Genomic DNA, 72,089 nt, shown 5'->3' with positions numbered 1-72,089 from the left:
CTTAAGAGAGAATCTATTCCGAAGAGAGGGAGAGTGAGAGCCTGTAGGCTCTGTTGCAAGCTGGCTGAGAGAGAGAGAGAGAGAGAGAGAGAGAGAGGGAGGCTCACCCCTTGAACCTGCTGAAACCGTGCGGCTCTGTTGCAAGCTGAGAGAGAGAGAGAGAGAGAGAGAGAGAGAGAGAGAGAGAGCTCACCCCTTGAACCTGCTGAAACCGTGCAAGAAAGAGAGAGCGAACCCTCGTCTCTGCAGCATTCGAAGAGAGAGAGAAAGAGAAACTGATCTGTCTCTCTGCGTGCAGTGCGCCGAGCTCAAAGTCTCCAAGCGATTATTATCTCTTGGATAATAATCGCGATTATCAACTATCAACGCAAGCCTTTGTCTTTTAACTTTGAGTTTTTTAGGGGGATTATTTACTCAATCACGCCAAAGTCTTGTGTCCACTTGGCACCGAGCTGGCCTCTCCTACTTGGTAATGGAAATCGACACTATGGTCGTAGATGAAGACATTGTTAAATTCTCACACATGCTAGCGACGGAAAAGATAGCCGGCAGGGAGGTAGTCGTACCGATGGTAGTAGCTGATGGCTCGGTATTGAGACCGTGCTATGATGCAGAAATGTCACGTCCCAATTCTCCAAGAGCTCCAACTATGGAAAATGACAAAACTGTTTCGACTAAAAAAGTATTCTCTAAAGAAACAAGAGAAAAAATGGGATCAGATAAAGGATGTAAATTCGAGGTAAAAACCCTGAAAGCCGGGGTTCCCCAGGGCCCCATCTGTACGAACGGAAGTAAGGCGACAAGTGTATCAGCAGCTCGTAGGCTGGCATTTTGTTTGCAAGCATACTCAAGGGGCCCGACTCTAAGGACAATGGAAAAGGTACATCAGAAGCAAATAGTGAGAAACTGCAGAATGCAAGAGCTAGACTCAAGCAAGAGCTCAAGGAAGAACAAAATGATTGAGTCCGGCCCTAACAACAATAAAAGAACTTGTTCCCAAGCAGTTGACAGCGGGCTGGTAGAAGATGGGTTGGCAGATCGGGCCTTTGTTGCTTTAAAAAAGTCTTTGCCACATCAGGTGGAGGTTGTCGAGGCTATTACTGTGGCGATTCCACCAACACTTATTAAAAAACAGTTAGCTAGGCAAGTTAAGCTAACGCTTGTATTTGGGTTCAGTGGCAGGACCCCGAACAGGTTGGAGATGATTCAATGGCTTCAGGGCCCGCAAGTTCTTGGTCATGGAGGAGCAATTGAAAGTACTTTCTACCTAGCTAAAGGTTTTTTCTCAGTGAGATTCAAAGAGGCCTCCGATGTGGTAACGATCCTTGACAAAGGCCCCCTTCCATTTAATAGGACTACGGTTTGTGTGGTGCCTTGGGATCCAATGTTCGACTCAACTAATTCTCTTCAAGGGTTCAATCATGTCTGGGTTGAGTTTGTGGGTCTGCCTAGCTGGCTTTGGGACAATCTCAGGATGCTTGCCAGTTAGCTGGGCACCCCCCTATTTATTCCTAGCAAGAGAGGGTTTGGCAGAACATCAAATAGGGTTTGTATAGGTTGGGATGTTTATAAAACGCCACCTAAGAGCATGGTAATCAATGTTGGAGCTGGGCTTGTTACTATCCCACTAAACTTTGGGACATACTTCGGAGCATGTTTTAAATGCAACAAATTTGGACACTTCGCCAAGGATTTCCCCAAGAAGGCTAATGGTACTGCAGCTCCGGCAACACAGGTCCCCAGTGAAAAGGAAACCCCGACGGAAGGGTTGGAGAAGGAAGGAGGCAGTAACGAAGGGGCAAGTGCAGGGAAGGGTAAAGAAGCTATGGTATGTGACAAAATGGATATAAAGATGTAGGAAAAGGTTGTGGAGAAAATCGATTCCCATGCAACGAATCCCAGAAGGCTCATGCAAGGATAAGGTAATCATTACTCCTGCTGCTCCCCTGAAATTCATGACGATCACAACGGCGACAACTGTTCAAGTCCCTAGTGTGAAAAGAGCCAAAAGGGTGAAGGCAGTGGCAAGAGACTCCAAAGTGCTCGAAGTGGTGAGAACATTAGAGGAGAAAGGATTTGCTCCATCCCCCACCCCCTTGCAAGGAGGGGGGTGCACTATCCCACTTCACAATCCATTTGCAGTATTGTAAGAAAAGAAATCCCCTCACCTAAAACCCCTGGACTCTCCCGAGACCAAGGAGAGGGAGGGTGCACACAATTCGGATCGATGCTGAAGAATTCGTTCCTCTATCCCAATGAGCCCTCTTTAATGATGGAGTCTCTCACTATACAATCTTGGAACGTAAAGGGAGTGAAGACCCAAAAGAAGAGTACCCTTTTCTGGGAGGAAATAAAAAAGGAAAAGGCAGTCAATTGTTGGGCCATCCGGGAACATCACTTGGATGCTCATAGCAAGAGGAAGCAGGCTATAGGAGAGGTTAGTGGTGTCCTCAGTATTGTGGACAGGGAATTGGAGCCGAAGCTGGTTCTGAACCACCCCTTTGGCAGAATCCTGGGAATTAGAATCAGATGGGAAGGGCATCCCTTCACCATTGTGAATGTGTACGGCCCTTGCAATGCAGCAGATAGAGCTAAACTATGGATGCATCTTAGAGATACTCCTATAGAAGGAGAGTGGATGTTAGTTGGCGACTTCAATATGGTGAAAAAGGCAAGGACAGAATAGGATCCTCTAGTATGCTGGCCGGATCGGAAAGAACTAAATGGCAAAGTTTGTGCGAAAAGTGGGCGATGATCGACTGGCAAGTTGGCCCATGGAATAGCACGCCAGGTTTCACCTACACAAGTTTCCAGTATGCCTGCACTACCTCTAGGCTAGACAGATGTTACTGCTCACACCAAGTTGACTGGATATCGTCGATGCTAGAGATGAAGGTAGTCCCAACAAAAAGCCTTTCGGATCACATACCCCTACACATACATCTTAAGAAGAATAAAGAGGAGGGCCAGACCCCAGGAGGTAGGAAAAAATTTCTAGTTACAAGGGCACACCTATTCAAAGATCCTCTTTTCAGGAATTTAACCAAGAAAGCACTGGGTAAGCTCAGAAAAGATGTCAATCTCAACAAGCACAATGTGTGGGACCTATTTGCTCGAAGTATTCAGAAAGCAATCAAAACCTTGGGCCCCCGGTTTAAAAAATCTAGGGAGGTGCACCTTCTTCATCTGACAGGTGAGGTACAACGGATTACCTCCAAAAAAGCCAATGGGCTTGCTACTGAGGAAGAGCACAAGCAATGGCTTGAAGCCAAAGCTTTCCTAGCTAACAAGCAATTGGAAGATATCAGAAAGGCAAGGATTATCCCCAGGGAAACTTCCTTACAACCAGAAGCCTCTAATCAAGCTCATTTTTTTAGGGCTTTGAAAATCAAGAAGAGTCGGGGTCACGTCCACTCGCTCTATGATGAGAAAGGGATAGCAGTTCATAACCAAGATGAGATGGCCGGTCTGATGTTGAACTATCTTAGCCAAATCATTGGATGACCAGAAATCCAGTCCCAGGAAGTAGATGAAGCCAGAAGGACCTTTCTTCAGAGTGTCGAGAAGAAGATTCCCCAGTCAGAAGCTAAAATCCTGGAAGGGGCATTTTCCGAAGACGAATGCTCACTAGCCTTGCAAACCCTTGGCAAGGAGAATTCCCCTGGTTGGGATGGATGACGATAGAATTCTTTAGAGAATTTTGGGATGATCTGAAGGCCCCTGTCACAAGTTTGGCTAACAAAGCCATTGTCGAAGGGTCATTGGAGATAAGTGTAAAGAGAGGTCTTATCAAACCCATCCCCAAACAGTTTTGTTGTTCTCAACTAAAACATTGGTGCCCCATTACGATGATGACGGTGGCCTACAAAATTTGTGCCAAGGCAGTAGCCCTCAGACTAGTCCCCCTTACTTAACAAGAACATATCTCCCCATCAACATGGGTTCATCAAAGGAAGGTCCATATACGATAACATCTTGGGAGCAATGGTAGGTATTGAATACGGAACTTTCACAAAGCAAGAGTGAATTTTGCTGTAGCTTGACCTGGATAAGGCTTATGATAAAATAAACATGGACATATATAGAAGCAGCCATGGAAGCTCTGGGCTTTGGGCCTCGCCTATGTCTTCTTATTCAGGCACTAGGGGCTGGTAGCCAGTCAGAGCTCCTATTCAACGATAGAATAGCGGGCTCTTTTGAGGTCAAAAGGTCTATTAAGCAAGGATGCCCTCTGGCCCCCCTGCTTTTCGCCATAGGTTCACATTCTTTAATCACAACGCTCAAAGCTAGTGCTGAGTGTGGGGAGTTGCAAGGCCTAGCTCTCCCAGGAAACAACCAACTACTTGCAAAAATGTTTGCATACGATTCTCTCCTCTTCTTAAGGGCGCGTCCCCAGGTCGTAAGGAAAGCTCTCGAGATTGTACAAATGTTCTCTATAGCTTCGGGGTCCCAGTGAAATATAGAGAAGTCAAGGCTGATCTCCCTGTTCGAAAATGACTCATTTGACGCTTGCGACTGGTTGGGGGAGATTGTTACTAAAGGGACTATTTTCAGACATCTGGGGGCCCCCTTGGGGGTGGACGTAACCCACAAACAGAGATGTCAGTGGGTCCTGGAAAAAATCAGAACAAAAATGAGTAGGTGGGAGTATGTTCTTCTCCCATTCCCAAGCCGCAAACATTGCCTTCACTAGCCCGCTTCTCAGGATGGCTAAATGTCACTGGAAAGAGTGCTTAAAACCGGTAAAAAGGTTTTTATGGAAAATAACACAAAGTCCTTCAAGCCATGGCAATGGGCTTGTTGGGAGTCAGTCTCTCGGCCAGTGAATCAAGGAGGCCTCAGAATTCTTAACCCTATGGTCCATGCAGAAGCTTGCTGTGCATAATTTGTAGTCTCCTTGGCTAAACAAGACTAGGCTTGGGCTATCATGATCAGAGATATGCTAGAAGCAGCTAAACTTGGTTCAAAAGGAGGAAAGTGGAGAGGGGTAGAGTTTCATGAAAAACTTCTAGCCCCGGTGTGGGCTACACTAAGTCTGGGGGGCGGCTCAGGGGAATTGGTAAGGAAATGCAACAGAGCAGCAGGAGTCCTAAAGTGGGGGGAAGAAAACAGATACTTCAAGAACTCCATTCTGCATTGGTCCCCCTGGCTTTCCAAAGTTGTAGATCTGCCGCAAAATCCCTATTGGATAGAAGCAGCCAGGAAACTTAATAATAAGGGTTTGAACCGACTGGGGCACTTCTGGGACAGTAACAGCAAGAGCTGGAAAACCACTGAACTTCTGGTAACCCAATTCAACTTAATAGCTTGGAGGTTTTGCTAGTCAACAAAGTGATGAAAGAGCTTGATAGTGCAGTGATGCCAATCTGTGACTCGGAGTTTGGCTGGAATGCCTGGAAATGGCCCAGAAGCAGCCTCTTATGGAAACCCTACTCTAAAGGCATTTACCATACAATGATGCTAAAGAAGAATTGGTCTAGCCCCCTTAACAAGATATGGAAAAAACAATGGTCAGAGGGAAGGTGGGAGCAAGTAATGGAGAACATATGGGCGCCAAAGGTTTCGTATCACATGAAGGTATTTCTATGGAAAGTAATTAGGGGTGCTCTTCCGACGGGGGTAAAGATTTAGGAGAGAGGGATAGGGACAGATCGATGCTTGGGGTGCACGATGGCTAGTGAGGATCTGATCCACCTTTTTATGGAATGCCCATCTATCAAAGGCCTTACAGGAAAAATTTGCAAGTGGGTCCAAAGAACATGGAAAATTGGTTTTTTCAAGACTGATTTACTCCTTGGAGGTAAGAACTTGGGTAGCCCTGCCATCCTGATCTGCACTCAAATTATCTGGTTTTGGTTTTTACATAATGTATGACAAACAAGGAACCGCCGTGTGTTCGAAGGAGTTCCTGAGGTGGCAAGCTTCGCAGAAATTATACAAGAAAGCAGAGAGCTAATATGGTCGCTCGAGCGCAAGCAAAACTCGGATGATTGGTCTAGGGTTACTAGCGCCTTGTTGTTAGCGGAATGCTTAGGCAAGGGGAAAATCATGAAACCAAAAGATTAATGAAGAACATGATAATGAACCTGGTGTATCAAGGGCATGGGGGCAGATCGTTAGGGGTGGCTCCCCAGATAGTTGATGTAAGTTTGGTCTTTGGATGGTGTCATGGCTCGGCACGTGCATGGCAAATTCTTGTAATTTTTTGAGATAATCAATATAATTCACTCACAATTGAGAGTTTTGCAAAAGAAAAGAGAGAGAATCTATTCATTTGTTTGCAATGTAATATACCCATCGTTATGAAGAGGTAGCTCAAAAATTTGAAATCTCTCTTTTTCTTTCTTCACTGGAGTATACAACTTGGTTTGGATAGGCATTGAAATTATAATGCCAACCATGCATTGGGAGGTGCAAGGAAATTCTTGTGTGATGCATCTAATATTATTAGGGCGACACTACTTTGTGCACTAGTTATAACAATAGGCGATTGTTGTGTTAAAGGATTCTTGTAAAACTCACAATTGTCTTCGTCTATCATGAATCTATCTATCATGAATCTATCTGCGCCCTTGTTGATTTGAATGACCTCTTATTCTCCCATTAAAGCTAGACAGCTCTACTACAACTTATTCTCCCATTAAAGTCGGAAAGCTATATCAGGTCAAGGAGCACATCAAAGTCCACATTAGTACCAACTCAAATATGAAAAGGTTGCCCGCTTGCTAGTTGTTCCATTGCTGGGAGTGCACACAGTACGACAAAGAGAAAAATTTCCACTAATAAGGCACAAATCCATCTCACGCTTTAGAAAGATTCACGTCTAGTGGAAATTCACTTATAAAATTTTGAGTTTATCTCTCAAATTCAATTATAAGGTGATAATTTTCTCTGAATTTTTAGAGTCAAAATCTTTGAATGCAATTAATTTATCTCCAAAAAGTTTCGTGTATAGGTTTCTCAATCCTTTGGAAAAAAATATTATTATATTTTGAGCCGTAATATTTCAACTTTAGTACAATAAAAAATGAACCAAAAAATTCTATTTCGCAAACTCTAGGCAGTGTGTATGTGTGTGTGTCTGTAAGAGAGAGAGAGAGAGAGAGAGAGAGAGAGAGAGAGAGAAGAAGAAGAAGAAGAAGAAGAAGAAGATTGTTTTAACGTCGTGAGAAACCATGCCAAGAGACCTTAAAGATCTATCGGATGAGGAGAGTTGAACTCAAGACGACCTGTTATTCAAGAGGGAAATTGCATAATCAATGTACCACACTTGGGGGGGCGGGGGGAGGGGGATGCACAAGGTGTGGAGGTTGAAGGGGCTGAGGATGCTTCTACACTATCCTCCAACTAAGTTCCTAATGTACATAAGTTTCCTTTTTTTTTTTTTGCAAAACTCACAATTGTAAGTGGAATATATTAACACAACCAAAATTACAATTTCCTGTCATGCTCGAGACGAGCCATAACAACTATACCGGAGATAGCAACATCGGCTAACCGGGGAGCCATCCCAAGGAAAGGAAGGAGTCTGCCTCTTCACCCTAGTATGTTAGCCAAGGTCTTCTTCCATTCACCAGAACTCGTTTGCTTCTCAATTGCGATAATCATCCCCTTTCTTTCTTGGATTATCTCTGCGAATTTAGCTTTTATAATGGTGTTCTCAAAGATGCGGTAGTTTCTTGCTTTTTAATATACATTGACGAGCGCAAAGCGCGACATGGAACCCGACGGCCTCAAACTCCAAGAGCCGATGCGCGTCGAGCCGACCATGGTGAAATGAACAGGGGGCACCACCTAGCTTTGAGCGGCAAGGACGTGGACAACAGTGATTTGAAATAACACAAAGCTCTACACAACGAGGGGGAGAGAGAGAGAGAGAGAGAGAGAGAGAGAGAGAGAGAGAGAGAGAGAGAGAGAGAGAGAGAGAGAATGACACAGGTGATGAAAACCCCTCGGGGTGTGAGGGGAAACTAATTTAATGCAATATTTACAACAATATATCTTTGGTGAGGTGGCAACCATGGTGACAGAGAGAGATAGTGAGACTAATAGTGCGTTCTCTAGAGGTGACTCATAGAATAGAGATTTCTGCTAGCGTGAGTGTGTGTCGACTATTGGAGTCAAGGTGTAAACATGGCTTCTTCACATAGTGCTCATTCCCAAAATGCTATACTAAATCCCCTCTCTCTTGATACAAGTGCTACCAATCCCTTCCACCAAAGTGCTACCAAGTGCTGACCCCCCCCGATAGTGACCTCTCAGTGCCTTTTTATACGTGTTGGGTGCTTTAGGTTTAGGGCAGTCTGATTAGGTTAGTGCCTTAATCAGGAGAGACAAAGCAAAGCGGTGGGTCCTAGATGGTTGACCCTTGCTTTGTCTTGGGAGGATTAAAAAAAAATGAAAACTCCTAGGTGACCTTTGTGGCCATCACCTAGAGAGAGGTGATAATTTACAATTGGGATTTGTTACAAGATTTGTCTTGAAACTGGAAAAATAATGACAAACTACGATATTACTGCAAAGACGCGTCGTGGACGAGATGTCGCCGAACGGCAGGCCCTGTGGGTGCGTCGGTGTAACGCGTTCGTCATTTTCGGGGCCGGTCAGGGCATGCCTTCGATGTCTTTTTTTGTTTCGGTGTCAGCGACATGCAACTTGGCCGTCTTTTCTTCTTTGTCGATGATATTGATTCTTTTTTTAAATTTTTTTTGGTGGATACGTATAGCGTGCATGTGCTTTTTTTGAATATCTACGTGCGTGTAGGCGTCTATGCTTAGGGGGGGTGTGAGAGAGAGAGAGAGAGAGAGAGAGAGAGAGAGAGAACGAGAAGAAGAATTAGGTCTCCCCAATCTTGGAAAAGTGAATTGTCTTTCAAAACATATTAAGTGCAAAAGTGAAGGGTGAGTTTAGAAAATGAAAAGAGAGGAGATGCACAAGGTATGGAGGTTGAAAGCGTATGGAGGTTGAAGGGGCTAAGGATGTTCCTAATGTACATACAAACGCTTACTAGAACATCTCTTTATATGGACATGAAAAGTTTTTTGACTTTCGATTTTGAAGGCAACTTTTCATTTCCTAAACTCGCCTTTCACTTATGCATTTGAGATGTTTGGAAATGATTTTTATTTTTTCGAGTTTGGGAGGGGGGGGCGCCTACTTAGATACTACTATCCACTTGTCTTTGTAGAAAGTCAATTAGTATCTAATATCTTGTCCCCTCTCTCATCCCTAGGCCTTCTTGGCTTCAACTACATGCGCCTATTTTGTCTCTTTCTACTTCTACCTTGCTTCCCTCCCCTAAAATGTTGCAGATGAGCCTATCACTTATGCAGATGTACATAATCTATATCTATACTATATATAATGCAGCTTAAAAATCTCTAGGAAGGAGAGGGCATCCACATGTCACACTGTGGTTCATTTCAAAGAAAGTTTTAACAAACTTTTGGTTTGAAATGCAAAAGTGAAGGGTATCTGGTAAGTACTAATAACTATGATGGTAGAAAATGAAGTTCAAAGAAAGTTTTAACAAACTTTTGGTTTGAAATGCAAAAGTGAAGGGTAACTGGTAAGTACTAATAACTATGATGTACTAATAACTATGATGGTAGAAAATGAAGAGACATAGTTTTGACTTCTGAGTAATGTCAAAAGGTCAAAAAGCTTAGTACTTTATCTATATCTATATTATTAATAGCCCTTGGCAAGTCTCGTCTATATGTAACACGGCGTCCAACTCAAGGGATCAAAGGTGGGAGTGAAAAGTAGGATCAAGATTCAATGAGGATCGCGGATTTTTTCGGCGTCGTGCAATTGTAATCTCTACACAAAAAGTAATCTCTGCACAGTCATAACTTTCGGCAGCATGGCACGGTGCCTTTTATTTGTGCATTGAAGTCGAGCTTAAAGTAGATTATTTCATTTATGACTCTTGCAAGTATGCTCCACATTCACTCATCCTACTTTAAAGAGTCTAAATTTCGACTTACATCCTACTGTATGTAATCTTGGCACACTGTGTGTAATCTCGGCACACACACATAGTAACATTCACACTCACAGACGCAAAGAAGTGTGATTTTTCATCCAATCACCCTCAATCACGAACGGAGAGAGAGAGAGAGAGAGAGAGAGAGAGAGAGAGAGAGAGAGAGAGAGAGAGAGAGAGAGAGAGAGAGAGAGAGAGAGAGAGAGAGAATCCGTGCACATGTAAAAAGTGGTTGTCTCTCCACGACCACCTTTCTCCAAAAATCTTTATAGCTCTGATACCACTAAGAAGTTAGGGGACCAAGCATGATATTCTCCACCCCTTGTATCTTCTTATAAGCATCCTAACCTATCTTTATGAACTCCTAATCCATTCTTAGCCAGTCGTGCCTAGGGACGGTGCCCCGCTTGGTCCTACCCTTGTTCTGACACCTTGCTAATTATAAAGCCTTGAGCACCATCTTAGTAAGATTAAGAGGACACATCTTTGTCAAGTGGTCTACCTTGAATTTTGATTGCAATTTGAAGCAAGTAGACCAACCATAAAAATACATAGAATTGCTCTCTCATATTAGGGATCTCTAAGCAATGCAAGAGTCCAACCCACCTTATGAAACTTTACCTTTGTTGCTCAAAACTTTCAAAAACACACTTGCCTATAGAATTGGCGTGCATGTCTTCTAATACCAAATGACCTACACTTGGGCTATTGTGACTCAAAAAGAATCTAGCACTTAGTCTATGTACGAGAGCCCACATACTCTCCGCTTGTGAAGCAAGTACCCATCTTTGATAGAAAAAAACTCATAACTGCAATTCATCACTCAATAAAGTGGAACTACTTGTGGAGTCATCTATAACAATCTCTCTAGTGTAAGAGAGATCTTACATTCTTACATGAATATGCACCTTATCATATGACTAATCATGCTCACAAGTATCACAAAGATATGCCAAAATTGACTCATAATCTCTGTAAAAAAGAGCATGGATTTCTAGCATGCAACTTAACGCATCAGCTACAACCTTGTACCATCCCTTTCACTACCATTGTCCATAGTTATATTCTTGTAGGTTTGATGTCAATCTAGCCTTGCAACCCTTGAAATCAATTTGAGTAGTGAACTATTTAGTACTCTCAGGGTGAAACGCTATCTCAACTTTGCAACACACAAATAATAGTAGCTATGGCATAATTCTCGTTCATAAGTAAATTAGTTTTGAAATGTCAAAACCGATCTTTGCTTCATGTTCGATTGTTTTTTAGAGGTATAGGACTTGGCTTTCTTCTAGCTTGACTAGACTATCTTCTTTCTTGATTTGTGCTTTCATGGTGCGATGTCTATCCTTGGCATCTCTACATAGTATATAGGGTTGTGTCTTGTCACCTTTGGCCTTCATGGTAGCTTTGCTCCTACAAGTGTTGAGAACCAATCCATCCCACGTGCTTGTTTGTTCATCTACCTTGGATCTTCAAGCCAACTACGTCATTGACTCCGATATAATTGCTTGGGGCAAGCGCTTTCTTGGTCTTATATACACACGAGGATGCACAGATGTATAGACTGAGTCAAGCATGCAATAATCAAGCATAGGAACACTCACATCATGCACTGACTAAACCATGCAAATCCTTGTATATTAATATTTAATCAGTTTTTACCCTAAGCCCTTGAAAGTGTTATAAGATTTCATGGTACCTTAAATAGGTTTCTATTGCCAACTTAGTATTAGTGTGCTCCCCTAGTATTGATGAGAGAACTTATTTCATGAGAAATTATGACACAGTTACAAGGATATTTTCCTTACCATGTCACTAATTATCATGAGCACGACACAATGCCTTTATCAATGCACATACCCCTTTGTTGAATGCACCATCCTTTATCTTCATACTCTCAAATAGAAATCAACTAAAGCAATTGCAAATGTCATTAGTCCTATGTAGGTATTGCACAAGTCTAGAAACTCTGTTAAATATTCACATAAGGAGTTTTCAAAGGAGCTTGAGCCTGCTCAAGCATTATTTGGCCTACCTTTGAAAGAATTTAGATAAGTAATTGCCATGGAATAACAATTTTATACTTCATTTCTTTTGTTGATATTAGTTGTACTTATGTTGTCGATTGGACATGTTTCGTTTAAAGGGTTTTTGTTCTGGGCATCGTAATAATACGAAAAAAATATCTTACCAAAGTCCCTTAAAGGCATACAAGTGACTTTTTGCTAGCAAGGCTAATGTTATTGTACCTTTCTTGTTAGATGTCCTTTTAAGGAGGCCATTGCTTCTTATCTAGTCGCAATGTGGTCCATCACGTTGCTCCAAGGTTTACTTCACCATACTTAGCTAATAAATTGATAGATACTAAAGTGGAAAGGTCAAAATCTCTTTGATTGTGGGGAGATTGTTAGTTCAATAATTGCCATAAGTTAAAGAGATTTACAAGATAGGAGTCTTGATCATGTGCATGATAATGTTTATATTCCTAGAAAGAAACCATACAAACACCACTAACGTGATTCATTTATTTAGTCACTCTACGTGGCAAAGAGTTTGCTTCAATCAAATTAGAGAGCGATTTGAAGATGTATTTGGTATCTAAGTGCACTCCAACGCAACCTACACAACGACAAAGGCAGCATAGTAGAGGCTTAAATTACTCAAAAGGAATGCACAAGTGTTGTGCAAGGTGTTGGGTTCAACCTCTCACCTCAGACCCATTGCATTAAAAAGGCGTTACGAAGCAAACAATGGTTCAAGGTGTGGTGTTGATAAACATATATACATATCTGATTTTGTGCTTTCCACTGCTCACATATGGCATGCTGATGAAAATCACTTATTTACTAAATAAGCCTTATTGGTGACCAGTTCTGCAGCTTTCAGAACAAGGCTTGGTCCAAAATTTGGTTAAGGAATGCAGTCTTTGGTGCAATCCTCTGTATATCAGTTGTAGTATGGAATGCTGATTTTCTCCAACTCTGGCCACCACAAAAGCCAGAGCCTACGGTGCTATCCCGGCTTCCTGAAAGAGGTGCCGTTTCCATGAGACATGTTGCTCAAGCAATGCTATACGTATTGATTCCACAGCGTCATGAAGCTGCCACTTTCCTCACTTCCTGAAGGGATGCTATACATACATCGCTTGGGCAGCATCAAACAGATGCTATTTCCTTTTCTTCCCAAGCAATGGTGCACAATGCACGATTAGCAAACGTCATGTGCTGTGACATACAGATTCTAGGGAGCTGAGGTGATTGCATAGTACAGGAGCTCATTCTAGATATCTGCAACCCCCGGTAACCACCAATGGCCGCAATCTTGCTGCCGCACATTCAGTTGTTGAGGATGCCAATAGACACTCAGATGTGCATCCTTTTTGTACGCGGAGAGCTTCATAACGTCGAGCACATGAACATGTACTTTTATCATTCCCAGGACTTCTTCTACAGCTTGCATCTCATTTGGATATGTGGGCAGATCAGACTTGTCGTTTGCTGGCTCTGTCTTGTCTTCACAATGCCCGCCCGAATTCCATCGCCCTCCCCTGGAAGCAGGAAAGAAGATTAAGCCATCTTGAATAGAAATGATTAAGATGGGTTTGCACCTATCATAAGTCACACTGCAAAATAGCTAGTGCAATCCCTGTCCTTTACCTGAAATGCTACGGAGAGTACGTCTGAAAAAAGACACGTGTTTCATGTGGATCTACATGCCTATCGACCCATTGAGCCCATGTACAGAGAGCTCGTTTGTAAGCAATCATCACGTCAAGCTGGGCGTGGACCTTGTCACCTTCTTGAAAACGATTCTCTCTGTTTTGCAAAAACTCAATTCAGTTCAGAAACCTTCACAATGCCATTCTCTCTCAAAAACACCCACGATGCCCTCACAAAAAGATGAGCACCCCATTCTCGACCTAGCACAACAGCTCGTTGGAGATTGTGTCAATAATGTAATCTCGGCAGTATGCGCAGTAAACTCAGCACATCAGAGACCACATAGCTGCTCAAACACTTGCATGCTGCGCATTGTACATGCTATAACATCCCTGCAATGCTGAAATCGGACATGTCTGTGCAGTAAACTCAGCACATCAGAGAATCAATAACTGCTCGAACACCTCCCCATGATGCTCTGTACCTGCTATAAAACCCCTACCTTGCGCAGTAATCTCGACACGGATAACCTGTCTGCGAAGTAATCTCAACGCAGATAACCCGCCTGCGCAGTAATCTCGACACAGATTACCAGAGAAAAGCCCTAAACCTGCATGACTGTGTGTGAGTTGAGGCAAGATCTCTGCCTTGCTGAAAACTGACATGTCAAAAAGTAATCGAAGCAGGAAAACGCAGACAAGCTCACCATGTCAATGTTGAAAGCTTGATGGGAGGCTGAGCATACTTCCTAAACCTGCTCCAGCATGCGAAACCAGCCTCTGGACGCCATTGCAATTGTGTGGCCTCCCCTTGTGATTGACTCTGAAGGTGCTATCTCTGCGCAGTAATCTCGACACAGCTCGAACACCTGTAGAGACTGTGTGTAATTTGCTAGTCTTGCGCAAGAGCCAGTTGGAGTTAAGGCGCGCTCTGGCACACATAGGTCTCTTGCAGCTGTGCCACTTTCTCTCCCTGCACAGGTTAGTCCCTGCCTCGCGTCGCTTTCGCTAGTACATGCCTTTTCGGCGTCAATAATTAACCTGCGCAGAGCCTTCCCTTTTCGCCTGCACCCAATATTTGGTAGGCCTTAAAAAAATCAACGGCTGATTTCACTCCCACCTTTGATCCCTTGAGTTGGACCCCGTGTTACATATAGACGAGGCTTGGCAAGGCCATCCTCATGACTAAGTAACACCCGTATTTAAGAGGGGGAGGCAATGGGATCAAAGGCAGAGAAGCTCACGCACGAAAGCCAAAAAGATCACAGCCGCAAAAATCAACTAAGAAACTAAACCTGGACAGGCACTAAACCTGGACAGCCTGGGTAATGCATGTTAACTTATAATATAATGTTGTAAAAATGGCTATGGATACACAATGCATGCGCGAGTGAGGTGGTTAGCCTATGTGACTCTAAACCCGGACGGCCAGGTTTAGGGTCAAATCGCTCCGCTACGCCTCGTTTTTTTCGCTGGCCATGTTTAATACGCCTTGCTTTTTGACGGTGCGCCTCGTTTTTCCTGCTGGCCAGGTTAAGTGCGCCTCGAGATCCCGCCTCCCAACCCCGCCGTTGATCCCATTACTCCAACCTGCATTTAATATGGGTGTTACTTAGTGCCAAGGCAAGGCCATGGAGTTTCACTCCAATCAATGTTTGGGCAAAGTCAATTTTACAAACATACAAAATTTTCTTTAGGGTAGATTCAAAGAGGAAATTTTCCAAAATAATACTATTTTTTACAATGCACCTCTATTTCCTTAAATTTTTCAAGCGGATTTTTTTCTTTTCCCCGTCCTTTCAACCAATTGTTTTGAGTTTTCAGGTCGCTCAAGGCAAATCTAAGACACACTTTTTTCGAACACTGATTCCAACCTTCAAATTTGAAGGGTGACTACTTCTATTTTGTAAAGGGTTGCTCTACTTTGCATTTTGAAGGCCATAAAGAATTCCGAAACACTACATGGCATGTGCATGCTCAAATGGGATCAAGGGTGGAGGTGACGGATCATGACATGCATGCATTGTAGACCATGCAATCGACACGCAAACTTACAAATCAGCCCGCACTTACAATGTAATGCATTGGAGTACCATAATCTTCAGTAAAAGCATGTGGACGTGGTGGTTAGAGTCCATGCCTTGAACGAGACAAGTCGAGGGTTCGATCTGCAAGGTGTGAGACACTCTTGACTAGCTCGAATTTACTTTTCCGCATTGAATTTACTCAACAATTCGAATCTGATGATCCGAATGACCCCCACCATCCATCCCATTTGAATGTGACCCGCGCGTTATAGTGCAGAGGATAAAGAACTCCCTTTTCCTTTCTATACAAATGCACTAGCTTTGAAATGTATACTTCAGCTTCCAAAAATGTAGAACTTTCAAAGATTCCATGCATTGTATAATATTAAGTTAAAATCTCGCACTTGGCACCTCCATGTATAATTGTGCTTCTAGCCCCGAGAATGTGCACATTGCACAATCTAGCTTTGTGCAAAGGGACATAGTCAAATGTTCTCAGAGTTGAATTGGCGTGTGTGTGTGTGTGTGTGTGTGTGTGTGTGAGAGAGAGAGAGAGAGAGAGAGAGAGAGAGAGAGAGAGAGAGAGAGGTCTCAAATAGGAACTACCAAAAGATAATTTTTTTAATCGAGAAAATTTTAAAATAAAAAAATGCACAGTAAAAATATTTTGAATTTTAAGTTGAAATTTAAAGAATTGAGACATTTACACTAAAACTTACAAAAGTTTACCGATTTTCTTCCAGGCAAGCCTGAAATCTAGCCAAAATTTTGCAATTTTAGCCCCAAAATTGAAGAGCATAATAGACATAGAAAAGTTGAATTCCCAGTATATCCACGATCACTCTCTCACCACCTCGAGGATATGCTATGCCAAGAAAGGATAGGCACACCTATTGAAAATCTATTACAACCTCCCATGTGACACAAATATGTGTGTGTGTGTGTGTGTGTGTGAGAGAGAGAGAGAGCGATAGAGAGAGAGAGATGATCCCTGGAGGCATCCATGTGTCATTTAAAGTGTGACTCTACTTTTTCTATTGAAGGCCATAAAGAAAATCCAACCCGCAAATTTGATGGGTGACTCTACTACTTTGATATTCATCTTAAAGAGCCTAATGCTCGACGCTTCTACTCATCATGCAATGTAGAGAGAGAGAGAGAGGGAGAGAGGGAGGTTTTAATTCCAAAGGAACACATCAAGAGACTTCAAATCTCTTGAACTTAAGACATGGTACTTAAGAGGGAATTGTGATAACCAATCGCTACCTCCGCTTATTCACTAAGAGAGATCCCAAACATCTAGCCAACAAGTCTAGACCTCAAAACTTTGTGTGTATGTATGTGTGCGTGTGAATGTGCATGTGTGTGTGTGTGAGAGAGAGAGAGTGAGAGAGAGAGAGGGAAGGAGGGTGTCATAAGAATAATTCGAATAGATATAAAAGATCTACTCAACGAGTCTTGATCTCAAGGTAGAGAGAGAGAGAGAGAGAGAGAGAGAGAGAGAGAGAGAGAGAGAGAGAGAGAGAGAGAGAGAGAGAGAGAATTTTCATCTTTGTGGAGTGATTATAGGGACTACAATCCACTCTCCTCACTTGTGTATACACACACACACACACATACACAAATAATTGCATCTCCCTATGACCCTACATTTGTCCATAGGGAGGTAAAGATTGGAGGGAGATAGAAAAGGTAACCAAGAACTGGAACGCCTATGTGTGTGTGTGTGTGTGTGTGTGTGAGAGAGAGAGAGAGAGAGAGAGAGAGAGAGAGAGAATTCCAACCCACAAAAAAAAAAGAATTCCAAAAAACTTCAATTTAGCCAAGACTTGAAGCTGGAGAGAGAGAGAGAGAGAGAGAGAGAGAGAGAGAGAGAGAGAGAGAGAGAGAGAGAGAGAGAGAGAGAGAGAGAGTGTTTGCGGATCGCCGCGACGGACATCCATAGCATAGCTCTCAAGCATCAACGTATTTATCAATACAAGGGAAGAAACCACGATGAGGCATTGAAACTCACTAGGGTGTCACTCCTAATGAAGTGAACTCGATGAGATGCATCTACTCACTCTATAAGCAAATCAAACGCATTACCGCCAAGTAATCTGACTATGTCCTTCTACACAGCTCTACAGTCATCACGCCCGTTTACCATGCAAACTTATTCGGAATCACACGAAACTTGGAGGGAAGCTACAAGGGACTATCAGGATTGTATCCTATCACTGTCACAGCATTCTGGAAAGGTACAAAGATTGCGATCGTTCGTCCCAAAGTCAACAAAAACAGCGAACATGTGATCCTAATGGGTCGTTTTAGGGTCCCTAATGCCCCTCCTAGGGTCAAAAAAACATAAAACACCTCTATAGACACTCAAAACAACGATTTAAGGTCTCAAACTCGTAGTTGAAAACCTACACCGAACTTTGAATGGAAGAGCAAGGAAAGAGGAACACAATGCAATAAACAAATCTGAATTTGGATTACTGTAGCCACAATGGCGAAGATTACAAGTTGGAACAAGAAGGAGCTCTCAAACGTACGCTGTCTTCTCAGTTTTCCATCAAAAAGATAATGTTCAAACTTACAAAAAATGACCTTTATAGATTAGGTCTTTACAAATGACTTGTCCGGCCGAAAGCTCCTAAACTTCTAACTGGCTCTCTAATATACAATTGCTCCCAGAAGAATAATCATAAATCCTTTGACAAGTTCTCGGCTTAGAGATGCTTCCTTACAAAAGAATTTTACAAAGGTTTCTCATAAAAATATGATCCTCTTCTGGAAACGGCCGCTTGTCGCTTCGTCTGCCAAACACTCCCCCCTTCCTTATCCTTGCACGCCCTCGTGCATGTTCAGTGCTTTGGCCGTTGATGTGGCTCCAATGAAGCAAGTGTTGCTGAAAAGCTTCTTGTTCGAAGGATAGCTTCCAGGGCTTCTTGATGTTCTCTGAATGTATTTTCACTTAACGTGTGTTGGTATGCTACGTACCATGCCTTGAGGTCCTTTGCCATAGGATGAAAAATCCTTGAGTCAATTTCGAAGAATCCTGTGACGAAGGCCTCTTCGAATGTCTGCAAGTAGTGTGAGGGCAGGTACATTAGCCTGGAGTACATTGCCATCAAAATATGTCGTGGCAGTGAATCCTGGAGATTCCAGCAGATCCCTCTGTGCTCTTCCAAGAACAGATTCCACGGATGATCGTCGCCTTCAGTGTCTTTAAACACCTGGATGCAGGTGGCGATCATTCGGGCTATCTTTACTAGCATTTGACAAGCCATGTCGGGGACATCCCGCAGCAAGGTGACTGTCGAATTAAGTGTGTTGACCATGTAGGCTACTGTAGGGGGCTGTTGTGCTGTCAAGAACGGGTAATTCAGTTTTGCGGCTTTGAACCTTTTCATGTGGCGAAATCCTTCCATGTGCGTCTTCTAGGGACTGGCAGAAAGTAGGATCTATTTGTATACGTTGAGGAGCGTTGTGGCAGTTAGTTAGATCCTATGGCCATTTGTCCAACCACTTCTGCATCCACTTTGGGTGGTCGTCGACAAGCATCTGGGCTTCTTCCGCTATTAGTGCAATGCCTTCGTAACCCCCATCTTTGTTTCATGGCAGGGCTGGCCGCATCTTTTCCTTCCACATAATTGCTTCATGGAATAACAAAGGAAATGGGAGGTACTCATGGCCAAACCCTTCCACCTGCTCTTCTGGCTGTAAGTAAGCCAAGGCCACTGATTCCATTATCTTCTTTTCATAGAGCATGTACTCCTTTGCTGGCCCTCTGGCATGTCCTTAATGCTCTCATTGAGCTCATCTCTAATATCCAGATCTGGCTCAACAAATTCATGCTCTTGTTCCCCTTGGTGTGATGTTTCAGGCAAATCAGACACTTGTTGTCTGGGCAGCAGCTGCGGTTGACTCTGGGCTTTGTCTGCTCTGATTTGTTGTTAAAAAGGAAGATCTTCTTTTCCCTTTAGCAACGTGTCACCGATATGATTCAGAGTCTCTAATTGAGCGCTTGCTTGAGCTATTTGTTGCTCCATTTCTTTTATCTTTTGCTCATTTGCCGCCGTCTGGGCCACCATTCCTGATATGAGCAGCTGTCTTTGAAGCTTTTCTTGCTCTAGCTCCGATTTCAGTGTTGCTATAGTGTTCACTGCTGTGGCATTGTTAGATGTGGAGACCAATGCTCTAGCAGGTTCCTGATTTGCCATCAAAGTTGTCAGAGTGCTTTTGACAGTGTTGTATGAACTGTTAAGTCTCTGAAATCTTGCGCTCTCGTAAGCAAGCTGCTTCGTTGCTTTCTGTACTCTTGCCGTCAACTCTTGGCATTCCTTTTCTTTGGCGATCAAATCTGTCCTGATGTCCACCAAATCTCTGATCAGAGATTGAGCTTGCTGTCGCTCAAGGTCTCTTTCCTTCGTTGTGAATTCTAGTTGCACCCTCAGGCTCTCTAACTCCTCTTGCCCAGATGCTTGATTTTGTTGGGCCTCCTGTACCTGCCTTTCCTTTCCACTCAACACCACGTGCTGGCACTGGAACTCTCTTTCTAATTCCTTTAAAGTTTGCTTGTAATCAAAACCAGCAACGGCCTGGCAAGCTTCGTGGTATCCGATTGCTTTTGTAGGAGGTATAAACTCCTTTTGCGAGGTTGAAGGAGGAGGAGGTAGTGATTTGGGCGAGGGTGGAGACGATGATTTAGGCGAGGGAGGAGGTGGGCTTGCTTCTTCTCATACATGCCTCTTTTTGGAAGCATCTTCCTCTCGTTGCGAAGCAGATGCTTCCGCTTTTCTTTTCTTTAAAATCTTGATGATTCTTTGGCGGGTCAGATCCACCACCCGTCGCACTTCCACATTCCTCTCTCTTTGAATCCTCTTTAGCTGCTTTGCTTGGTTTGTTTCATCAGCTGCATCTTTCTCCTTCGCTCCCTCAGTGGACTGCGAAGAAATGCCCACTTCTGTAGCCTTTTGCTCTGCTTCTAACCTTTGCTTTTCAGCCCGTATGCGAGCTGCATTTTCTATTCTTTCTTGCCTTTCCTTCTTGAATCTTCTTTTTTGTGTTTGTTGTGTTGTAGCAGCTCTTGCCTGTCTGTCAGCCCGTAATTTGGTTCTTCTTTCCTCGACTCTTTGTTGGGATTCTGCATATGCCTTTTGAAGGTCCGACTGCGGTACTACACTTCTCTCCCTTCTTTTTCTCTCGAGCGGCTTTGTGGAGTCTTCCTCCTCGATTTCTTCAAACTGCGATGGCCCTTTGTCTTTCGACTTTTGAGATTTTCCTTCTTCATCACTCTCCGTTTTTTCTTCATCACTCGAGCTTTTGTTGGAGGCCTTTGCTGAGCGTGATGATGTGGCGCTAGGGGTCGTCCTTACTAAATGAGCAACCAGCTTTGCTTTCTGAATCAGGGCCGTTTGAGAACTGGCAGCTGGCAGATCTTCAATCATTCCCAAAGCTTGATATGCTATTCTTGTTAGCATCGGCCCTGCGTTCATGTAGCTTTTGTTTTTTTCCGAGCTTTTCAAATTTACTTCGACCAAGTTTTCCAAAATGTAAGAACCATAGTTGCAGCGAATGGTTCTATTTTCGGCTGTCGCTAAAGCCATGACAACAGCAATGTGCAGGATTGGCTCGGTGTAGCGAGGAGGCTTTTGTACTCAGAAATGCTGAGAGATCAATCTCATCGGCAATTCCAACTCTCCGTATATCATGTCACTGTATTTGTATTTGTTTCCTTTTGCTTTGAAGAATGCCTTCTCATTATCCAGTGACTTTGTCTTTGCCAGCAAGTCGTGTTGCCCTGGGAGGAAATGCAAAGCTTCGTTGATGATTTCTTTCGTGATCTTTACTTTCACCTTCGATCCATCCTTGTCCGTGAGCATTGCCTGCCCATCATATTCTTGTCCAAATTTCACCATTCTTGTCCATATTTTACCAATGGGACTAGGAAGACTAGAGCTATGACTGATTAAAATCTGAGCCAATTCTGGACCTGAGGTACACCGATTGCGATCGTAGTACAGAGGCCAACATTAGATTTGATCACATGAGTGGGTTGCTGATAGTTGGAGGGTCATTTTGGTCCACTCTGTGTTTCATTTGAACCACTTTTGAGTTTATAGGTCCCAATTTTGGGTTACAAGGGAGTTTTGGACTAGACTTTGTCTTTTCATGAGTTTTTGATGTCCAAATGGCTTGGAACTTGGTTGGTGACTTGAAGAAGATGTATACAAGGGATCTGTTAGGTTTTGGTCAAAATTTGATGCTGAGGTACACCGATCGCGATCGTAGTCTAAGTTTTTTTTGGTGAAAACTAGATGGTCATGGACCCCTATGCCTACCTAGCCCACTGACGATTTATTTCCAAGTTTGGACTTAAAATGAACAAATTAGAGCAATTTTTCACTGTTTGACCTTATTTTACTAAGTCTAACCATATTGGGTTTTCTTGATGAAATTTGGTTGGAGCCTGGAGTTAGTTGAAGTTAGTTTTAGAGCTTTCACTGCTTCCATGATGTGCTGCTACCATTAGCCTACTCCAGTGTCTGATTTTGACTTGATCAGGCACTTTATACCCCGTCTTGGGATATTTTCCAGACTTGTGCATTTTTCAGGAATTCCTTGGATACCCATGTGATACTTGAGCATCCCTAAGTCACCTTTTGGTCTTTGGCATTGGTTCGGCTCCAATTCTCCCTTTGTGTGATCATTAAAGATTGAAATGATTATATCTGTACTTGTAGGAGATTCTGAGATCCATTCGAGGTTTTCTACAACTGTTCTGACTCTTAGTCGGACAAGTATGCCCTTCAAACTATCCATCATTATTTTTAACTGGATTTTGGTAGTTGTAGGTCAAATTTTCCCGTTTCGGTTGTGTTTGACAAATTAGGCCCATTCCATGAGCAAAATTTGTGCATTTTCCTTGAAAATTCAAGAGAGTGTATTTTTAATTGAGTTCCAAGCTTGGGCCAAATCAAAAGTTGCAAAACCTGCATCTAGGGGCACTGATCGCGATCTTACCACAGAGGCCAAAATTAATTCTGACACCTGCAGATTGTAGGCGAGGCTGAGGGGAGGTTTTTTGCATATTCTGTCCCAAATTTTGTCGGTGAGGTACACCGACGCGATCGGTGTACCACCACCAAACTGTGATTCGATCATATGGATTTGTTCCTGACCTTGTGGGGAGCACATTGATGTGTTCTGTGCCTGGAAAAATTTTTGTTTGGATGCCTCTAAGGGCCCTTGACCTATTTGACCCGATCCGACTTTGATTTGATCCCTTCGCCCGTTTGTGCAATGATTCGCGCTTGCATGCGTAATAGACTTGATCTTTACTTGATAAGGAACATACCTGTGAAATCTGGTATGAAATGCTGGCTCCGACCGTCCGTACGGGGTAGAAATGTGGCAGCTCGCTCTAGGTCAAGAAGCTCTCTTCTTCTCTCTCAAAATGTGAAAATGAACAATGAGCTAGAATTTGGCCTAACTGACCTATATCTTCCCAAGATTTTCGTGACATAGGGCTGATTTTCCTCACCTTTGATCCCGATATAATATGCATACCACCTGTGGGTCGAACCGCTTGTCATTCCGGTGTCGTATGACCATTTGATGCGATTTTGGCGAAATGTAGTCATGATCATTAAGGCTGAAATTCGACATCTTTAGATTAGCTTCATATCTTTCATGCTTGATAACCTTATCATGATACTTCGGCGTTTGCTTCCAGAACTTGATTCCGACACTTGTGAGCGATATTTTTTTATTTTTGATGTTTTATTAACGAAAATCAAACAAAATAAATTGAAAATACTTATTAACTGGCAAAAATTAGCCAAACTTCTCTAGAAGCATCCCAATGCTCCGGATTTTGTCATTACAGCTCATTATTATGCTGGTCGGATGATAAAAAACGCTAAAAATGTCAGGTTTTGATCGAATATGTTCGAAATCGAACTCTAAATAATGAAAACACACACACATTATGTACATATATACACGTTGGACCCCTTAATGGCCCTGACTACTGCTAGATTCATCAATTATTCCCCCCTTCCTTGTCTGAGTCGTCCCGTACAAAGGTTGGGTGCATGTGCATGGGTTTTGGAATCTGTGTATGCATGGCCGTGTAATGTGGCCCTATTTTGATTTTTGAGACAATGCGTTGGGTAACAAGGTGCTGTGCAAGATGCGGGGACTGAATGTAGTTTTCAGTGGCTTTTGATGGCGAGGGTAGCTCTGTATGGAACAGAAGAGCTTGCAGTCAAATTGCTCTTTCCCTGATTGTTGGTGTTGTGATGGAAACTATTTTTGGAACCCATTTGTATGCGGTTTGTTGCATCTTTATAGATTCGACTTTAGTTTTTCAGTGCCATTTTGGAGGTTCAGGCTTCTTGGTTTGAGTTTTGGGTTTCCTTTAGAGTTTTGTCGTCGAATCTTTAGTTTTCTCCAGTTTTGGTTGCCATTTCCACTCTGGAGTAACTCTTGAAGGTCTTTGAGATGGTGCTGCTTCCGTTTGGAGTTTGTCCTTAGGTAGCCATATCTTGCTCGGTTTGTTGGGCATCAATCTTTTTTTTATCCATACTCTCCGAATAACCTTTTGTGGTGTTTTTGGCTGATGAGCCGATTGCTTTTTGTCGATGGGGATACTCGGCCACGGGTGATCTGTTTGGGCGAATGGAGTCATGTACGTGTTAGAGTCGTGTGTGTACATCAACACATGTTCTGACCATTCAGTGAGACTGCATTGTATGTTCTCATCCATGGAACTCCCAAATATAGGGATTCTCTGATTTCTCCGTCTTTCATTATGAAAAATTGATGAGGACAACTATTTCCATCAATATTGATTGGTAAGTTTACTATCCCCAATGTTGGCATTTTTGCTCCGTTTGCGGCTTGTAAATCACGTGTGGATTGCACTAGGGGTTCATCTGTAAGCATCCTGTAAGTGGAGAAGTTGACCACATTGAATCTTGCTCCTGTGTCGATCAATGCTCGTTGATATCTGCCATGCGGACGTCTGACATTGATGCAAACATCAATTCCTGTTTTCCATTGCTCATTAGTTTGAATAATAGAAAGAGGAATTTGAGCTGTATCTGTTGGTTGAGGAAGTCTTTGTTGTTGTAAGTTTTGTTTTCGTTTTAAAATCCTGACTTTGGCCTCCTCCTGCGCTTGAGCTTTTGTCTCCTTTGCTTTGTTCTTGCGCTCCTTCGCAGCGTGTATTTTGGCAAGCATCTTTGAGGTTAGTGGTAGGTTGTATTTCTTTAGTCTGCAACCACTAATCCAATTAGGCATTTCCTCTCTCTCTAATGTCGCAATTTTAATGGCACCGCTAGATGATATGTCATGAATCACATAGGGTCCATTGCCTCACTTTTTGAGTTTTCGAGAATGTTTTTTCAGGGTATACATTAAGACGTAATCCCCTGTAGCAAATTCCTTGTTGATAACATGTTGATCAAAGAATGATTTCATGTTTCATTTTTGTGCGTAGATTGATGCAACATAGATTGATTCAACGGCTCTCAATCTAGTTTCATCTAGTTTTTCCAGGACATCTATCTGATTGGATAATTCATGGACCGTCCATTCTAATTGTTTAGCGACCCGAATCATGGGGATAAGAGATTCAAGTGGCAAAATCACTTGAATTCCATAAACCATGTTGGACGGAGTCGTTCCGATTGATGTTTTGTAAGCTACTCTATATGTCCATAAAGCTGAATGCAGCTTTTGATCCCAGTCAACTCTTGATTCGCCAACAATTTTGGTGAGAATTGTCACCAAAATCTTATTCGTACTTTCTGCTTGGCCGTTAGCTTGTGGGTGATAGGGAGCTGACTTCCTGTGAATTACCATGAATTCATCCAATAGGAATTCGATCACTTCATTGATGAAGTGAGTTCCTCTATTTCTCGCTAACTCTATTGGTAAGCCATATCTGGTGAAAATGTTCTCATACAAAAACCGTGATGTCGTTTTTGCATCATTTCTGGTTGTTGCTTTCGCTTCCACCCATTTTGTTAGATAATCTGTTGCCACAATAATGTATTGAGCGTGCTTTTTATATCCTCGAGGCGCTATCGGTCCTACAAAATCTATTCCCCATTTCGCAAACGCTCTTGCCCCCATCATTGGCCTCAAGGGCATATCATCTCGTGCTCTAGGAATTTTTGTTTTCAGGCAATCGTCGTTTCACAAACTCTTCAGCGTCCATGAATAGTGTAGGCCACCATATACCTGCAATAAGAATTGCTTTGGCCGTTTTGTCAGCTGAGAAATGTCCCATCAGCTTGTCCGCCGTGTGCTTGCTCTAAGATAGGAATGTATTCCTCTTCAGTCGCACACGTTCTCAGTTGATTGTCTTTTCCCCTCTTGTAAAGATTGTCTTCAATCAGTACATAGTTTTCTGCTTCTTTCGTGATCATTTTGATACGTGATCTACCCATCCCTTGAGGCAGTATCCTGGTGGTGAGGTATTCAACAATGTAGTTACTCCATTGGGGTGCTACAGATAATTTGAATAGAGTCGCTTGCTCTATTGGCTTTTGAAGCGTGCATCTAACACATGATTTGATATGCATATGAACACTATGTTGCATTTTCGGCCAATACACACCCATTCTCATCAATCTTTGATATATTTGTGCATGCCCATTGTGAATCCCCGTTGTTTGTACATGAGCTTGGTTTAGGTACAATTCTCGTTCGCTCGATTCAACACAAAGCCTAAGGATTTGATCCGATCCCTGTTTGTATAGCCCGCCCGCCAACATTATCAATGATCTAGATGCTGCAATGGTAGATGGTTATCTTGTCACATTCAATGACCCGATAGTCAGCAAATGAATTACATCCTCGCTCCATCTTGGAACCATTTCTATGTTGAAAAGTATGCATCTGGCAAATCATCATCAACTCCTACTGGGTTTTCTCCATGCATCATTCTAGATAAATGATCCGCTCTTTGGTGTGTAGTTCCTTTTTTGACTACTACCGTGAAGTCAAACTGAAGCAGTATGATGAACCATCGAACAATCCTCCCCGTACTACAAGGTTTGTTTACTAAGTACAACAGTGCTTGGTGATCAACGAAGAATATAAATTTATTGGAAAGTAAGTAGTGTCGAAACTTTTTCACCGCATAGACCATACCCAAACCCTACCTCTCAGTTGTTGTGTAATTCTTCTCAGCATTGTTCAGTTGTCTACTAGAGTAACTTATTGGAAAATTCATTTTGTTCTCTCCAGGTTGTGCAAGTATGCATCCTATTGCATACACTGATGCATCTACGTGGATGTGGAATATCTTTTCCCAATCCGGAGCCTTCAAAATTGGAGCGGAAATTAACCTTTGCTTCAAAGTTTGAAAAGCTTTCTCGCACTCATCCGTCCACTCAAATTTAGTTATCAGCACGTAAAGTGGTTTTGCAATTATAGCCTATGAGTAGATAAATCTGCGATAATATCCACAATGGCCCATAAATGCCTGTACCTCCTTTACCTTTACTGGTCGTGGTAGATCAACAATGACGCTGATCTTCTCCATGTCTGTTGAAATACCGTTTTTGGACACTATATGTCCCAATATTTTTCCCTGTCTTACCATGAAGACACATTTCTCTGGATTCATGAAAATCCGATACAGTCTGCATTTTTCGAACACCTTGGTCAAGTGCTCTATGTGCTCCAATCTTACAAGAGAGTGAACGCACAAGTCATCCATGTAAATTTCTAAGAACTGTCTTATATATTCTTTAAAAGAATGACCCATCAGCCTCTGAAATGTGGCTGGTGTATTTGTTAAGCCAAAAGCCATTACCCGAAATGCAAAAATATCCCATTCAGTTGCGAAAGCCGTTTTGTGCTGATCCTCTGGCTTTATTGCGAGTTGGTTGTAACCCAAAAATCCATCTAAGAAACTATAAGCCTCTTTACCTGCCACTCTTTCTATTACATGATCAGTAATGGGTAGGGGATAATTGTCCTGAATTGTAGAAGCGTTTACTTTCTTGAGATTGACACACACTCTTAACTTTCCATTTTTCTTCCTAACCACCACAATCGGTGAAATCCAATCGGTGTGCTCAATTTCGTAAATAAACTCCGCCTCTTTAAGTTTATCTATATCCTCCTTGATCTTTTTTGTAAACGTTTCATTGTAAGTATCGGGACGTTGTCTGCTGGGGTTGGCGTCATTCTTAAGGGGTATTGTGTGTTGACAGATACTTGGATCCACCCCCTTAAGATCTTTGTATGACCATGCAAACACATCTCTATACTGTTTAAGAGTAGCTACCAAAAGCTTTTCCTCTTCTTCAGTAAGATCTGTGGCAATATGTGCAGGTCTTGGATCTTCTCCCAGCTCCGCTAGATCGATTTGTTTGGCTTTCTCAGGACCGTCGTACGATGTACCCGGTTCCTTCAATTACCTCATTGGTTGTTGCACTATGATTTTTCTATCTTGTATGGTATACTTCTTATAATGGGACGGTGCATCCATCTTGTCAGAATTCGTGTCCTCATTTGTTTCCATTTTAGTCGTCCATATGTCTCTGAGGGTTCGCTTGAGCTTATTGTACTCCACTTTCCTCTCTGTTTTGGTCATTCCAGACCCTGTTTTCCCCCCTTTATGCGACTTAGTCGTTCACTTTTCGTGTCTGTTCTTCTTGTTGTTTTTCCATGGTTTAGTTTTGATAAACCGGCCAGTGACCTCGTCTTTGACACAATCATCACCTTTGACAAGCTTTAGATATCCCGTTCTGTCATTGACAAGAGGCATCGGATTATGCTTATTGCCCTTGATTTTCTTGTTCTCTTGGATTTATACTGCTCTTGTCGACTAGGTTTTTGGTTAGGAAACTCGTAAAACCTGTCCTGTCTCAACTTGTATTTCCTATTGGTCTCTGATCCACTTGATCTTTCATCATCAGCCTCTATCATTTGGATTTCATCATCCAGTGATGGAAGGTCACCGCTTAGTGAATCCGTGAATTCCTCCTCTGTTCGATTCCTATCGTTCACTACAGATATCTCATCAATTATTCTTTTACACTCGGTCTCACGTGGTGGTTCTTCTTGTTCCTTGCTCTCCGATCCTAACTCAAGGATGATGCTAGCCATTTGTAACGTTACTAGGTCGTATCCTTCTTCGCCAAAAAATTTTGTAGGCGTGCATTCGTTAACACATACGTCCAAGGTTAACAATATTTGAGTCCACCCAAATGGCTCAAATAAATGTTTAGGGAAAGGTTCTGGGAGATAAGCCTCGTCTTCTACGGATCTTTCCAATACGCATTCCTCTTTGATTATGTCTCCACAATCAGATGCTCCAAACATCCAGACATGCGCTTTCGTTTGCATTCATGCAGGTATTTCTTTTTCATTTACAGTGGTTGAATTAAATTCTTGCACTGGTGTTTTTGAAATACCTGCATCCATGCAGGTATTTCTTTTTCATTTACAGTGGTTGAATTAAATTCTTGCACTGGTGTTTTTGCAACGTCTCTATAGCTGTGATCCTTCATGTTGATTTTTGTTATTAGCTCTTCGTGCCTTAGGTAAATTTGGTCGTACCCCCAATCTTGTATCATTTTGAGTTGACGCATAAAAGGTCGCCCCAAAATAATGTCGAAGTTGTTCGTTTCTCCAAAATCCACCACAACAAAGGTGTGCTCATAGTTAATTCAACACGAAGTTACAACTATTTGGTCTAGGATTCCCAATGGTCTCTCTATATACCCCTCTGCGAGTTGTAGTTTCATTCTCATTTTTTTGAGAGCTGGATGGTCCCATTTCTCCCAGATTTGCTTTGTAGCAATCGCCACTCCCACTCCACTGTCTAGGATAGCTATCGTTTTTATATCCTGATATTCAATAGATAAGGTTGTATTACCCTCCTCACCTTCACAGTAATCTCCGACCTTGTTTATGGGCACTGGTTGGGCTTTGGGTTGACCTTTCCGTTTGTTTTCTTCTCCCGTAGGGTTTGTTTGAAGGGAATCTTTACTCCTTTGTGCTCCAAATGTTTTCCCATGTCTTCCCATAAGTGTGGTCTGACTCTCAAGAGTTCTGACAACGTGATTGTACATGTTATAGGTGTCGACAGCATCGCTTGAAGACTTTTTGTGTCAACCATTTGTGGAATAGTTCTCATCTGGGATGGAACTAACCTTATCTCCAATTGTGCCTCGTGTTCACCTATAAATGAAGGCAGGGTTTTCAAGGATTGAGCTTTGATTTCCATCAAAACCTCTGTTCCTGCATCCCCATACAACGATTGTATATCTCCTGGATAAAATCCGTCATCCAAGTTAATCTCAAAAATTGGAGCAGACTGTAACGTCGCGCTTCCGTTCTTTCTGTTTCTAATGGTTTTCCATAAGTGTTGTGGCCATTGTTCTTCAACTTTTGGAATTGGCATTATCATCATTGACTTAGCGTCATCAGTGGTGTTCGGTACCACTCGGTGATCCAATGACAATATCCTTTCAGGCATGGGTTTGTTTACTTGTTTTGGTTCATCGATTTTTAGTTTTTCTCGCTCTTTGTGAATCAGCACTTCTTGTTCTGGGGTTCCAACCATCTTAGGTTCCATCAATACCTGGGCTGTTTCAATGAGGTGTTTACACATTTTCAAACGCTTCGTTTCTACTTCTGGTTGAGGATAAGTTAACCATCTCTACTCTAAGGTTTGGTTTGTTTTTAGCCTTGCTTCGTACGCTTGTAATAGAGCATCTAAAGGCTCTAGCACTTTCTCAACCAAGACTGATCCCCCTGAGGACGCTTTCCTCGGCTTGTTGTTACCCTCATCAATTTTACTCTCTCTCTCTCTTGTTTCAGCTGCTCCTTCGTTTCATGTAATTTGTTTTGCATGGCAATTTGGGTTTTCAACCTTCTTGTTTTCATCCTGTCTCGTTTCGCCTTCCAGGATTTTCACTGGGTTCTCACGGATAAACTCTCATTTTCTGTGGGTATCGGCAACTCGACTTTTTCCTCCAAGGACTTGTTTTTTCTCTAAGTCCTTGGCTTGGGCTTTGGTTATTGCATTGATTTGGATCATGGGATCGGTTTCTGATCCGCTGCTTGCACTTGGTAACACCCCCACAATATTCATAGTTGCTTTTCCCTTGTTGTCCGGATTCTTTGGGCAATCTGGCAATATGTGATTCACACCACGTCCATCACAAAACCCAAAAAGTTTCACTCTTTCGCCTTTGAAAGGGCAGTTACGCTCCTAATGATCCGTACTTCCATAGTTATAGCACTGTCCAATTGGTGGTTGATTTTGAGGAGGCGGTCCCATAGGTTGTCCTGCCGTATTAGGATATCCTCTTGGTTTGTAATTTTGGTTCGCAATGAACATTAGCGTTCTTTCGTCAACCAAATATTGATCTCTCGAAGGTTGTGCTACATACGTTGGTGGTGCCATATCCTCGCTATTTCCCCACTGTTGATAGGCTTCGTCTGCATACATTTGTGATTCAGGTTCTGTTGCGTAAGGCTCATTTGGTTCCTCATAATAAAAAACTTGAAGTGTACTATTTGTTCCTGGTGATGCTTCACAAGGTTGAGCATACCTAATCATGGCTCTATTTTCCTGTGGTAATGGAGGTTGTTGACCCAACACATGTTGAGATCTGTCTGCTCCTGCTACCAGATTCATATTTGGTCCAACTTGATATCTTGGAGGAGGTGGCTGGGGTGGTCCTGCTGCAGGTCCATACGGTCTTTCCCTCACGTAGTTTTTGTTATAAAAACACTCTTCCGTGCCATGATTTGTCCATTTTTGCTCTATCGCATACCATTTCAGTACTTGTCCATTCGCAACTGGTGCTTTCGGCTGTTGTGTGCACCACGGCGTCGGGTGATCGCCCCCACATATGTCACACTTCCTCGTCTGAGACTGTCTCATCATTGGATTTGATCTCATATGTTGCTGCATTTCTTCGTTACCTCCTCTATCATTTGGTCAGTTGTCGGCATCAAGGACGCCTGAGCATCTTTCTTGGTAGAGGGTTCGCTTTTAATCGATGAAGAGCCACTGGTTATTGAATCAATATCCTCTAACACTTCCCCATATGCTTTGCAGTTATCAACAAGATATAACGCTTCCCTTGTAACCTGTTGAAATGTGCTACAGGCCTTAAAGTGAAGGTCCTTTTTCAAAGTTTCATTACTAAGTCCTTCAACGAAGAGCACAAACAATCTCTCGTCCTGCGGTAATTCCCTCCTTGAGCACCTCTCAATGTATTGCTTGAATCTCAAGGTTGCTTCCTTCACTTTTTCATTCTCCCTTTGTTTAAAAGCATATATCTGCGATACAGTATTATGCTTTATACCCCGTTTTGAGAATTCTTCCGCGAACTCGCGCAATACATGTTCAATATTCGGACAAGTTTCAGGGTTCAAAGGTTGAAACCATATTAAGGCCGTCCCTTCCAAGGTCAACCCGAATCCCTCGTATTGAGTATGGAAATGAGTGATTTGTTCTGCTCTTAAGACTTGCTTGAAGAGCGATACATGGGCATATGGATCCCCTGATCCGCTATACTTCTTCGGCATGCACTTCGCTACTTGGGATGGCCTAATCCGTTTATGGTCTGTGATCATTCTCATTACTCCCGTGTCTCGACTTAATCGTTCTCGGGCATCATGAATGTCGTGGGTTGCTCTCGTTGGCTCCCCTACCCCGAATCTACTACTAGGAGGCAAATGTGATGGGGTGGTTGCAAATGTCGGACCTACTGCCGTATGTGTAGAGATAGGAACCGCACTACCTCGATTCGTAGCCATTGAATCTCTGGAATGTAATGTTCCCATGGGGCTTGGCATCGAATAATGAGGTCGACTGAAAGAATCAACTACATGAGTCCTCTCTCCACCTGTGGTCACCGGGTCTGGCACGACAATTGTATGTGCTGGTCTTAGTGGGCTCGGAGTGACATAATACTGGTGAAGTGGTCCCCCAAAGTACGTACATCCTTCCAACTCTTTTTTATCGATTGCTGCGTATCGTCCATACTTGTCGTATGCGGCGATTTTCATTTCCGCTCCCTCTGTGTAGGTGAAGACATAAAGTCTTTTCCACTCAGTCATCTCTCCGACGTAGGGTTCCTCGCATCTATAATAGAGATCTTGCTCTCCATTATTATACTTGTATAACCCCAAGTAGACATTATCCGTGTTGACTCTCAACGTTTCGTTTTCTCGCCTTAACCTCGCATTAGGTAAGCTCATTGTTGGTGCCTTTTCCTCATGTTCCTCATCTAGTTTGGCTTTTGTGCCCATCAATCCCCACTTGTCTACAATGTTAGGATTCAGGACTACTAAGTACATAATACCCTCGTCATCTAGGTACCTATCTCCGCTATAGCTCACATGCACTAAGTACCTGAACTCACTTGGTCTATCTTCTATTTTCACACAGTAGCGGTCCATACCATCTTTGTATATCTTGGTACCTCGCTTGTTGTCATATTGATACTTGATGAACAATAGCTTTAATGTGGCTGAGGGGTCTAATGGTCCTGTTGCCATGTTTTCTCTTTCGTTTAGTTTTAATTGTCCCAAGTATTCTGTGAAATACTCGTAAGATCTCTCTGAAGAAGTATCGGAGATGCCTTCTTCAAGGATCTGCTCTAACGGTCGTACTACCCCTTGGTTTACACTCTCCTCCGTTGATACAACACTTGCTTGATCCGCTAAATTTTGGTGTCGGATGTTGATTTGTTTTTCCGATCTCAAAAACATGAATAAAGTGGGATTTACTGACTGAATCCAAACCTCTTACCTGGAGATGGAGTGTTGCGCCAGTGGATCTATTCGTAGAATGCCACCGCATCGACTTTGCAATGGAACCACAACGAAACATGATTTTTATCCTAGGAATAATAGGGAAATGCCGCAACACTTTAGCTGGCACTGTCTCGCCAACTGCGTCTTGTTTGTAGCGCATTGCTCCGCACTTAGGACACGACAGACAATCTGCGAATTCATTGCGAAAAAGAATGCAATCATTGGACATGCATGAATCTTGTTGTAGTCCAAGCCAACTGAGGTCAATAGTTGCTTTGCGTCTGGCCTGGAGGGGGGCATTTCATTGCCAGCCGGGAGAAGTTGCTCCCGCAACAACCTGTTTAAGCCACATTAAATTAAAAAGCTCTCCAAGCACGTCACCGTTGCAATCGGAAAATCTCTTTTGTAAATTACGTACCTAAACAAAGCAGCGACGCTTGCATCTGACCACCTGTACACTGACTGAAGATTCAAAAATGCCAGACAAGTACGAAGAGTCAATATTTTGGCGCCTTCATAAATTGGTTGAAGTGCCAACTTCCTCAACATGTCTTCAAGAGATAGGCGCACGGCTTCTGGTGCTGCTTCGTTAGCGTTCTTCTCACTTGTCTGGAAGAAGGCATCCAGCATCTCCTCCATGCCGTCGTCTTCTGTCTGTAATTCCTTTTCTGCTTCCATCCTTGGCTCTATATTGGTCGGACCTTCACGCATAATACTTTTTCTCTCTCTCTCTCTCTCTCTCTCTCTCTCTCTCTCTCTCTCTCTCTCTCTCTCTCTCAGATGTAGGTGCTATGTTGCGGAAATCAATGCCTATTCCGTAGGAGTCGTATCGTAGATTCTGTACGGTTTCTTTAGCAAACTCTCCGTACTTGTGCACATGCTCATTACATATCCTACGCTTGCGCAGGATTTGATACTTGCAGAGCGTGCACGAGCATTCAATCTTTTCCTCCATGTTAGTTGATGACGTTGCCATCACCGGGTCAAAATCTCGTCTTTATTGGTCAAATCCTATATGGGTAGACACATACGTGCACTCCCAGGTGTACATGGAAATAAATGTAGCGGGAAAAACCCCTTTGCCTCTTTTAGTTCCATAGTTTCTTGTAGAGAGAGAGAGAGAGAGAGAGAGAGAGAGAGAGAGAGAGAGAGAGAGAGAGAGAGAGAGAGAGAGAGAGAGAGAGAGAGAGTTTCTATCCTTTTCACCCTATCTCTCATTCTTTCTCTCTCGATCTCGCTCTCGCTATCTCCCTTTCTCTCTCTCTCGATCTCGCTCTAGCTATCTCTCTTTCTCTCGCTATTTTCCTATTTCCCTATCTCTCTCTCGATCTCGCTCTCGCTATCTCCCTTTCTCTCTCTCTCGATCTCGCTCTCGCTATCTCTCTTTCTCTCTCTATTTTCCTATTTCCCTATCTCTCTCTCTGTCTAGTTAATTCTCTCTCTCTCTCTCTCTCTCTCTCTATATATATATATATATATATATATATATATATATACATATCACTCTCTATCTCTTTATTTCTCTCTCTCTCTCTCTCTCTCTCTCTCTCTCTCTCTCTCTCTCTCTCTGTCTACGTACCTATCTCTCATTCTTTCTCTCTCGATCTCGCTCTTGCTATCTCCCTTTCTCTCTCTCTCTCTCTCTCTCTCTCTCTCTCTCTCTCTCAATCTCGCTCTCGCCATCTCTCTTTCTCTTGCTATTTTCCTATTTCCCTATCTCTCTCTCGATCTCGCTCTCGCTATCTTCTTTTATCTCTCTCTCGATCTCCCTCTCGCTATCTCTCTTTCTCTATCTATTTTCCTATTTCTCTATCTCTCTCTTTCTGTCTCGCTCTCCACTTCTCTATCTCTCTCTCTTTCTATTCCTCTCTCTCTCTCTCTCTCTCTCTCTCTCTCTCTCTCTATATATATATATATATATATATATATATATATATATATATATAGATATCACTCTCTTTATCTCTCTCTCTCTCTCTCTCTCTCTCTCTATATATATATATATATATATATATATATATATATAAAGATATCACTCTCTTTATCTCTCTCTCTCTCTCTCTATTCCCTATCTCTCTCTCACTCTCTCTCTCTCTCTCTCTCTCTCTCTCTCTCTCTCTCTCTCTCTCTCTCTCTATTCCCTATCTTTTTCTCTCTCCCTATTTCCCTATCTCTCTCTCTCTCTGCTCGCTCTCCACTTCCCTCTCTCTCTCTCTCTCTCTCTCTCTCTCTCTCTCTCTCTCTCTCTCTCTCTCTCTCTCTCTCTCTCTCGCTATATATATATATATATATATATATATCACTCTCTTTCTCTCTCTCTCTCTCTCTCTCTCTCTCTCTCTATTTTCTATCTCTTAATTTCTCTCTCTCTCTCTCTCTCTCTATTTTCTCTCGATCCCTATCTCTCTCTCGCTCTCTACTTCTCTCTCTCTCTCTCTCTCTCTCTCTCTCTCTCTCTCTCTCTCTCTCTCTCTCTCTCTCTCTCTCTCTCTCTACTTCCCTATCTCTCTACGTACTGATCGAACGAGCGACTGAGCTAGGGAGAAAATGAACGCCCACGATTGCGGAGACCAGACTACACAACATAGAGACAGAGGCTGCATCAGACGATCCAGGTCACTTTGGCTCGACATGCACAACGCCCGGTTAGACTACTGACCGTGGAGGAGATTGATGAGGTATGCCAGCGAGACAGATGCTGGATCTCGTATGATCTACCTATCCCAGCTAGCTGTTTTAGCTGCTTAGTCCACACCCAGTAGTTTAGGATTCCATAATATTTTATTTTGTCATTTTGTCATCTTGTTATTCTGATTGTATTAGTCTACCACATTGTAACTTTCTGGTCTCGTAGGACACTTTGGCCTTTGGAAGAGTTAATATAACATTTCATTTCATTACTTTCTTTAATTTTAATTTTTTACGCAAACCATAATTCTCTCTCTCTCTCTCTCTCTCTCTCTCTCTCTAGTTTTAATTTATCTCTCTTTAATTTCCTACACGCACACACACTTCTCTCTTTCTCTCTCTCTCTCTCTCTCTCTCTCTCTCCCACACACACACACACACACACACACACCTCTCTCTCTCTCTCTCTCTCTCTCTCTCTCTCTCTCTCTCTCTCTCTCTCTCTCTCTTTCCTACACACACACACACACACGATGTGGAGAGAGAGAGAGAGAGAGAGAGAGAGAGAGAGAGAGAGAGAGAGAGAGAGGTTTGGGGGGGGGGGGGGGGGGGGGGGGGGGGGGGGGAGAGTTCCATAATACATGCTGCGCAAGTTTAGACCAAGATCTGAGAACGCGCACATTGAGGGCGAAAATGGTCCCTACGCACAGGTTCGGTTTTTTTTCCCCAAATTCTTAGCGCCGATATACGCGTGGAAAACTTTACCTTTCTACGCTAATAACCACGGCCATATCGACCGGGTTATCGACGTACATATCAACGGAGTGTAAGAATGTCGATATGAACGTAGAAAGACACGGATGTCGATATATAAGGCATTGATAACGTTGTAGTGATTTATGCTCCCTATGTCCTCAATGATTTGTCAATAGCCCTAGCTCGAATGAGCAGTAGGGAATGTTTGTATTTCTCTATTTTATTAATATCAACACATTCACATCTGTGAGTTTTGAAAAGAAAAAAGAGAAGAAAACATTAAAGAAAAAATAAGCAAAAGAAAAACACAAATGAATGAATGTGCACTCGACTATCTCCTTTTTCTTTATATGGACACAAAAAGTCTTTACTTTCCCAGGCTCATGGATCTTTTCATTTCCTAAATTAAAACCAGTATGCATATTTGGTCAATGTTGAACCCATTAATTAATTAGCGGCCAAGATTCCCCCGCCCCCTCTCTCTTGCAAAAGGAAAATTGAGGACTTCAACCGTTCTCATACACCTCGCACCACCATGGCAGAAGGAAAATCGGCCACTGCCTCCCCTCCTTCCACTATTGTGTTTCCCCTCCATCGGCATTCCTCTCCGTCTGCCTGCCTCTTGCGACGACAATTTGCGAACCCTCGAATGCACGTTTCGCCTTTTCTCAACTGCATCCATCACCTTGAGCGTGTGCGACAGTGGAAATCTCTCTCTCTCTCTCTCTCTCTCTCTCTCTCTCTCTCTCTCTCCCCCCCCCCCCCCCCCCACTGGTTCGTCTTGCTGCGCTTGACGCACAATGCGATCGTCAGTGTTCATGCTGACACAAAGAACATGCTCAGTCTTTGCTCCTTTCTGCCTTCGCTGTCACGGTTCCGCCGCCTGATCACCGACTAACTCTGTTTAGCGAGCGACCCTTCCCACCTGCCTCCTTATCTCATGGTGTACCCTTACTTTCCTCCCTCCACACACACAATTCTGTGTTCGCAGCTCAGATCACATCATTGATGCACAGAGAGAGAGAGAGAGAGAGAGAGAGAGAGAGAGAGAGAGAGAGAGAGAGAGAGAGAGAGAGGCCAGTCACCGCAATTCCACTCCCTCCTTGGTGTTGTTGCGCCTCGCCAATATGTCTGCGACCTGCCTGCACTACTTTGACTCGTCTCCTCTCCTTGCATGTCCGCCATCTACATCACCCAGGAAAATCTTGACAATTTAATCAGGATTAAAAAAAAACCTTAACACGACGTCTGCACTCCATGACAGCGACCTGTCGACTCCTTTTTGTCTTCACTTTGAAGTTTGGACACACTTGCCTTTTCCAAAGGAGCGGATCTCCTCAGATTCCCCCTAATTCGAAGTGCTTGCAAAATTAGGGTCACATACTTCACTTATGGCATTTGAGATGGTTGACAAAGATTTTATTTTTTCGAGATTAGTGGTCCCTACTTGTTTGATTTGAAAGGTTAAATGCCAGGTTATATGCTTATTCACAAAGCTCATGCTTGAAATAGCTTGTACTACCACTACTACTACTACTACTACTACCTCCTCCTCCTCCTCCTACTACTACTACTACTACTACTACTACTACTATTGGCTATATGTTACTCTTAGATTAATTAATTAGCAAGATTCCATGTTTTCTTAGTGAGTTTAGAGGAAATGCATAGCTTGGGCTTGTTCACGTACAAAGCATATGTCGAGATCACAAAAGACAAAAGCATAATGATTTGTCACGTCAACGACAATTCCGAACATAATCAACAAATCGTACGAGCTTCTTTGCATAGAAAACGTATCTCAACATTACAAAAGACACAACCATAACGTTTTGTTACATTGATATCAATTTTAAACACAATCAAAAAATTGCATCAACATAATGGAGCTGGTACTCGAGATGATTGTCAGAATTCTGTTATCAGGTCCATAATTACAGAAGGTCAGGAATACGTGCTGGGAGTAAATAACCAAAATGGGTGCAGAGAAAAAAAACCCAACAGCTGTCCATATTGTCCTCACAGAAACGGCAGCAAATATTTACAATCTACACCAACAAAAAAACCCAGGAGCCGTCTAGATTGTCCTCACAAAAAGACCAGCAGATATTGACAATCTAGTCGACAAGATGTCTGTTTAGAAGGTTCGCAAGCCTGCATAGCAGTGCATTCAGCTTGCTGAGCTGTTTTTTCAACTTTGACACTTCAGTACGCAGCATTGCGATTTGTTCCTCTAGCTTGGAAACCTGTATATCAGCGACACTTGTTTCACGTTCATCGATTGCGTCTTTTAATCTATCTATTGTATCCAGGACATCAGATCGAAGAGCTCGATAACCCTCCGGTTGATTCCTCGAGACCTCGTGCAAAATTTCTGTCACCATCTCCTCGACCTTGTCCAATCGTGGATCTTGAATTTCATCCAACGACTCGTCTACTTGCGTCTCTGTCATTGAGTCCACCAAGTTCATCTGGTCCATTTTACCATGCATTCACAGAATAGAAACTTTTAGTCTCACCACATGCAAGAAATAGAAGCAATTAGAATAAACTAGCAATACATTCTGTCATGCAACTGTTGTCACGCCAACACTATGCACCAACGGGATGTACTCATCGCCTATTTGCGGACTCGCTCCGTTTTGTTCACTATAGTCATCTTTGTGATTAGTTCGCACGCTCGCTGGACTGTTGAGAAGATGTTTGATAGTTAGCAAAGTGCAAAATCAAAATCATTCCTATGCATATTGATGACCATACCTCTCAATTCCTTGCCGGCGGGAGTGGAACCAGTCGGCACATGGGTGAGTTGTACTATGCTCATCGTTGTTGATGAAGATACTAGCGACATCTTGGTAGGTTGTGGTTGATGGATAAACCATGCATCTCCAAAGAGCTTTCGTCTTGCCTAATTGCATCCCCCGGCCTTGGTAAGGTGTCACCCACGCCGACGACGGATAATATTTCCCAGTTTTTAGCATCTTGTGCAAAGTAGACAAGAAATCGTTTCCTAATGGATGTCCCAATCTAAACTTCCAAAACATATATGTCCTATCAAATATATTTGCAGGCGTCAAACAGACTTTTTTCTTCAAGTCATCACCGCCATACAAGCTGTACAACTCTATTCCCTTGTTAATCTCGTCTGCATCAATATTGTGCATCACGACTCGAAAATATGGCTGGTCTTGGTCCTTCAAGCAGTAGCCGAGCATACCCTCAAAGGTATGCATATTACGCTGTTTCAAAGCACGGCAAAGCACCATCCCACCAGTAGGCAAAGCCTTATCCCAGCCCAAGTACTGTTTCACTTTCCTATTTGATGCGACCAAGGAGCTAGTCCAAAGCCGCATTACCATCTAGAAGTGCAAGTGAAAAAGAGTGCCGCCTCTTTCAACAACACAAAGACCAGCAATTGTCTCCCTTTCGAGGAATGCATGCATAGAAGCTAACAAAGCTACATCAATATCACAACCCCCTATAGATACCGTGACACTAACCTCCATAACCCTACAGCTTTTCGGCTTCTCGGTCTTGCTAGTACCAGCTGGCAATGACTGCCTTTTTCGTTATTTTGTTACATTTCCCTTAGTTGCATCCTGTCTGCAGCGGGCCTCCACATTCCCCTCACTTGCGTGCTCCCTGCAACAGCAGGGAGGCAGGGAGCACGGTAGGCCTCCACATTCCCCTCATTTCCGTGCCCCCTGCAGCATCAGCCCTCTACATTCCCCTTAGTTGCAAGCTGTTTGCACCGGGCCTCTGCCTTGAGGCGAACCATAGGCCTTTGCATGAAACAACAAGATGCAGCACAATACAGGACGCTCTTAGCCTGTTGACATGAACTCACCAGACAATCGACACCATAAAACAAAAAGTACAGCAATGTTACCTGCACCCGGTTAGATTTAGCGCGGTAGCTTGCGTGCGCAGCGAAAACGGACTGAACCACGTCGCCACAATTGAGTAAAAAGATCCAGCATCTCACAAAATAGCCAAACACATGCGTTCTTGTCGACTAGTAAGTGCCGCCAGCTGTCCTGACACACGCCAGACCGCCAGGCTCGCCTCCGATTTGGTTCCTGAAGTTTGGTTCGCATCTACAGAGATTCGCACTAATCCCAGCAGGAAAAACCCGTTTTGGGCACCTACTGGTAGCTATTTCAAGTAGCCCTTTCCTTTCCTTTCAAGGATATTCTATCGAGTCATGTTTAAGGCCACAAGCAGGTGTGAGAGCTAACTAAGCACTAGCTAGGTACGTGAATTGATCCATACTGGATTGTGGTGTTGGCCATGCTCATGAATAGCACCACCACGCACAAGTCTAACGCACTATTTAGTGACGTGTTCAACACCAACTTTACTATCCCCTTAAAGGATACAGAGCAGCTGCTACAGTCAGTGGTGGCAAGCTGTTGGTTGATGTGGGGTTGCATGTATGTAGCAGGCGGGTGGATGAGGATGCCGAGAAGCTAGCAGGCTCCTCCCAGTGACTCGAAAGCCTCGTACAAACTTGTTGGACTCGGTTGACTATATTGTAGATATTGAATTTGGGTGGGGTAAGGTAAACAAGGGCGTTTGATTCGGAGGAAAGGACCAAATTAAGGGGATGTGGTAGAGTTTTTGTACAAAGGATGTTTATGGTGGGTAATAGTTATAATTTTCACTTTAGATATATAAACGTAGACGGCATGTGAAAATTGTGTTACCATATGGCACTCTGCAAGAAAATCCAAGTTGCTAAATGCCAACTCCAAATCGAAATGAAGTTACAATTGGTATTTTTTCTTTGGCTTTGATTCCCTGAATCAAAGTGAAGTAACAATTGGTTTTTTTTTTTTTTTTTTTGACTTGGATGCTACCAAAATTATCTAGTGGTGTAGAAGAAGCGGACACCTACAGACATCTAGATTCTAGGACATCGTTCAGATTGCACAAGGAATGAGACATCCCTTTTTAAGTAAAAAAAGGAGGCAGAGCATGTGCCTATTCAAGGTAAGTTTTTTTATTCTTTGAGTAGATGTGCAAGGCACATAAATATAAAGACAATTTCCTACAAACACCAAAAAGTGTGATGGAAACTTTGCTGTGGAATGAAGTTCAAAGCAATTGAGAAAAAAATTGATATAAGCTACATTTGTGGCACCTAATTACGGATGCTCTTTATTCACCCATCACCTTTATGTTTTCGTTTTCTTTTTCCTTGCATAACTCACAAATTGTGAGTAGCTAAATTAATACAAAAAAATATACAAAAAGCAGCCCTGCTCCAACCGATGCTCCAACCGAGCCAGGGCATCACAACCAACGCCCAAGTACCACATGCGCCCATAAGCCGGTTTTATGATCTAGATCTATGACTTGCACATGATGACATCTGATTATATCTCTTTTTCGACACTTGAGAGGGATTCACTATTGTATCTCTATATTTTTGACAATATTTTTTTTAACTCAAAGCTATGTTTGCATGGATTTACAAGAATTTTGGTCTCATACACTTGCTCAAAGATCATGATGGCTCATTCCCTCTAGATCATAAAATAATCATCCTCTACTAATCAAAGTCTCTTGGGCTGCGACAAATGTTTCACCCAATGGATGTTCTCACCTAGTTTCACTCATACACGAACGTCATGCAATGTCTACTCAATTGTACACTATTGAGGGACAAGTTCGTCAATCCATGAGTGTCCTCTAAGAAGAAAACACTGCAATGGACGCAAATGATTTAGCAATAAAAAACGTTGAGGACACAATATTCCACATGAAGAATACACCATTGGGTGCAAGAGATTGCAAGAGGGATCTCTTTGCCATTGAAAATCTTGTCCCTAGAGGTGGTGACCAGATAACCATGGTGTGAATGTTCATATGTAACTACCTAGTCATACTATAGCAAGGTTCTCTTGCTTGCATGAGACATGCTCAGTTTGGTCCTATCTTGCATCCCCCATATGCACACCACATTGGTGGAGGAGATGGGCACTACAAGGCTTCGACATCCTGAGAACAAATTTTGGATTTAGGGTACTTTGTAAAACATCAAGCCACCATTACTTGGTAGTTCATATGTTGGGTAGCTACTCTAGGGAATTTACTTTAACCAACCATCATTGCAAACCACTAAACAATGGATCGCAAAATATGTATGCGATGTACCATTAATTCACAACTCCGCAGATGAATTTCATTTTGGATCTTGCATACTATGGTTCATGGAAGTTGTTGGACATGTAAAAGGTAAGGTGAGGAAGGCAATGTGCATGTGCAAATTTATTGCATTATTTGGCAACTTATTTTTATGGTTTAAGAAAATTTCCCCCAAAAATTATACACGACCATATTGTCCCTCCTTTATAATAAATGAGCACGTGTAGTGGAGTGTCGAGGGTGCCATTTGCCAATATGACCTCGATTCAAGTAACTGCTTAAATATAACAACACAGGAACTAGGAAGTGCGCTGAACTAGGTTTGTTGACATTCACCAAAATGGATGCATCTTATGTGCCCAGAAACGTGACCTACAATGTGGCATTTTGATCTAAGGTTGGCATGCACAAAAACTACACGTGTTGATGAGAGACGTGGGCAACATTGCGCAAACTACAAAATGGCGTCTCACGTAATAGTGCGAATTCAAGACGGTTGCAGCTTGGCCTATGCTCAAGCCGAGAAAATTCCATATAGCCTAGGGACATTCGTCGGTGGATCTCGAGTTTTAGTGGACTTGGGGCACGCATGGTTTTGTTTTGCTGGGCATTTCACCCGTCTTGGGTGTTTTGCTCGGTTTTCATGGGTGGGTGAAAATGTGGGCTAAGGTGAAATGGAAGAAAAATCATAAACATATTAGCAGAATGGTGCGCACCAGTCAACCCAAATCATAAAATCTTAAAAATTGGAAGGGCAAGGGCTTTCGGAGAATGCAAAAAGTAATAAATTGCCCCACATGGGAAGGGGTGGGCTGGGGCATCCCTAAAAAAGGGGGGGCGTGGAAGCCAGCGTTTATGAAAAAAATGATGAAGAGGGGGGACGTAAAAAAACGCATTTTCCTAGGCTTGCTCGCATGGCTCTGCGCCTGCGGTTTTGGCAGCAAGGAGGCCCCTCGACGTCCCGTACATACTGTAAATAAGTGAGGTAGGCGGGGAACTCGCCACCCACGACAATCCACAAACCGAGAGAGAGAGAGAGAGAGAGAGAGAGAGAGAGAGAGAGAGAGAGAGAGAGAGCGCTATCTGATCTGATCTGTGAAGGGGGACTTCTTCAAAACCTTGGTGTGTAGTGTTGCGTGGATGGCTGCTTGGGTCCTCTTGATAAGGTCCTTAATTATTCCCCTCAAGCAAAATAATTGTCTTTACCTTGAGTTGATTCAGCTGGGCTGCGCACTGCACACAAGTTTAGTTGGCCAACTTATTCTATAAACAACAACAGCATGATATGTTTGATAGTAAATTAATCTATTCTCAACTTAAGTTTGTTAGGGAAAGGTTTCTCTTCTCTTCAGAATGGTCATAAGAAGCTTGCCACAGGGTTCCTTACATTCTGGTGGTAGCAGTTGAGGCTCTTGCCCACGTGAGTGCCCAATTGAAGACCAAGGCCTCTCTCTCTCTCTGTCTCTCTCTTCCCCCCAAGTGTGGTAGATTGGTTATGCCATTTCCCTCATGAATGACAGGTCTTGAGTTCAACTCTCCTCGTCGGCTAGATCTTTAAGGTCTCTTGGGATAGTTTTCTACGACGTTAATTAAAACTCTCTTCTTCTTCTTTTCTCTCTCTCTCTCTCTCTCTCTCTCTCTCTCTCTCTCTCTCTCTCTCTCCCCCCAAGGTTTGCCGCCTTGCATATGTCATGCTAGAGGCCTCTCGTCTCCCCCTTAAAGATAATCAAAGTATGTATACATATCTTATGGGTCGGCAAACACTACAATTATAACCTGCACGATGACTCCATGTGGTGGCCAACAATAGACATCCCTAATAAGGTGGTGGTGGAGCGCTCTGTCAAACAAGCCATTAGACTCCACGAGTCCACAACATAGCCATTACCCCACATTTGATACTTTGGTTTATGGGCGTTGATCTTTCCATGCACTTCAACTTAAGATCTTGGGAAATTCAACTTGTCACAAGTGGAGGCACTCTGTTCCCCCTTGATTCAAAATGGATTCTTGGCTTCATCACTTCGGCGCTCTTCTTTTTTTTGCAAAACTCACAATTTTGAGTGAATTATATTGAACAGCCCAAAAAATTACAAGGTCTAGTCATGCTCTTGTTGAACCATGACTATACTTACATCAGGGCAGCCCCCCCAACCTGTCGCCTCGTCCTTGTTACAAAGGGTCCATAAAGTTGTCCTTTTGAGATCTTTTATCTACCGATGTCCAACATTTTCCCCCATCCTAGGCATTCCATCTGCTAACAACAAGGCACAAGTTGTCCTGGACCAATCCTCCGAGTGTTGCTTGCACCCGAGCGTCCATATCAGCACTTTGCTTTCTTGAGCAATTTTGCAAAGCTTGCTACCTCAGAACCTCCTTCAAACACACGGCGGTTTCTTGTCTGCCATACATTGTGTAAGAAGAAATATCTGACGATTTGAGTGCTGACGAGGAGGGCAAGATTTTCTGAATTCTTGCCTCCAAGGAGTAGGTCAGTCTTGAAGAAACTAAGTTTCCATGTTCTTTGGACCCACTTACATATTTTCCCTGCAAGGCCTTTAATAGTTGGGCAGTCCATGAATAGGTGGGCTAGATCTTCTGTCGCCATCCTGCACCCTGAGCATCGATCTGACCCAATCCCTCTTTCCTGAATCTTCACCCCCGTCGGTAGAGCACCTTCCATAGAAAGGCCTTCATGTGTTGCGGAACCTTTGGCTTCCATATGTACTCCAATACTTGCTCCCACCTTTCCTCCAGCCATTGCTTTTTCCATAGCTTGTTTAGGGGGCTAGACCAATTCTTCTTATGCATCATTGTCTGATAAATGCTTTTAGGATGGGGTTTCCCTAAGAGACTTCTTCCGGGCCATTTCCAGGCAGTCCTGTCAAACCCAGAATCACAGATCGGCATCACTAAATTGTCAAGCTCCTTCATCACTTCGCTCTTATTCAAAGCAATGAAATGGTCATAAGTATTTAACCTACAACTTTTGGCCTAGACCTAGTCCCCCTCTATTAATGCTAGCCCTTAAACACATGGAAACTCCCAAAGGATTGAAAAAAATGGGCTTTCAAGTTTAAGAGTACATGGGCCATATTGTCTTAGCATTGGTCACATATGGCCATTGCCTACTTCTAGCCACTAGAGTTTCCTCATGGGTACAAGCATGAGCCACCACGATATTGTACTTTGTTCCATGGATGTCATCTTCAAATAACACCTCATCAGCATCAACAAAGACATGTATCTTATTCTTCATTGCTTGTTTGCAATGTAATATACCCATCATTACGAAGAGGTAGCTCAAAAACTTGAAATCTCTCTTTTTCTTTCTTCACTGCACTATACAACTTGGTTTGGATCGGCATTGAAATTCTAATGCCAACCATGCATTGAGAAGTGCAAGGAAATTCTTGTGTGATGCATCTAATATTATTAGGGCGACACTACTTCGTGCACTAGTTATAACAATAGGCAATTGTTGTGTTAAAGGATTCTTGTAAAACTCTCAATTGTCTTTGTCTATCATGAATCTATCTGCGCCCTTGTTGATTTGAATGACCTCTTATTCTCCCATTAAAGCTAGACATCTCTACTACAACTTATTCTCCGATTAAAGTCAGAAAGCTATATCAGGTCAAGGAGCACTTCAAAGTCCTCATTAGCACCAACTCAAAATATGAAAAGGTTGCCCGCTTGCTAGTTGTTCCATTGCAGGGAGTGCACACAGTACGACAAAGAGAAATTTTTTGACTAATAAGGCACAAATCCATGTCACGCTTTAGAAAGATTCAGGTTTAGTGGAAATCCACTTATAAAATTTTGAGTTTATCTCTCAAATTCAATTATAAGGTGATAACTTTCTCTGAATTTAGAGTCAAAATCTTTGAATGCAATTAATTTATCTCCAAATAATTTCATGTATAGGTTTCTCAATCCTTTGGAAATAAATATTAATTATATTTTGAGCTGTAATATTTCAACTTTAGTACAATAAAAAATAAACAAAAAAAATTCTATTTTGCAAACTCTAGGCAGTGAGTGAGTGAGTGAGTGAGTGAGTGAGTGTGTGTGTGTGTGTGTGTGTGTGAGAGAGAGAGAGAGAGAGAGAGAGAAGAAGGAGAAGAAGAAGATTGTTTTAATGTCGTAAGAAACCATCCCAAGAGACCTTAAAGATCTATTGGACGAGGAGAGTTGAACTCAAGACGACTTGTCATTCAAGAGGGAAATTGCATAATCAATGTAGCACACTTCCGGGGGGGGGGGGGGGATCCACAAGGTGTGGAGGTTGAAGGGGCTGAGGATGCTTCTACACCATCCTCCAACTAAGTTCCTAATGTACATAAGTTCCCTTTTTTTTATTTACAAAACTCACAATTGTGAGTGGAATATATTAACACAACCAAAATTACAATTTCCTGTCATGCTCGAGACGAGCCATAACAACTATACCGGAGATAGCAACATCGGCTAATAGGGGAGCCACCCAAGGAAAGGAAGGAGTCCGCCTCTTCACCCCAGTATGTTAGCTAAGGTCTTCTTCCATTCACCAGAAGTCGTTTGCTTCTCAATTGCAATAATCGCCCCCCTGCTTTCTTGGACTATCTCTGCGAATTTAGCTGTTATAAGGGTGTTCTCAAAGATGCAGCAGTTTCTTGCTTTTTAATATACATTGACGAGCGCAAAGCGCGACACGAACCCTGACGACCTCAAATGCTAGGAGCCGATGCACGGCGAGCCGACCACGGTGAAATGAACAAGGGGCACCACCTAGCTTTGAGCGGCTAGGACGCGAACAACAATGATTTGAAATAATACAAAACTCTACACACCAAGGGGGGAGAGAGAGAGAGAGAGAGAGAGAGAGAGAGAGAGAGAGAGAGAGAGATGCAGGTGATGAAAACCCCTCGGGGTGTGAGGGGAAATTGATTTAATGCAATATTTACAACAAACTTATCTTTGGCGAGGTGGCAACGATGGTGACAGAGAGAGATAGAGAGAGACAGTGAGCCTAATAGTGCGTTCTCTAGAGGTGACTCATAGAACATAGATTTTTGCTAGCGTGAGCGTGTGTCGACTATTGGAGTCAAGGTGTAGACATGGATTCTTCACATAGTGCTCATTCCCAAAATGCTATACTAAATCCCCTCTCTCTTGATACAAGTGCTGCCAATCCCTTCCACCAAAGTGCTACCAAGTGCTCACCCCCCCGACCTCTTAGTGTCTTTTTATAGGTGTTGGCCGCTTTAGGTTTAGGGCAATCTGATTAGGTTAGGGTCTTAATCAGGAGAGACAAAGCAAGGCGGTGGGTCCTAGATGGTTGACCCCTTGCTTTGTCTTGGGAGGATTGCAAAAAATGAAAACTCCTAGGTGGCCTTTGTGGCCATCACCTAGAGAGAGGTGATAATTTACAATTGGGATTTTTTACAAGAGTTGTCTTGAAACTGGAAACGTAATGACAAATTACGGATATTATTGCAAAAATGCCTCATGGACGAGATGCCACCGAATAGCGGGCCCTATAGGTGCGTCGGTGTAACGCGTTTGTCATTTTCGAAGCCGGTCGAGGCATACCTTCGATGTCTTTTCTTGTTTCGATGTCAATGGCACATGACTTGACCGTCTTTTTTTCTTTGTCGATGATGTTGATTGCTTTGTTTTTTTATTTTTGGTGGGTGCATATGGCGTGCGTGTGCTTTTTTGAATATTTGCGTGCACATGGGCATGTGTGCTTAGGAGGGGTGTGTGTGTGAGAGAGAGAAAAAGAGAGAGAATAAGAAGAAGAATTAGGTCTCCCCAATCTTGGAAAAATGAATTGTCTTTCAAAACATATTAAGTGCAAAAGTGAAGGGTGAGTTTAGAAAATGAAAAGAGAGGAGATTCAGAAGTTATGGAGGTTAATGGGGCTGAGGATGCTTCTACACTATCCTCCAACTAAGTTCCTAATGTATATACCAATCTGCACTAGAACACGAAAAGTTTTTTTACTTTTTTTTTACTTTTGATTTTGAAGGCAACTTTTCATTTCCTAAACTCACCCTTTCACTTATGCATTTCAGATGTTTGGAAATTATTTTTATTTTTTCAAGATTGGGGGCCCTGCTTAGATATTACTATGATAACTAGTAAAACAGTGCCGCCTTCGGCGGCGGCATGGCCCCTCTTACCCTTAAGTTCTAGTGGTGTCCGACTATCATAGTATCTCTTTTTCACCCTCGTAAACATACCTATATTGCCTCCACGCTCTTCTTGCTTGAGTTTTGCTCTGTGTCCGTGCCCTTTGCTAGATGAAAAAACATCCGCCTACTCATATGCTCTAGATTTGTCACTTTTTGTACCTACCGCATTTGCAGCTCACCATAGCTACCACCATGTCCCCGCCTTGCTTTGATCACATGCTTACCACCGTACCAACTTACCCTTGCTTGTTAAGAATGGCTTCAACTCGTCACAACCGTGGAGCAAAAGTACCTAGTAGTAGCACATTAGATAATGGGGATTACATGCAGAATCTGTGGCAGTTTGGGAGGGAAAAGTACCCAACAACCAACTGTATGTAGCAAGGCCGTGTGGAAGGAAGCACAATGCCTTCAGGCTATGGCTATACAGGCGGAGAGAGGCTATCTTTAGAGGCCATCTTCTCAGTTTAAGGTCAAATTAAAATTCTCCCAATGGCACTGGCATGGTTGTGACACTGCTCTAAATTCTTGTGGGCTCTGATTCTCCCAACTTACCCTTGTTGCTTGTTAAGAATGGCCTCTATTACCCTCAAGCTCTTTGAGGGCCGGCAAATTTATGTCTCTCTCTTTCTGTGTGTGTGTGTGTGTGTGTGTGTGTGTGTGTGTGTGTACACCGCCGAAGGAGTTGAAATCTATTATAGCCGCCCTCTTTTGGTGCCTCTCTCTCTCTCTCTCTCTCTCTCTCTCTCTCTCTCTCTCTCTCGTAGTCATCATGGCTATAGGGCACTCTTTCATCAGTCCTCCTTCAAATTTAAAATGTAGAGGTAAATCTCAAATTTTGTAGGTGGGATTACACTAAACCTTGGTTTTTTTTAAAGCATTTCCTTTGTCTACATACTGGGTGGATTCTCTGTCTCTCTCTCTCTCTCTCTCTCTCTCTCTCTCTTTGTTGTCCATGCCTTGGGCTCTCTCTCTTTCTCTAGGTAGAGAGAGAGACAGAGCTCTCTCTCTCTCTCTCTCTCTCTCTCTCTCTCTCCTTTCCTCTCTCTCTCTCTCTCATGCTTGGTAAGAGAGAGAGAGAGAGAGAGAGAGAGAGAGAGAGAGAGAGAGAGAGAGAGAGAGGTACTGTGTGTGTTTGAAATTTATAAGATGGACAACATGAAAACCTTTATGCAGCAACCTATACAAAAGTCATCACAACATATTTTCAAACTAACTTTGCACTAACATATATAGAGTAAGTGATATTTCCCATGTCAAAAAATATAACATGCATAGAGACTTAAAATTTATACGCTCAAAAGCGTAGTCTACGACATGCCCTGCTGCGGTATGGAACCACCCATGGCCCACGATTTAAAACACATCTACCAGTCACTGGAGGAAGAGATCCTAACACAAAAACACGTAGGAACCAAGCACCGAGACTAAGATTCTGAGCAAACATAGCATTAATTGGACGGGTTCTGCCTAACTCTGCAATGGTGACACATGCTCTGAATCCTCTCTGAATAGCAACTTGAATGTAGCACAGCAAGCTCGGATCATATGAAGCATGATATATACCCACCATTAAGAATTCTGGGTAATATTGTGATCTATAGACAAACAAAAAGCTATTAGTATAGATAGATATTTTGATACACAAAAGCTATTACTTTACTATATCAACATCAACATTGTTACCTTGCTACATCCAAGTCCTCGAGTAGATGAATCACCTGCATGGCTGTGATTGGACCCCTCCATAATGGTGGATCTAATACATAATCGTTGACTGTGAGATTTAAATTCTTTAAAGTATCGAAATGTCACAAACACACATATACAATATTTTACCTCGGACGTGTCGAGGTCGTCTCCCTAGTGTGTAAGTCACAGAGGCGTTAGGATCCATCTTCATTCATACATATACATATACATATAAAGGATTAGAAATCCATCAAAAAAAGCACATGAAGCATAAATCTCTCAGCACTAATAAATCTTAGTCAATTGTTTCAGCGAATATACCTTGCTTGAGGCTACACCATGTTTCATAAGAAGATACTAAGCTTGTAAATGAAAAAGAAATAGTTGCGAGAGTCACCGTGCTTTTTTATTGGATGAAACATATCCAGCCACGTTAAACCCCATGGCAAGGGGGTGGCAGGGGGCAGGTCAATTGCAACACCTCTTTGTAGAAAATGTTAGAAGTGTATGTTCTTTGATCTCCATGTCTACTAATGCTTGTTAAGTGACTATCACCAACCACAACCTTGATGGTAGAAGAGGATCTCACGCGAGACATTGCCACATACAGTTGACCATGGGTGAAAACAGGTGTTGGGAGATACAATCCAAGAACTCCCAATGTTTGGCCTTGCGCCTTGTTGATTGTCATCCCAAAAGCACAACGAAGGGGAAATTGGCGGCGTCTCAAATCAAAAGGTAGACCTTCTCTAGATCCCATGAGAAAATCAATCCTTAGAATGAACACTGCATTTCCTGCATGTGACCCTGTAATGATTTCTGCTTCAATTACTTTGCTGTGGAACTGCTTACAAATCAAGCGTGTCCCATTACAAAGACCACTTCTTGGATCCAAATTGCGAAGCAACATAACTAGAGCATTCTGTTTCAATTGTAAAACATGCGGTGGAAAGCCTCCCCCAAGATCTAAACTATTTACAAACTCACTTGTAAATAAAATGCTATCACAATTTGATTCACACACTAAGTCCGCACTGACATATTCCTTATAAGTACCAGGAAATTGCTGCAAGCCCAAATTGTTTATAGTATCCACCTCCTTGTTCCGTGGAGTCAAAATTACTCTATCCTTGAAAAAGGATGCATGGCAAGTCTGTGTTTCAAGGTCTCTATATATGCAAGCAACCAATGCTTGCAAATTATTTTGTGGTAGCATCATGCAAGCCGGCAGGGCCACATTATCAAGTATGTCCCCATCACAAACATCGCCATTACCAATATCAAGTGTCCATTGCACAAACTCTCTTTCAATAACATTACTTAAACAATTGACCACTCGCATATTCTGTGCTAGATGCATGATTTCTGTACGTTGCCAAATGTATGAGTGGCACAAAGATGCATTAACAATGTCTTCTCTTCCCCCTTTGCGCACAACAGGTAATATCTGTCTGAAATCACCACCAAGGAGGAGAACCTTTCCACCAAACAACATGTCATTTTTCATGACATCTCTTAGTGTCTTATCAAGAGCCTCAAAAGCGTGTCTATGAGCCATGGGGGCTTCATCCCATATGATCAGTGAACTCATTCGCAACAGCTCAGCAAGCTGGCTGTTTACTTTAATGTTACATGTGGACTCAGAAGTTATATCAATAGGGATCTTGAATCTAGAGTGTGCAGTCCTTCCGTTGTCGAGAAGCTGTGTTGCAATCCCGGACAATGCACATGCCAAAGCAACTTTGGACTCTCCGCGTATCCGAGAGAGCAAAGCATTGTAGAGATAAGTCTTTCCTGTTCCACTTGGCCCATCCAAGAAAAAAACAGTCCCTTTGCTCATGGAAGCTGCTTGTAAAACCCGATTGTAAGCTTCCCTTTGCCCAACATTGAAAGATGATTCCATTCGAGCATACAATACTCTTTGTTCCTCTCTGTTATACATGAACTCTTCAGCAAGCACTCCATGCTCACTCATAATTTGCAAGGTGTGATCCACCTGGGGCATTCCAGAATAATCCGAGAGCCTCTTTCCATAGTGTTGAAGCATTGTCTCTAAGCTTGACAAAGCTTGGTTTTATGCCATGTGTTCACAGATATTCGCATCATTTGTGCGAACCCTCACATGATATACATGGTCCTCAGAAAGCTCCTTACATAAGCGATTCCACAATGCACCAGGATGTATTGGTTCACAAAAAACCAAAATGACTAAAAACAGGAGGCGCAATTGTTGCCCTGTTTGTTGAAAAGAAGCTTCTTCCAAACAAAGAAACCATTCATCATCAACTTGCAGTAATCCTCCTGCATTACATGTTTCTTTAAATGTGTCATATACCACACCATTGAAGGTTCTAATATCCTCAAAAGACTTACATCCTTTGCACATGTTGAGTAACATACGCAAATAGTACAAATCTCCAGCATTGGGAACAATGTGGTACATTCTTCCAATCACGTCACCAATCTGTCTTTGAGTCCATGTTCTACTTGCTGGCTTCCAAACCCACTTTGTTGGGAAGTCTATGTACAACAAATCGTTGGCCTCTGGATATTGTTGATTTGCAACAAACCACTCAGTGAGCGTTGTCTTTTTGCTGACATCTCCCTCCACCACACTCTGTACAGTCGCTCTGTCGCTAAAGATGACTTGATTTTGATGAGGCAAGTGAACTTGGAGCCGTTGTATGTCAGGTTTCTCTTGATGCATGTGAAACCCAAGTATACGCCAGATAGCCTCAGATGCTGATACATATCGAGCATTAAGATAGTTTGTAACTTCATTTAGAAGCCCTTCACTATCTTGTAGAACAACAGTGGCCCTGTCATGTCCCTTATACACATACTTGTAGAGATATTTCACAGCGGATATAGTGGAGCAAACCTCCACATTGATGTGTGCATTGTACCTTATTGACAAAAATGGATTGTATGGAACAATCCATTTATTACTCATTTGCATTTTATTACGAACAGTGTAATTTCCATCATCCCTCCTCATGTACGTTGGGTATCCATCCCTAGCCACAGTAGTCGATGCACTGAAGCTTCGAGGATATTTATACCTGCACTTTCCATCTTTCATACATGGAGCATTCTTATTCAAGTTTCCACACGGGCCATGCACATTACACCGACTGATAACATCATACAACTGTGGAAACATTACTTTATCAGGAAGCTCCGCACACAAAATCTTATCATAATGCAATGTCTCTGTTGGCTTATGCTCAGATGCAAGTATCAATAGAATGTGAACATGAGGAAGGCCTCTCTTTTGGAACTCAATCACAGAAATGTGTCCAATGACCTTACCAAAAATAGCTCTCTTAATCAGCAAGCCCATCAAATCCTTGAACTTATGGTAGAAAACACAAGCAGTAAGATCGGGACGATCATTGGATGTCTGTCTAGGCAGTAATGCATCCTGTATCTCCTTCCATCCAGGATTGCATGTGAATGCAATGAAGAGATCAGGTTTTCCTCTCTTGCGTACAATTGTCATGGCATCGTGGTACAGTTGGTGCATATAGCGAGGGCCACCAACATACGAAGAAGGCAATACAACCCTTATTTCAACATTAGCACCCAATAACAGTTCTCTATCATTCCTTGTTCCATCTCTTGCTCCAACCATATCTGTCAAGCCTTGATACACCTCACTGCGAAGTTCACTTTGATGATTACGAACCCACAAAAGCCTCAACTCCTCCATACAACTATATGCATCAACAATATATTCTTGCAGTAGCCTACCACCATGTAAAAGACATTGTGTCGTGTCATCTCTAATTTGCAACCTATACATGTAGAAATCCATTGTAGAAATATACTTTGTAGTTCCATTTACTCGCTCTCTGCTTACTTCCGCTCTGTTCACTTGGGGTATGTAAGGATTCCAACCTTCTTCACCATTTGGAAATAGCAACACATATAATAGAGGCATGTATGACCTATGGCAATTTGAGATTCGTTTTAGACCACCACCCAAAAGATTCAACACAATATCACGATGGCCAATGTTGCTCTCTTCACCCTGACCAGGCATGATTGCAGCAACTTCCACACTTGTTGGAGCAACATATTGCCAACCATTTGTACGCTTCTTAGTAATGACCATCCTAATCTCCGGAATATTGGAAGTTTGGACCATTGTAAAAAACCCCCTAAAAGCTTGAACAGACGGATTTACTCGATGCATCATCGATTGCAAGCTTTCCAAAACATCTGGTTTGAGTTTAGAAACATGACTCATCTTGTTTTGCAACTCATTCTCAGTGTCAAAAAAATACAACTGAGCAAAGCGAGGGATTTGACCTGATCGCTCTTCTGGCATCAATGGACCAATGTTATGATAAATAGATCCATGCACCTTGAAGGTATAGATTCCTTTTCTTTGGTAGAGAGATTCGTCTATAGGAGCTCCCAAAGAAGCAAATTCCAACACACTATTGTATGCTCTGATATGTTTCAAGAATTTTCTACTTCTAGTATTACCCCCGTGCATCAATTCCCTTAATTCTAAAGGAGGTTCACTTAATGGCGGCAAAGAAACATTTCCTGAGTTGCAACAACTCTTCCCCACAAATGTGTGAATGGTCTTTGCTTCTGTTCTCCAAGCTAAAGCACCACAAAACGAACATGCAAAATCCAAGTTGCCTATGTTGTGAAGAATACACTTTTCATGAGAAATAGACAACATAGAGATATGCATCAAGGAAGTGGTCTTAGAATATAAGTAGGTGATAGATAGGCAAAGTGTCTCAACTGTGGAGTAATCTCCCTCTCTGGAGACAATTACAGGCTCCTCAAGAACATCTCCATTATTGGCTTCCAAATTGTCTTCCACTTCAATCCCTACATAACTTTGCGAGAGAATTGACTCGTTATCTACATCCAATGCAATCCTTCCCTGAGGAAATTCATTGCATCGATTCACGTTTATCAAATGCTGGCAATCTTCCAAGCAAGGCACATCAATCTCACCCAGAGAACGTAGAACTCTATCTCGCGCTGCTGCACGTCGCGTAGCTTGAGAGGCTTGACATATCCTACTACGTCTTGCATGTCCAGGAGACAACACCTTTGGACCAATAGCCATCTGTCCAAAAAATAACTCTTATAAGTACTCACAGGTATATACAGGTTAGTATCTAGAGAATTAGAAGAAGAGAGTATGGAGAAGAAAGGATTTCCCAACTATGTCTATCTTTCTTTGAGAGAGTCAGTGAGAGGAGGCTTGCCAACCCACATGGTAAATGTCTATATACTTCTATATCTGTCTCTCTATATCTCATCTAACTACTACTAAGGATATAGTTGGGGGAGCGAGTCCATCCGATTAGCCCACCGACGATTGTCGGTTAAGGCTTGAGTTTCAGCCGGCAGTTTTCCGCTGTGGTTACAACGCGCCAGTCTGCACGTCAACCGGATTCTCGCCCGACTGAGGTCCCCTGACTCTTGAGGCGTCGCCACGTTAACCCATTATTGGTCAACCCATTATTGACCATTGGAAACCTTTGCCCAAGATCGATTCAAAGGTGCATCCAAATCAACCCCGAAGTGCTTCATTATGAAGAGTTACCATGGTGATAGGTCCCCATTTGAGTTGGTAGAGTTGCATTGGGGCTTGGATTGTTGTGTACATTAAGTTTACGCAATCAAAAGCAAATACCACATCGGAAATGGTGTGCATGTGATTACATTAGGAGAGACACTCTCGCTTTGCATCTGCCAAAAATAGCCCAGAGCTTCTTGACCCTACCCAAATTGGGCATACCTGGCAATCAATGCATTCAAAGAGACGGCATCCTATATAGAAAGCTCTCTCCCACTTTTTGTGCTTTATAAAGTGCTTCACATTTGTCATACCTAGAAAGAAGTCAGACATTGCACACACCTAGAATACTTTGTGTGTGTGTGTGAGTGTATGTGTGTGTGTGTGTGTGTGTGTGTGTGAGAGAGAGAGAGAGAGAGAGAGAGAGAGGGAGAGAGGGAGAGAGAGATTCACTGCTACATAACTTGAGAGAGAGAGAGAGAGAGAGAGAGAGAGAGAGGGAGAGGAGAGATTCACTGCAACATAACTTGAGAGAGAGAGAGAGGGAGAGAGAGAGTTTCACTGCAACATAACTTGAGAGAAAGAGAGAAAGAGAGAGAGAGAGAGGGCGAGGGGGGGCGGGGAACGGGAGGTGTGACCCAAAAGACACAGTGGCAACAAAAATACTACAATTATGGAGATCCTCTGAGAATGTAGTATCCAAATAAGACAACCAAGAGTCGTGAGCAAATTGGTATCCACTACATACATAAGCCTCCCCCAAAATGTAGTCAATATTCCCAAAGCCACCAAAATATAGATCCGCTAAGTCTATAAATGAGAAAGAAGTGATTATTACTATAGATTACATAATTCACTTCTTGCAAGGGTTGCCCTGCTTTGAACTGAATGGAACATCTCCAACGACATTAATCCCCTTATTGGGCCAATGGGTCGTTACCAATGCATGGAGCTTGTTTGAGATAGATCTAACTTCGGAGACACCTGTAGTATGTTGTACTGCTACGGCGGTCAATTTGTTGCTAGTACTTCGTAATTCAGGCACAATGCTTTTGAAATCCATGCTATCCTTGTCAAGAACGGACCTCTCCAAGAGACTCATAATTTTTTCCTGGTTGCTTTCTATGCGATTCAGTTGTCCTTGCATTGAGCTCTGCTGCTGCAAAATACCATTAATCTGTAGCTGCATCCGCTCCTCTAGATGATGAAGATAAACCCCTTTCTCATATTGTGAATGGCTCAACCAGTGAATGCTCTCTCTATAGGAAACCTGTGATGCCTCTGCTCTCTCACATGAGGCTTGAATTTTGGAGCATACTGTGTGGATGATACCTAGTCCATCTACAATTTGCTTCTTTGCAGGTCCATTGCCACCTCGAGCAACGCGCTTGGCATTTCGTAAATTGTTGCTTGGGTCTCTCTCTGGTGTAGAAAATATCACCTCCGAAGAATCTCCTCCAGAGGTAAGCACGTGCTCCATCTCTATAAGAAAGAATAAGATATATATGTAGCACCAGGTTATACATGTTTTTCTCTCTATCTATTTCTATCTCTATTTTTCCCCTATCCTCCTCTCTATACCTCCCTCTCTATGGCGCAAGGTGGCCATAGAGAGAGCAATAGACAAAGCATGTGTGTAGGATGTCGTCTCTTGGAATGCACTGATTGTGGGATATGCCTAACTTGGTTAGGGCCAAGAGAGCGGCTGCCCCATCCCTCTCTCTCTCTCTCTCTCTCTCTCTTTCTTCTCTCTCTTTCTCTCTCTCTTTCTCTCTCTCTCTCTCTCCCACTCATGTGTAGGCATATCCCACAATGAGTGCACTCCAAGAGACGACATCCCATAGATTAAGCTCATTGAAAGCACCTTTTGTGCTTTATGAAGTGCATGGCAGTCGGCATACATGTCGACCAAGGCAATGCTAGAATTCAAGGGCGGAATTTCTCCTTTTCCCGAACACTGACTCACAGTCTCAATCTCACGTGGAGAGGACGGGTATCAAATGAAACAGCTTGAAATGTTATATTAAACTTCTTCAAAGGGCCAAGGTCTATGAGACCAAACATTACTTTTGAAGACCTATTTTTTGTAACTGTTGGTAGACTTTGGAAAACCAAGCACCAAACGGAGGGGATTCCAACCTAAACTTTTAGCATTTCAAAAAGTGTAGCTCACACCACCAAGAGGTCTTTCAGGGTGACATCCGCTGCCATATCTCAAACCCTCAAATGTTAAGAGTGTCATATTGTTGTAAGAGTGTCACCTAGGGTCCGGTGGTATAGAGTGCACTCAAGATGTTGTCAGCGCTTATCTCAAACCCTCAACTGTTAAGAGTGTCACCTAGTGTCCAGTGGTAGCTGTTCCAATCTGCGAGTGAGGCACACTTTAATTTATTTGGCTTGTTGTGCAGTTCTTAGCCCTACTCACATAGGGCTCTGATCCAGTTTAAAACTCAAACGATTGGCCGCTGAAACACATTTTTCCTGAACACTGACTCACAGACTCAATCTCACATGGAGAGGAGGGAGATGAAATGAAATGTTATATTAAACGTCTGCAAAGGGCCAAGGTCTATGAGAGCCTGTAGAGATGACGATGACGTTGCTGCAATAGCGGAGAGGAGGATGTTGAGCCCGCGGGCGCTATTGCAGTAGCCGGCTCAGATGGCGATGAGCCCACAAAAATGACGATGGCGATGAGAAGCGATGACAGCCCGCGTGCGCTGCTACAGTAGCCCGGAGGAGGATGGCGTGCGTTGCTGCAGTAGCCGACACGATGAAGGAAGGCTACAATGGCGAGCCTGCGTGAGAGTCAGTGGTCAACACTGCGCCATGCTGAGAGCTGTGAGGGGCGGGTGAGGGGGCATGAGGTTCTGTGGTCACCGCTGCATGCCGAACATCCTCGGGCATTGATGAAGATAACTCACAATCTCAATCTCACGTGGAGAGGAGGGAGATGAAATGAAATGTTATATTGGAAATTTCCCGCAATCAGTGCATTCCAAGAGACGACATCCTAGGTCGGAATCTCCTCGTGTGTTTTTTGTGCTTTATGAAGTGCATGGAATTTGGCATACATGTCGACCAAGGCAATGCTAGAATTCAAGGGCGGAATTTCTCCTTTTCTCGAACACTGACTCATAGTCTCAATCTTACGTGGAGAGGAGGGGTATGAAATGAAACAAAACGAAATGTTATATTAAACATCTTTAAAGGGCCAAGCACCAAATGGAGGGGATTCCAACCTAATCTTTTAACATTTCAAAAAGTGTAGCTGGCACCACCAAGAGGTCTTTCAGGGTGATATCCGCTACCATATCTCAAACCCTCAACTGTCTTCTTCTTCTCTCTTTCTCTCTATAGTTCTACAACATCTGTGACGTAGCACTCATACATGTACCCATCATTGTCTGTGCGAGAGTAGCACCCAGCATCGAGATGGAGTTCTGTCTGATGTTTTGAAGAGAAATAGGAGGAAAACCTCTTTGGGTTACTGAAGGGCCATTCAGTCGGTGGCTACCATAACAGAGAATATACGTATGTCTGCATGCGATAAAGGAGGATAGTGGCAACACTAATACATGTGGCAAGGCATTCGAGAGGAAGGTGTCGTGATGGGGGACTTCGTGGGAATCCACAAATACTGGCTGCAATCGGTGGTTCAAAGCTCCCATCCAGTGGATGGCCAACTCCAAAAATTAGGCTGTGTGGAAAAGGCCACCATGACCTCCATAGCAACACCCTACCCCTTCATAGCCGAGAAGCTTCTAGAAATGGACAAGCTCCATCATCGCTACTCCTACACCATCCTTAATACCACCCTCCCATGCTTCTCTTATGAACGACTATGTCAGCACCTTCACGCTCTTTCCCATCCCCAACCCTTGCGATCCTCAAGCTGGACCCAACACCCTTCTCCATTGAAGCTTTACCTATAACCCCACTTCATCCATCTCCCCAGAGAATGCTCTCTCTACCATCTTCTCCTTGTATCTAGCTTAGAACTCATCTCTCCTTGACTGTTGACGATTGTGAGTAGCCAAGGATGTTGAAGAGGGGAAAGAGGAAAATCTCTTTGGGATTCTTTGGTGGTCATTTAGCCAACGGCTACCACAATAGAAAATATACGTACGCCTACGGGCTATAGAGGAGGGTAGTGGCAACGGTAATACATGTGGCAAGGCATTAGTGGAATATCAAGGGCATTGACACGCAGTAGGTGTGGGCCGTGACTGGAAACTTCATGGGCGTCCGCAAATATTGGCTTATTGGCCACTTCAAGCTGGACATTTCCCGCAATCAGTGCATTCTAAGAGACGACATCCTAGGTAGGAATCTTCGAAGGGCCAAGGTCTGTAAATGACCCCTCTTAAATGTCCAATAGCTCAAAGCTTCCTGACCCTGCTATTGGACATATCTTACGATCAATGCACCCTTGCGAGGGTCGATTGCATCAAAAAACAACACACACCTACTTCTCTCTCTCTGCCTCCCCTTGACATCTCGGACAGGAAGCTCCTCAGGCAACTTTTTGTGCTAATTCCCAAAATACCCCTTAAATTTCAAAATTCCCGAAAGTACTCTTGTATCTATTTTCTAATGTTTATTCTTTTGTGACAATTAAGATCTGGTTTTTAGTGCTTAGCATGTAATTTGTCGTAAAATAATGTCGTAAAAAAAGGCATCATGTCGTAAAATAATGAAGCAATTCATCTCCAAAGCCTACGTAACCAACACAAATTCTAGTTTTAGCATATTGTATTGATACAATTTATGGAAAGCTACAATTTTATTTTGCATCTCTGGAATCACGTAAAATAATGAAGCAATTCATCTCCAAAGCCTACATAACCAACACAAATTCTAATTTTAGCATATTGTATTGATAGACGATCAGCGCCCTTCTTATGGAAAGCCCCATTTTTTTTTGCATCTCTGGAAGAGCAAAATATTGGCAAAATATTGGGGCAAAACACAGATTGTACATAGACGTTCAATAAAGCATTTCATTTCATTTCTCTCAATAGCATGACATTTCATTTCATTTCTCTCAATAATGCGCAGAGAGAGAGAGAGAGCTACCTGCAGCGAAATGCCCACAGGGCGCAATCGTCCGGGTTCTCTCATTTCATTTCATTTCTCTCATTTGATGCCCACACAGGGGCACAGTCGGAGAGAGAGAGAGAGAGAGAGAGAGAGAGAGAGAGAGAGAGAGAGAGCTACCTGCAGGTCACCACAACAGCCGGAGGTGAGCAGCTGCAGGTGAGCAACCGGAGGTGAGGAGCTTCAGGTGAGCTGTAGTAGCGTGGCGACTCCTTGGCGACTCCTTGAGCAGCGTGGCGACTCCCGTGGATGATGATGAGAGCGTGGGTGCAGCAGCGTGGAGGAGCAACCCGGCGACAGCTCCTTGAGGACCTCTCTCTCTCTCTTGAGCGTGGCAGAGCAACCGGCGACTCCTTGAGGACCTCTCTCTCTCTCTCTCTTGGATGACGATGAGGAGCAGGAGCAGGACCTCCTCTCTCTCTCTCTCTCTCTCTCTCTCTCTCTCTCGCCTGCTTTGATCGATTTGGCATCGCCAAGCGCGCCATCTTGAGTAGGCGGCTGACGGCGATTTGTTTAGTATTTTTTCAATTTCGAATTTGAAACAGCCTGAATACGCTTGGAGACGCCTAACTCTTGAGATGTCACCACGTGGCGGGGGGGGGGGGGGGGGGGGGGGGGGGGCGGCGGAATCCCCTCCCCCTTTATCTATTAGTATAGATGCTATCCACTTGTCTTTGTAGAAAGTCAATTAGTATCTAATATCTTCTCTCCCCCCCCCCCCCCCCCCCCCCCCCCCCCCCCCCTTTTTTCAACCCCTAGGCCTTCTTGGCTTCAACTACATGCGCCTATTTTGTCTCCTTCTACTTCTACCTTGCTTTCCTCCTCTAGAAAATGTTGCAGATCATCCTATTACTAATGCAGGTGTACATAATTTATATCTATACTATATATAATGGAGCTTCAAATTCTTTAGGAAAGATAGCGCATCTACATGTTACACTATGGTTCATTTCAAAGAAAGCTTTAAGAGAATTTTGGTTTCAAACGAAAAAGTGAAAGGTAAGTGGTAAGTACTAATAACTATGATGGTGGAAAATGAAGAGACATAGTTTTGACGCTTGAGTTCTGTCAAAAAGTCAAAAAGTTTAGTACTTTATCTATACTAGTATAGCCGACGGCTTTGTCGCCTCTCTCTCTCTCTCTCTCTCTCTCTCTCTCTCTCTCTCTGCGTCACTATGTTCCTAGACGCTACAGGCGACACCCGCCGGATGAAGCAGCTTCTGATGCATGGCAAGGGGGAGCCGGAATTCGGCGACAGCATGGCTCCTCTTACCCTTAACCACCCTTCTTTCCCATTTCTTGGTATCCTTCCATCCCTATCTTCTCTTTTCCTGTCTGCCCTCCCGTGATTCACCCTTTCGCAAGGTGCTTAAGCTCTTGCCTCGGGAACGACGTCCGTCTCTCCGATGACACATACCCTCTGGTCAAGCTCCTTTCGAGACGCCATTGACTTCAATGGTGTGGTTTCTTTTTTTTAAAACACAAAACAAAATGGTGAATAGGTATCTCTCTCCCTCTCTCTCTCTCTCTGTCTCTCTCTCTCTCTCTCTCAATAAAGAAAAAAGAAAAAAAAGAAACAGATTGACCCATTTATTCACTGTCTGAGCATGGCTTGAAAGTTGAGAGACTAAACTTTCTGCCTCAAAATTTACAACAAAAATCAATCCCCTAAATTGCAGGCACTGAATGCCCATGCATAATCAAGGATAAAGCCTTAGGGCTGGATGGTGTTCCTGCGTAAAGCCATTTGTCATTTTTTGACAGATGGCTTCAAATGCCACCGTCACCAGATTCTTGTGCCCCCAAGGTGAGCTAAAGAATATATCAAATTTGCAGTCACCTCTTTGACCCGCTCTCAATGATCTAGTGACTATGGCTTCTTTGCCTTCACTTCTACTTTGGAGATGTGCTTTGGGCTTAGTTTTGAAGAGTATCTTGTGTTGAATTATACCAATAACCTTGAGATCTACACTTTTTTGCACTTGCTTTGGATATTCAGTTGCTAGAATTGCAAGAGAAGGTGCGACGTCCATAGGCTCCTCTTCTACCAACTTGCAAAGCTCCAGCATTGGCTTCTTCAAGGACACCTTTTTACCCTCTAGTTCATGGTATCCAATCGTGAGATAATACTGTGTCTTGTTCAGAGTGACATAAGGATCCGATGGAGAGGGAATGAAGGGGAAGGTGCTGAGCGGAGGGTTGAAGCCTAAATCTCTAACATACCCTGCATTTCCAAAAGAGCCCATTCTCTGCATTCGGAGGTGCCATACTAGCATTTCACTTTGATTTGCATTTTCCTTCTGGTGGGAAATTTCTAGAAGAAGAACGCAGTCCTCGGTACTCCCTCTCTCTCTCTCTCTCTCTCTCTCTCTCTCTCTCTCTCTCTCTCTCTCTCTCTCTCTCGCTCTCTGCCAAGTCATTTTTCTAGTTGAGGCGGAGCTTGTGCTTTGGAACGTTGTTGTGCGTTGGTTCTGCAAGCGTTGAAGGCCAGGTTGTAATACTGCTGGTCACCGGCCACTTGCATTTCTACATGACTGCGCACAAGCAACAACCCGACTGCAATATACTGCGCATCAACTCCAGCAAGAAGCCCACTTGCATTACTGCGCACCAACAGCAATAGTAGCAACCTGCTAGACTTGCAAGGCCTCCTAAGCTTAAAGAAAAGGACACTCAACGCAGGAGCTAGACTCGCAGTAGTTAAGACGCTTCGCACGGACCATTGCTACATGCACGATCACCTTGTGCTCTTGACCTCCTTCATATTGGCCACCATGGCTCCGCTCTCAGGCTTGGATCTGCGCTCACCCAGCCCGTAAATATTGACTTTTGTATCCCCATCAGCTCCCAAGCTCTCCTCATCGACTACATTGGAGATGACGCACCTTCGACTGTGTAATTAAAAACCCAATGGATGCCACCTCTTTTTGGGCCCCTCCTCTCATGTCAGAGCTTGCTCTAAGAAGAGGCCACGCCTCTCATTATGAACCCCATGCCTCTCTCTCTCTCTCTCTCTCTCTCTCTCTAGCACGGCTTGAAGCATTGCTCGTGCGAAATGTTGAACCTAAAGGCTGCCTTGAGATTTGAAAGCCTCACTTAAATAGCCATTAATAAACCCTCTCCCTCCTTGCTCTGTCGGTCGGATAATCTCTCTCTCTCTCTCTCTCTCTCTCTCATGCCTTTCAGAATCCTTCGAAAGCTGGAGGACTGTGAGAGGCTGGGAGTGTGGAAACACTGGTACGGTGTGCCGAGGAAGAGCATCTGCGAAGGAAGAGGGATATGTAAGCAAGGGTAGCTTAGGAACGCAAGACATGCAAACCAACTCACCCTAGATAATGCACTCTAGCTGCAATTTTCCTCCAGATGTCTTCTCGATTTTCCTCCACAGACAACATGCAGCAACTGTAGAGCTGCCATCAACTGCAGAACTGTAGAGCTGCACCTACTGCTCTCTCTTTCTCTCTTGGCTGGTGATGTTGCTGCTATGGAGCCAAGAAAGGGCCGACGGTGCGCAGCGCCAAGGGAGTTGCAGTAGCGATGGAGCCGAGGATAGTGGGAAGGAGGGGGGAGCCGATGGCTGCACCTGCTGCTCTCTCTCGTTGCACCTGTTGTTCTCTCTTTCTCTCTCAACTGCTATGGAGCCAAGGAAGGGCCGATGGCGGTTGGTGGAGGAGAGGGGGAGGGAGGGTAGCTCGTGCAGCTCACAGAGCTCCTCTCTTTCTTCTCTCTCTCTCTCTCTCTCTCTCTCTCTCTCTCGCTCTCTCCCTTCGTCCCTCCCGCCAAGTCTTCCTTTGATCATCCTCTCATCACGTGCCTACTCAAGGAGGCGGCTAGCGGTGATTTGTTTTTTATTTTTTCTATCTTTTGAGCAGCGTAAGCACCTTGAGACCGCCTAAAGCCTCACGGTTAGACACGTGGCAAGGAGGCAACCGGATTTCCTCCCCCATTATCTATAGTATAGATCTATATTATTTATAGCCCTTGGCAAGGCCATCCTCATGACTAAGTAGCACCCATATTTAAGAGGGGGAGGCAATGGGAACAAAGGCGGAAAAACTCACGCACGAAAGCCGAAAAGATCACAACCGCAATAATCAAATAAAAAACTAAACCTGGACATGCACTAAACCTGGACAGCCTGGGGAATGCATGTTAACTTATAATATAATGTTGTAAAAACGGCTATGGGTACATAATGCATGCACGCGTGAGGTGGTTAGCCTATGTGACCCTAAACCCAGACGATCAGGTCTCGGGTTCAAATCGCTCCGCCACGCCTCGTTTTTCTCGCTAGCCATGTTTAATACGCCTTGCTTTTTTGATGGTGCACCTCGTTTTTTCCGCTGGCCAGGTTTAGTGCGCCGAGTCCCAGCCCCCAACCCCGACCATTGATCCCATTACTCCACACCGCATTCAATATGGGTGTTACTTAGTGCCAAGGCAAGGCCATGGAGTGAAACTCAAGCCAATGTTTGGAAAAAGTCCATTTTACAAACATACAGAATTTTCTTTAGGGTAGAGTCAAAGAGGAAATTTTCCAAAATAATAGTATTTTTTACAATGCACCTCTATTTTCTTAAATTTTTCAAGTGGATTTTTTTCTTTTCCCCCTCCTTTCAACCAATTGTTTTGAGTTTTCAGCTCACTCAAGGCGAATCTAAGACCCACTTTTTTCGAATAATGATTCCAACCTTCAAATTTGAAGGGTAACAACTTTTGACCTAGACCTAGTGCCCCTCTATTCATGCTAGCCCTTAAACACATGGAAACTCCCAAAGGATTGAAAAAAATGGACTTTCAAGTTTAAAAGTACATGGGCCATGGACATTCATCCTTAGAAATTTTCTTGCTATGGCTTAGTCTCGAATGGCTGATTGATGAATCTATCACACTGCTCGTTTTGATTGCTGACTAGTCCAAAGTATCTAATCGTGGAACCTAGTTTTTCTCCTCTAGTTGGCCATATTGTCTTAGCATTGGTCACATATGGCCATTGCCTACTTCTAGCCACTAGAGTTATCACCACGATATTGTACTTTGTTCCATGGATGTCATCTTCAAATAACACCTCATCAGCATCAACAAAGACATGTCTCTTTTTCTTCATTGCTTATCTCTTAAGAGAGAATCTATTCATTTGTTTGCAATGTAATATACCCATCATTATGAAGAGGTAGCTCAAAAACTTTGAAATCTCTCTTTTTCTTTCTTCACTGGAGTATACAACTTGGTTTGGATAGGCATTGAAATTATAATGCCAACCATGCATTGGGAGGTGCAAGGAAATTCTTGTGTGATGCATCTAATATTATTAGGGCGACACTACTTCGTGCACTAGTTATAACAATAGGCAATTGTTGTGTTAAAGGATTCTTGTAAAACTCACAATTGTCTTCGTCTATCATGAATCTATCTGCACCCTTGTTGATTTGAATGACCTCTTATTCTCCCATTAAAGCTAGACAGCTCTACTACAACTTATTCTCCCATTAAAGTCAAAAAGCTATCTTAGGTCAAGGAGCACTTCAAAGTCCACATTAGTACCAACCCAAAATATGAAAAGGTTGACCGCCTGCTAGTTGTTCCATTGCTGGGAGTGCACACAGTACGACAAAGAGAAAAATTCCACTAATAAGGCACAGATCCATGTCACACTTTAGAAAGATTTAGGTTTAGTGGAATTCCACTTATAAAATTTTGAGTTTATCTCGTAAATTCAATTCTATGGTGATAATTTCTCTCTGAATGTAGAGAGAGAACGAGAATGAGAGAGAGAGGGAGGGAGCGAGAGGGGAGAAAGCAGTGTGAAGAGAGAGAGTGAGTGAGGGGGTGTGAGAGAAGGGTCGGCCCGCCGTATGTGAAACAAGAGGGGGGGTTGGTGAGGTGGCGAGAGTGTGTGTGAGGGAAGTGTATGGTGGTCCGCCAGAGGTAATAAAACAAGAGGAGAGGAGAGGGGAGAGGGGGTGATGTTGAAAGAATGTGGACGAGAGGGGAGAAGGAGAGGGTAATGTGATGGCCCACCGGGCAGGAGTATGGATGAGTGAGGAGGGGTAAGAGAGAGAGAGAGAAAGAGAAGATTGAGCTGATATGAATAATGGAAGGGAGAGAGGGAGACTTTTTTAAAGCATGGCGGCCCGCCAGTGGAAGAAAAGGGGTGGTGGTTTGTTTTATGCGCCCATTGGGCTAGGTGACACAGAAGCAAGGTAAGGGAGAGATGGTGGGTCGCCGGAGATGAATAGGAGAGAGAGAGACCTCTGTCATCTGGTTATAATGGAGGGGTGTGGCAACTGAGGGGCGGCCTACTGCCTGCAAGGTGAATGTAAAAAATGGTTTTTTATTGTTTTCTCGTATTGTGCTTCTCCCCAATTAGGGTTGGTTCTTGCGGCCGCGACTTTGAAAGCCGAGGCTAATGATGGATAGTGACGGGGCCATGACCAGGGGTGCCTCCAGATTTGGGCCGCATGGGCCATGGCAGGGGCAGGGAAAAGAGAGAGAGAGTTTGTGGCTCATCGATTGACCGGGGAATTGTCGAGCCCTCCGATGGTGTTGCTGTGCTTCAAGCAGAGGAAAGATATACCTTTTTGTTTTCTTGATTTTCAAAAATCGGCTATCATTAGCCCTCCTCTTTTGGCTAGAGGCATTCATGTCTCTAGCCTTGACTTTGATTCTTCTTCAGCTGATCTGTAGGAGTCGATATCGAGTTGCCTTTTGAACTAGCCATTCCATTTGGCCATTGGTGAGATTTCTGGGATATCCATGAATTTGCAATAGGCCCGGATGAGAGCTTGTTCCTTGGAATAGTGCGGGCCAAGTAAAGAATAGGATCATTATCTGCAATGTCTGAACAAAAGAAACTGCATGCCAAATAGGACCAAATTTGTAACCATAAGCAGCAAGAGGAGAAATGAGTATCTTGACTCCTGCAAAGGTAGAACTGAAAATTATGATTCCCAAGAGTGTGCCAAGAATCCACCATATATGGCTGCCTTGTTGGTGTGGTGAGCTCCATTTGTCTTCAAGATCTTGCTTACTATCACGACTGGAAAAGCTTGCAAGCATATCATGCTTCTCTTGGGTGTGCTCAACTGTCTCTTTTGATGTTGATAGTGAGCCACATAACTTGCGGCTTAAATACAAGAGTAATCCACCTACCTCTCTCCAAAGAGAGGATGCACTATTTGTAAAAAATTGCACCAAATTGGGAATGAGGCCTTCATTCTTGCATTCTATCAACCTTCTGTCTATCCATGGATCCTTAAATTTTATCTCCATGTTGATATTACCTCTATATGTTCTAGTGGTTAACCATAACCATAGGTCTGATGCATCCCATGCAAACACAATGCTGCGTTATGGAGGAGTCTGGAACATCCTTAAAAGGTTGGCAACATGTTGATCATCAAACTTACTCTGAACACCCTCACATAAACTGAAGGAATTACCCATCTCTAAGTTTATAGCACCTTTTAGTAGACTAAAGGCATTATCCATCTCTAAGTCTATGACACTACACATTAAAGTCTTGCTCGGCTGCCAAGCCTTTGTAATAATGTCTAGCTCCAAACCTTCATTCATACTTACCTCTTCGTAATGGTGCTCTGGTCAAACTTCCTTGATGCTGGATGCCTTTAGCTTGCTACACTGTTCTTGGTCCATACTGGTGCATAGGGTTTTGTTCTTAAAGCCCCCCCCTTTGCTTGATGCATTGTCCATCTTCTGCAAAGCCTTGCTAGCAGACCGGTCTTTCTCTTCTCTTGTTTTTTCCATGCTCTTTGCATTCCTCTTACTCTGACGAGGCTTGATCAACACTTTACACCTTCTTACCCTTACTACCCAATGTTGTCAATTGATCGCTTTGATGTCTATTTCATCCAAGGTTAGAGATGTACTAACATTTGTAACACGATTTTCTTGACTTACCTCCCTCACTGCGGTAGCATCATTTGATTCTTTAACCTCTCGTTCTACTACTTCAGTCCTTTGAACAAACTTCTCCCTTGATCCTTCTTCTGTTATCTTCATCTTGACCTCTTTTGCAAGACCAATGAAACTTAGTGTGCGGCTGCCAATTGGTGGTGGGTGTAGGATGAGTGTAAGTGGTGATTGTGGCGGTGATTGCATTGGTGGCTGTAGGACAAAGTATTATACCAAGACTTGGCCTCTACTTTCATCGATAGAGGAAAAAGTTGTAGTCGTGAGGCATTTTTATCCTTGTTGGAAACCACAGAAGTGATGTCAAAGTCATCCAAGAAATCGGTGGTGATGTCTTCTCCCTTCTTTCCACTGAATGTGGGGAAAGAGACACTTGCCATGGTAGTAACTCAATGAGCAGGAAATTACAAACGTTTTTTTTATAACATAAATGACATTAGCGGCTCATAGAGGCTTTTTACTGGGTTTGGTGGATGGACATAAAATAGGAACTAAGAGGATTGCAAAGCTAGAACATAATAAAGATGCTTACATCAAAAGAGTGGTAATAATCAAGAAGGGGTAAGATGATGGGACGTGGAGATCTCAGGATTTCATCAAGCATTTTGACTCCAAACAGGAAAACAATCTTTTGCTGGTAGAATATTTTCCTATACGTTTACATGCATGTGTTGCAAGAAATGGAAACGAAAGACCTTTGGCCTATTGCTATTATCCATGTCGGGTGTAGGGAGCTGATTACTTAGAGTTGCATACCTTAAGTGTTGACAAGGTGACACCTGCACCACATGCCTCTACCTCCAGTAGAAGTCCGCACAATCCTCCACATTAGGTTCAAAACAGACTGTGGAAGAAGAGTCTACCTCAATCGGCTTTCCATTCTGCATGCGACGGCAACGCTTGGGTGGTCGTACTTCACTTGAACTCTCTAGGCCTAGAGAGAGCATAGGCCCACTTGCGTCCACCAAATGATTTAGGCTTTGTGGCTTTGACTTTGTGGTTGATGTAGTTGACAACTCTTCTCGGACCATTAGAGAGAAAACACTTGACACTTGGTGCTACACAAAATTTGACTGTGGTGAGAGTGCTACGGTTTTCAAAAGCAAAACTCATTGTTCTTTCTTCACCTCCTCTATCGGCACTCATTGACAAAATGCTTTGGTTGACAACAGTGACAACATTTCGTAGTCCTCCCGCTTGATGCTCTTGATTTGCGATTAGCACGAGCAATGCGAGATGGGGAGCTTACCTCTTGGATATTGATGACACTACAACCTGGCAGTAGCACCTCGATGAAGGCGATCAATACTTCCTTAGTCTCCTCCTTCTTTGTTCTCCAATTGGACAATTCTTTCAGCCATATTCGTCCATGATTGATGATGTGTGTTGTTTTCAGCATTGTAAACTGGAGGTTTTCGAGAATCCATCCTTAGTGGGGGCACCAAATGACGAGCGCAAAGCGCGACACGGACCCCGACGGCCTCAAACGCCACGAGCAGATGCACGCCGAGCCGACCAAAGGCGTAGCAGATGAAGCATCTCTCTCTCCCTTTACCCCTCAGTCACACACCCCTTATCCCCTCACTAGCGGCTACCCCTCCTCACCCCTTCCCCCCCTCACCCCTTTCCCCCCCTCTTGGCACCGCTTGCTATGCCACTCTCTCTCTCTCTCTCTCTCTCGTGCTCTCTGTGTTCAAGCTGAAGAGGAGAGTGTGTATGAGTGTGTGTGTGTGTGTGTGTGTGTGTGTGTGTGTGTGTGTGTGTGTGTGTAGGTGTGTGTGTGTGTGTGTGTATGTGAGAGAGAGAGAGAGAGAGAGAGAGAGAGAGAGAGAGAGAGAGAGAGAGAGTATTCGGTTGTGCCTACACCCTCTCCCAATCACTCGCTCCCTCCCTCTCTCCTCTCATTCTCGTTCTCTCTCTGTCTGTTTCCCTGTGTAGAAGCAACCATTAAATAAATTATATATATAATATGTATGTGTGTTTAATAAATCTTATTATTTCCCTATGCTATCGTTCACACACACACACACCCCTACACACACTCACACAACCCCCACATACATACACACACATACTCACAACATCCACACCCTCACATGATTACAAATAGCACACACACGCATTTACGCACTTGAACATACACACCCATATATATATACAAGCACACACGCGTACGTGAACACACATATTCAAAAAAAGCACACGCACGCCATACGCACCCACCAAAAATAAAAAAAAACAAAGGAATCGACATCATCGATAAAGAAGAAAAGATGGCCAAGTCGCGTGCCGCCGACACCGAAACCAAAAAAGACGCCAAAGGCATGCCCCCCAGCCGACCCCGAAAATGACGAACGCGCTACACCGACGCACTTGCAAGGCCGGCCGTTTGCTAGCATCTCGTCCACGATGCATCTTTGCAGTAATATCCGTAGGTTGTCAGTGTTTTTCCGGTTTCAAGCCAAATCTTGTAAAAAATCCCAATTGTAAATTATCATCTCTCTCTAGGTGATGGCGACAAAGGCCACCTAGGAGTTTTCATTTTTTTTAAATCCTCCCAAGACAAAGCAAGGGTCAACCATCTAGGACCCACCGCCTTGCTTTGTCTCTCTTGATTAAGGCCCTAACC

At 43.3% G+C, this 72,089-nt stretch overlaps 1 protein-coding gene and 2 pseudogenes across 1 annotated transcript; all 3 read right to left on the bottom strand.

Moving 5' to 3' along the window:
* Window positions 1-13,267: 13,267 nt before the first annotated feature.
* Window positions 13,268-13,900, bottom strand: LOC147463546 (protein trichome birefringence-like 6 pseudogene; annotated as a pseudogene).
* Window positions 13,901-38,970: 25,070 nt separating this feature from the next.
* Window positions 38,971-40,643, bottom strand: LOC147463545 (uncharacterized; annotated as a pseudogene).
* A 12,305-nt stretch (window positions 40,644-52,948) lies between these two features.
* LOC147463544 (uncharacterized) lies at window positions 52,949-55,972 on the bottom strand. Its single transcript, XM_086496785.1, has one exon. The coding sequence runs from the start codon at window positions 55,970-55,972 to the stop codon at window positions 52,949-52,951; it is 3,024 nt and encodes a 1,007-aa protein (XP_086352911.1).
* Between the last annotated feature and the right edge of the window lie 16,117 nt (window positions 55,973-72,089).

This window comes from Adiantum capillus-veneris, chromosome 2 (assembly GCF_014529385.1).
Source record: "Adiantum capillus-veneris isolate H3 chromosome 2, ASM1452938v2, whole genome shotgun sequence".
Taxonomy (NCBI): Eukaryota; Viridiplantae; Streptophyta; class Polypodiopsida; order Polypodiales; family Pteridaceae; genus Adiantum; species Adiantum capillus-veneris.
This window is presented reverse-complemented; position numbering and strand designations above follow the sequence as displayed.

Coding starts and splice junctions, on each gene's coding strand:
- LOC147463544 (XM_086496785.1), bottom strand. CDS start 55,972: ATGGCTATTGGTCCAAAGGTGTTGTCTCCTGGACATGCAAGACGTAGT.